Here is a 58,722-nt window from a genome sequence, read left to right as displayed (position 1 = left end):
TGTGCATCTTTTGGATAGACACAACGATTCTGTCGAAAACGTTGCACCTATGGGTTACACTCCCGGGCTATTTCAAAACTACATAGCATGTAGAAAATGAACGGTCATCACTTTAAGCATGTCACTTTCTGTTTAATTTCTGCTTTCTCTGAGGCTTTGGAGAGGCCAGAAACTCCGCACCCACCAACCCGGTGTAACCCCTGAGAAGAAAACAAACGAGGCTCTCATCCTTGTTTAGTCTCTTTTGCCCTTTGCATGGGATTTGGGGGAAAGGGGGCGCAACTATTTCAAGCGCCTCATTGACAAAGGGCCTCCCTGCTTGAGTTTCCACACTGATTCATATGCATTTGCCCCGCACATGGGAGACGGCGCCGACTTCAACCAATAACCGGAAATGCTTCTAGCGAAAGACCGCAGCCTCTTTGCAACGTACATGTCATGAACCCGGAAGCGGAAACAGGGTTCTTTCTGTTTCCGGCGGTGGCTGTTTGGGGGAGGGAAAAAAACCCCAACAATACACCCCGTTAATAATTCCTCCGACGGCTCCTTTTCGGGGCTTTCCTCGTGGAAGGGTCTCAGGAAGTCGCTCTCTCCCCTGCTTCTCCCTCTCTATGCTACTTCCATCGCCGCCAACATGATGCCCGTATTCAAGAGCAGCCGGAGAGACTTCACTTTCGGGCCGTGGAAGCTGACGGCTGCTCGGACCCACATCATCAAGTCGTCGGAGTCCGAGAGGTGCGAGGCGGGGATGCTAGGGAACACTGTCGCCAGAGCCTCCGCTGCTGTGTCGGCCGAGCCCTTCAGGTTGCAGCGGGCCAATTCGGATGGCCGGCGGCTTTCATTGATGGGATTTCAATGAAAACAAGCCCGGAAATCTTCCTGGGCGGCTGAAACGTAAAGTGACCCCCTCCGACCAACAGCATTTTCCATTTTCCTAAAAATCCCCCCTGATCCCAAATGTGCAGAAAGCAAATGCTTTGCAGGGGGGCGGGGGAGCTTTTAAGGTTTCTGAACAGACATGCTGTTTTAAGTGATCAAGTTATAATGTTTCTGCCAGATGACTAAGTCCTCTGATCAATCAGATCATATACACTTCACTCATTATTTATAAGTGATATGTTTGTAGTTTACTTTCTTGCTTTCTGAGGGCCGCTTCACGTGCTGCTACATTTGTGGCAAATCCTTTTGTTAAATGCTAATGTGTGATCCCAGAAGCGTGTTTGTGGTGCCCATGTGCTGTGAAGGTATTGTGGTAAATTGCGAGTTCCAGTGAATTAACCTCTTGTAGTCTATCTGGGGACTTATGAGACAGACCAAAAATGAAAGGAACATACATGTTTGGGGAAGGTTAGTCTTTCCAGTGCTAAATTCATCTTAAATAAGCAAAGCTTATTAAATGTTAATATGTTTGGAATTAGATGTGGCATATTGTAATATTTTTCCAAACAAATTATGCCTCTGTTTTAAATTATGTAGTTAGGGAGAAATAGTCCCAAAGTGACATAACTTTTTTTTGTTTCCATGCAGAATAGCTGAAGAACTACACATCCCTTGTGTTCCAGAAATGATGTTTGGAGACAATGTCTTAAGAATTCAGCATGAATCTCTCTTTGGGATAGAATTCAATGCAACTGATGCTTTAAGATGTGTAAATAACACTCAAGGCATGGTTAAAGTTGCTTGTGCAGAGGAGTGGCAAGAAAGCAGGTAATAAGACATAAGATTAATCAAATCTAATATGACAAATTAATATGTTCAGCTACTTTGGAGAAATAGCTTAGATTTTTACATTTTATGTCACCCACTTGAGATGTAACCCGGATAAATGCTTAATGTTTGTCACTTTCCCCCTTAACATAAATAACATTATTGTACATTTTCTCTTTCCCTCGAGTCACAGTTTTTGAGATCGTGATGTAAGGGAACCACCCACTAACAGAGTCTCATATACTTATTACTTCTTGAGTCCACAACTTTAGTTATGATGAAATAGGTTTCTGACATTTCTGCTTGCTAATACAGATGTGCTATCCAACAACTTTGAGCAAAAAACTTGAGCAATTTTTTTATATGATTTCTGATCTAGAATAAACAAAACTGATATTGTACAGCTGATAATGTTGTGTCAATCTTCAATATCTCTAGGAATTTGCAAATATACAGGCAACATTACCATAGCCTCTATTAAAAACTGGGTCTATCTGTAGATATCCTTTGGTTCTAAAACTGACATGCTACATAGTTGTGTATCTTTTCCCTTGAGGTCTGAGCCTGAGCACACAAAGGAAGTTGTTAAACCATATGACTGGACCTATACAACAGATTACAAAGGAACTCTTCTAGGTGATACATTAAAGTTAAAGGTACGTTCTTAAATCTGCTCTTAACGGCTGCGTACTTTGTAGTACTAAGCAGTTAAACAATGTTTGAAGAGCACTCTTATAAAAAAAACATAACTTTTAAATTATTTTGCCTCTTCCAGGTTTCTCCCACAACAGAACATATAGATACAGAGAAACTAAAAGCCAGGGAACAGATTATGTTCTTTGAGGAAATACTGCTGTTTGAAGATGAACTTCATGATCATGGCGTTTCAAGCCTGAGTGTAAAAATAGTGAGTTCGGTCACTTTGTACATGTTATATCTTACAGTAGGAAATGTCTTTAGAGTTTGACTGAAGGAAAAAACGAAAAGGTGTAGTGCCCAAACTTACATTTATTTCTCTGTGTTAAAGATATTCCTTTAAGATGTCAGCTAGTTCTTTCTCTCCTTCCCAACCCCCAAAGGCCAACAGAAGCTCAGTATTGTATTGGTTTGTGTACAGTACTTGTAAATTGACAGTACTTGTAAATTGCTTGAAAGCCTATTTTGACATTAAGCAATATAATAAAAAATATGAAGAACCAGAAATGATGGACTGGATGCAGTTTCCACCCCAACTTTTGCTCTGCTTAAGACTTTGAGACAGGAAGGATCTAGCTTATGAGGTTCCATTAAAAGGACAAGATGATTATCTTGTAAAGGCTATTCAGATTCAATTGAAGTTCTGTACTGATATTAACTTGATACTAACTTGTAGTTGGCACTTTATTATGTTTGTGCAATCTGAAATGCCGCCTGAAGATTTAAATCTGAGTTTTTGATAATAATTACTTTGTAACAATGTATATTCTGTAACACCAAAGTTAACATTTGTGATTCGTATGCATTTTTTTGGTAAGACTTTGTATTAAAACCGAGTACAGGCCAGACATTTTAGTTAAGCTTTACTCTTGCATAATATTTGCATTTTTAGAGGATAAGTATCCACAAGAAAGTATTTTAGTTGAACAGTGGAGAAAGAGCTACACACTGAAGTTTTTTTTTAGGTGTGTAAGAGCAAAATATTGTAGATGTGTGCAAATTATTTTTCCTGTTTTTCACAGAGGGTAATGCCTTCAAGCTTCTTTGTGCTCTTGAGGTTTTTCCTGCGAGTTGATGGTGTGCTTATCAGAATGAATGATACAAGGATTTATCATGAGGTAAGGAAATCCTGATATGCTTGTTTTGTTCTGAAGACCATAAAATGGTTAATATTTAGAAATAAAATGCTATATGTTGTAATTTGTATGTTTATTATGGTTATTTATATTGTCTAACCCAGAGGTTGGCAAAACTTTTTATTCGCAGGCCGGTTTACTGTCCCTCAGACCTTGTGGCAGGCTTGAGAGGCGGCACCGGGGAGGGGGGGAGGTGGAAGAAGAGGCGAGGGGGGCAAGTAGTCCTCCTCCCCACCCCCTGCCGCTGCGCTTACCTTCCCAGGGGCTGCCACCACCACCACCGCTGCTGCTTTTCATGGGTAGGCAGAGCGAGCTCGTCCACTTCACTCACTTGACCCCAGGAGCACCAGGGTTGTGGCAGTGGCAGAGGGAAGATGAGCAGTGGCGGTGGCAGAGGGGCTGCTTAAAATGGTGCTCAGCCAGCTCAGCCCAGCCCCCTTCCTCTTTTAGGCAGGGCGGGGAGAAGCCAGGAGGAGGGAGGGAGGAGGCGCCACTGCAGTGTGTGTGAGGGAGAGGGGGTGAAATGGAATGGTGTAGGGGGGAAATGGTGCAGCCCGAACGAACAGAATTCCCACGCCGATCCGGGGACAGTCCATGGGCCAGATCCTGAAGGCAATTGGGCCTGATCTGGTCCGCGGACCTTAGTTTGCCGACCCCTGGTCTAGCCAAAACCATTACTACAGATATACAGTGAGGGGGGAAAGTATTTGATCCCCTGCTAAATTTGCCCATTTGTCCTCTGGCAAAGAAATGACCAGTCTACAATTTTAATGGTTGTTGTTGTTGTTCAGTCGTTCAGTCGTGTCCGACTCTTCGTGACCCCATGGACCAGAGCACGCCAGGCACGCCTATCCTTCACTGCCTCCCGCAGTTTGGCCAAACTCATGTTAGTAGCTTCGAGAACACTGTCCAACCATCTCATCCTCTGTCGTCCCCTTCTCCTTGTGCCCTCCATCTTTCCCAACATCAGGGTCTTTTCTAGGGAGTCTTCTCTTCTCATGAGGTGGCCAAAGTACTGGAGCCTCAACTTCAGGATCTGTCCTTCTAGTGAGCACTCAGGGCCGATTTCCTTGAGAATGGATAGGTTTGATCTTGCAGTCCATGGGACTCTCAAGAGTCTCCTCCAGCACCATAATTCAAAAGCATCAATTCTTCGGCGATCAGCCTTCTTTATGGTCCAGCTCTCACTTCCATACATTACTACTGGGAAAACCATAGCTTTAACTATACGGACCTTTGTCGGCAAGGTGATGTCTTTGCTTTTTAAGATGTTGTCTAGGTTTGTCATTGCTTTTCTCCCAAGAAGCAGGCGTCTTCTAATTTCGTGACTGCTGTCACCATCTGCAGTGATCATGGAACCCAAGAAAGTGAAATCTCTCACTGCCTCCATTTCTTCCCCTTCTATTTGCCAGGAGGTGATGGGACCAGTGGCCATGATCTTAGTTTTTTTGATGTTGAGCTTCAGACCATATTTAGCGCTCTCCTCTTTCACCCTCATTAAAAGGTTCTTTAATTCCTCCTCACTTTCTGCCATCAGCGTAGTATCATCAGCATATCTGAGGTTGTTGATATTTTTTCCGGCAATCTTAATTCCGGTTTGGGATTCATCCAGTCCAGCCTTTCGCATGATGAATTCTGCATATAAGTTAAATAAGCAGGGAGACAATATACAGCCTTGTCGTACTCCTTTCCCAATTTTGAACCAATCAGTTGTTCCATATCCAGTTCTAACTGTAGCTTCTTGTCCCACATAGAGATTTCTCAGGAGACAAATGAGGTGATCCGGCACTCCCATTTCTTTAAGAACTTGCCATAGTTTGCTGTGGTCGACACAGTCAAATGCTTTTGCGTAGTCAATGAAGCAGAAGTAGATGTTTTTCTGGAACTCTCTAGCTTTCTCCATAATCCAGCGCATGTTTGCAATTTGGTCTCTGGTTCCTCTGCCCCTTCGAAATCCAGCTTGCACTTCTGGGAGTTCTCGGTCCACATACTGCTTAAGCCTGCCTTGTAGAATTTTAAGCATAACCTTGCTAGCGTGTGAAATGAGTGCAATTGTGCGGTGGTTGGTACTGGTAGGTTTATTGTAACTGAGAGACAGAATAACAACAGAAAAACACCCAGAAACCCAGAAGGCAGATTAAGGTCGAAAATAGTTCACTGCTAGGAAGATAAAGCTTCAGTAATACAGTTTTGGACGCTGATACAGCATGTATTGGACGCTGATACAGCATGTAGGCTTTGCAGATACAGATCTATACAAATACAAAATATTTCTGTTGTTCCAGCAAGACAAGATGTAATACAAATTCTGAGTCAAGTACAGACTTACTGTCTGACAAATGAACTGATACACCTTAAGCATCTATATAGTTCACACTGGGCAGTTGTCATAGCAACTGGTTTGGCTGACACAGCACCAGTTGGCTTATCTCATACATGGGGTGATTTGTGCCCATGACGGGAATTAACCTCTTCCCCATGACCAGTCCCTCCAACATGTCTGTTTGTAGCAGATGTCCCCAAACTAAGGCCCGCGAGCTGGATATGGCCCAAGGGACTCAATTATCCGGTCTGCGCTGTGCTGCCCGCTGCCGCCTCCCGCTCTTACTGGTGCGGCGTGGCGTGGCTGCCCACTTCCGGGTCGGCAGAGTTCCGGAAATAGCTTGTGTGCATGTGCAAGCATAATTTTCGGCGCACCTCTGGGTCTGAGGAGGCCCATGCGCACGCGCACAAGCTATTTCCGGTGCTCCGCTGGCCCGGAAGTCGGACGGAAATAGCGTGTGTGCATGCGTATGGGAGCGCGCTCCCCCGCCCTCCAGCCCGCCGCGCGATCGGCGCTGGAGGAACTGGCCCGAGGCCTGTTAAGTTTGCTGACCCCTGGTCTGTAGAATCTTATATTATTTTATGCAGTTACATTTCAGCTGTTTTCTTTCCTACTAGGCTGATAAACACTACATGTTACGGGAATACACCTCGAGGGAAAGCAAAATATCAAGCTTAAAGGTATTAACATTTTAAGCATGAGCGTCTTTCTCTTGTCAGTGTTGGTAACTTTTTGATGCAAATTGCTTTTTGATAGGGCACTGGCAGATGCTACATTCATGAGCATCTGCCAGTGCCCTATTACCAGGGAAATGAAATTTAAAAATGATTTTGTGTAGTAAGACCTTTTTATTAATAGTTGTTTTTTTACTGAGCTTTAGTCTCCAGGGTAATGCACGTTTTCACTACTTGGATGTGTTTCTCAAGCTGCCCATTTATGGGAGAGAGACTTGCTGTGAAGCAGAAATTTAGTAGTGTTAATATGTGTAAAAGTTATATAAACAATATGAATAACTAATTCTAAATTACGTTTAACAGTGCCCCTTTTAACTCTGTATAGATATGTTTTGTCTTTGGCTGGGCTCTGCATAATTCTTTCCCTTTTGGTTTTAAGCATGTTCCTCCACCCCTTTTCACGGATCCTAATGAGGTTGCTCAGTACTTACCTGTCAAGGAGAACTTTTGTGAGAAGTTGGAGTTCCCTGAGAATTTGCATCCTGAATCTGAAGCAGCACCAGAAAGCACTTAAGTGGGATCTCCGTAATTTTGTGGACTTGAAACAGACCTTGTTCTGGAGACCATGTAATGCCTTGGTTGTTGTCACTGAAGATTTATCTACCTTCTAGATACAGATCTATTCGGATGTCTGACTAAAATTTCTGTAGCTGTGGATGGTCAGGAGCAAACCTTTGCTAATGTTTTCGTTGTGTCTATTTCAAATGTGCCCTGAAACTGGTTCTGGACTGGAGTTACCTGACATAGGAGAATAAGCCTGCAAACATCACCAGTAATTCTTTTGAAGCATACAGCGTTTCAAGAAAGTTTACTGGGTTTAGGAAAAATCAAGACTCATTCATAAGCTCGAACAGCTACTAAGAACTTTGTTTTAACATAGTCTTTGTTATACAAGGGCCTTGTTTCATAAGAGTCATAGGACAAAGCACATTGATCACTGATGCTTGGTAAGTTTTTGGATCTCAGTGGATGGCATTACTCTCTTAATCAGTTGCATGGTGTCTGTCTTTAAATAAGAAATACACGAGAAACACTGTTTGGCCTGGTTCACATGCAACATTAAACCGTAGTTTAAAATAAACTGGTTTTTGCTTAAGTGAGCTCTCCCTGGCTTCTGTCTGTGGCACACAGAGGAGGAAACAAGTGACCCCCTGCTTGTGATTTGATTCTTGCCAAACCATGAGTGGTAAACGAAGAAGAAACCTTGGCTTCCACTTATGGTTGGTGTAGCTTAGTCAGAAGTGGTGGGTGATTTCATGGGTGAAATAACAACATGTAAAGTATGGCTTAATTTGGTATGCGAACTAGGCTGACGCCTTCTAAATGATACTAAGGGCAGCACTGAGTGTTGCATACTGCTCATGGAGCAAGATTTCACTGTCCTACCCAAGCATACCCCCAAAATCTCACCCTCTGGAGCAAACTGAGGATGCTAGTGGGGCTGCAATGAGGAGAATGGGAATGTGAAGTCCTGTTTGTGCGCAAAAGTCTGTTCCACTCTCACAGACATCATTATGTACAACACAATGACCATTTTATAGATCTTGGAAAAGCAATTTAACAAAAGTTTGGATGCAAAGTGGAACTCTGTTTGCAAATTGGGGCTTTCTTCGCTTCTCCACCTACATTCCGCCAAAAGCAACTCCCGAGGACTGAGGGTCCCTCAAAATGCAGTGGAACAAAGGAATTGGAAAAAATGTGCATGCAGAAGTCCCATTTCCATTTGTGCAAGATACCTTTGGATCCAAGCCAAAGAGTTCCATAATAAGTGTGGTCCAGTAGTGTTTCGTAGTGGGTTGCTTTCTAACAGTTTTGATGGAGTTGGTTCTTAAGCAAGCTAGGCATTTTTAATAGGGAGTAATCGTTGAAATGGATTGTACAGTACCATATTCTTGGTAAAAGTTACCTCCCATTAAAAAAATAATCCTGGGAATTACTTTTGATTACATTGCCAGAATAGGTAAATTCATGTGATTCCTGTATATGGTGTCAGTAATTTTCTTCTTAGTAGTCTACTTCAAATATGTTTAACTTGTAATTTTAAGTTAATGATATTTTAACTTAAAACAATTACAAAAACTCATATTCGTGTTCTGAGAGTACTCTGCTACCACGCCCTTTTCCTGCCCTTCTAATGAGCTACCGGTATATATTTTGGATGAAAATCTGTGTTTCATGTGTTTTGTTCTGGTCCTATTGTTTATTTCTAATAAGAAAAGAGATTAATTGTACTGCTTGCAGGAGATGGGGGAAGTGTGTTGTGCGTTTTCCCACCCCACAAAAGTAAGGAAAACGTAAGTTGGGATTCCCACCCCTCCAATGGCAGTGGAAGTTTAGAGATACCCTGCTAATAGCATATGCCATGACAGTATTTCTTCGGTTTCACATGAGGGTGAAGAGTCTGAGCAACTGTTTCAGGCTTACTTGTTTTTCTGTGCCACCAATTCATTTTTCATGGTGAGCAAGAGTTTCTTTTTCTATTCTACATTTCCTCACTTCCAAAACCTATCCGATTTGGAGTTTCAAAGCAGTCAAATGCTATGCATGTTTAATAGTTCCCTTGAACATTGTAGGACTTATTTCTGAGTAAACATGCATAGGATCAGAATGCTGAGTTTTAAAGCATACTAAGGCATATAACAAAGGATCAATGGTAAAAAGGTCACCACTGAACATACCTGCATATGGAAGACCTTGACTTGATGCAAATGATTCAGTGATGCAGTTTGCACTGCAAAGCGATTCTTCTAAGAACTGAGTATGTATATAACCTGTAAATAACATGCATGTGTCGGCACCACAATTTTTCCAGATGGTCAGCTGATTCTGTAATTCTTAGGAATCTCTCAGTTGCTCATACTGTTAATTTTGTTGTAGCTACTTTTCTCTTCTTTCATTATTACCAGTCATATAATAAACAGAACAAAGATGATGACTGCTTGACCTGGGGAAGGAACCTGGGTAAAAATACTGTAGATACAGAAAGTTTCTATAGGATATTCAGTGAAAAGGAAGGACAGGCAAGTCTATTGTGCTAAAGATACCCTCAGTATCTTTAGCACAAGTCCTATTGAAATGGAGGGAAATTGCACTGCATAGCTCCCTTTCATTTCAATGGGATTTGTACAGAAGCAGTTTTAAGATTTTCACTCACAAAGGCCTCTCATACTGTCCTTTAGTCAGCCAAATAAGTGATGGTTTGTACTGTAATCAGCTGTTGCTAAATAAAAATGTTGTTGTTGTTGTTGTTGTTGTTGTTTAGTTGTTCAGTCGTGTCCGACTCTTCGTGACCCCATGGACCAGAGCACGCCAGGCACGCCTATCCTTCACTGCCTCTCGCAGTTTGGCCAAACTCATGTTAGTAGCTTCGAGGACACTGTCCAACCATCTCATCCTCTGTTGTCCCCTTCTCCTTGTGCCCTCCATCTTTCCCAACATCAGGGTCTTTTCCAGGGAGTCTTCTCTTCTCATGAGGTGGCCAAAGTACTGGAGCCTCAACTTCAGGATCTGTCCTTCTAGTGAGCACTCAGGGCCGATTTCCTTGAGAATGGATAGGTTTGATCTTCTTGCAGTCCATGGGACTCTCAAGAGTCTCCTCCAGCACCATAATTCAAAAGCATCAATTCTTCGGCGATCAGCCTTCTTGATGGTCCAGCTCTCACTTCCGTACATTACTACTGGGAAAACCATAGCTTTAACTATACGGACCTTTGTCGGCAAGATGATGTCTTTGCTTTTTAAGATGCTGTCTAGGTTTGTCATTGCTTTTCTCCCAATAAAAATGTACGCCACATTTTAATCTCTCTCAACTTTCAGTTGTCTTTACTGTGAGAAAGATATATTTTCCTTAAGTAGCCTGGTAATAACATTAGATTGATCTAAAGCTCTGTTGTAGGAAGGGGGAACTGGTTCAGCTGTTCAATTGGACTCCAGTTCCCACCAGCCCTAGCCATTGTGGTTCTGGTAACAACATCTTTAGGATCACAGTTTCACTACCACCTCCCTTATAGTGTTCATAAATTCTACAGGTGGGATTGTATTCTGTTAACTACCTCAATGGCTAGTGTGGACGCTATTACAAGATCACATGTGGAAGGGAATGTATTGACCATTTATATGCCCGAGTTAAAACTGGGATACCACTTAAACACCCTGTTATCTCTCCCCATGTGTTATTTTGCACACTTTACGCTAGTGCTGTACATCTAGAAGACAGAAGATGGCACTGTCAAGCTTCAGTGAAAGGAGCAGAGGAGCCGCTGTGGATCTTTAAATTTAGTCACATCTAGTTTGGCGTTAGGAAATGCATATTGGCAACTAACACGAACATTTTAAAAATGAGTAACTGCACAATTAGGTTTGCAGCTAGTGTGGTGTTGGCATTTCAGCCTTCAGTCCCATGCTGTGGTCCAGACAAAAATCATGAGAACCACTATTTACGTGCTGTATGTTAAGGAAGTTTTCAGTGAGGCAACAGTTAAAACACTTTAATGGTGGTAGCGTTTATATGCTACAACCTCATTTACACAGTGGCCTAAACTATTGACATGAATCACTTTTTAGTAATTGGCTTTTAAGTAACAAAAATCTGTCTGGGGAAAATACTTTTAAGATCTAACTCATAGATTTAAATTTCATTAAAAAAAAAAAAGCAATGCTAGGACTGCACCTGATCACCATGAGTTGTGAATCTGGGTTCCATCTCCCCCTTAGCCTGCTTAGTCAGCCCTGATTAAGATGCTATTTCCCAGCCAGTATGCAAAACAGGAATACTAATCAATGTGCCCTGCCAGTTATTTAGGAAGACACAACATGTTCAAACTACTAGAGGTCTGGACAAGAACTGGCCTTTTCTGCTGTGGCTCTCCTTTTATGGGATGCTATCCTCAGGAACTCATTACGTATATTTATGCACCACTCCAAAGCATTTCAACATACCTTTGGCTGATTTAACATTCCATAAGGCCTTTTAAATGTGTTTGTGGGAAGGGAGGACACTGGTTTTTGTTTCATGTATTTCCTGTTCTCATCCTGCATTTTTATGTTGTGAACCGCCCTGAGATCTTCGCGTGAGGGGGCGGTATACAAATTTAGTAAATAATAGACATCAGCGTAGAGAAGAAGGAAAGGGGGGCGGGGAAAAGCTTGCTACTCTCTGGTGGGAAAACCCGCCCTACTACTGGACGTAAACGCGAATGCCACAAAGAGGATCGGAGGCGGAGTCGAAAGAGCTCTGCAACGCGCAGGTGCGAGGAAGCAACCCCCCCGCGACTACATATCCCAGAATGCACTGCTCCACGCGCTGAGGAAAGCTTGGCGTGCCCCTGCCTTCCTCGATTGCCGGGAGTTGTAGTCTCCGAAGGGCTTGGGCGGCGAAGTGGAGGCAGCCGCGTCGGGAAGTGAAGCTCGCGAGGGGCTTACAAGTGTCATGGACAAGCTGAAGCGGGTTCTCAACGGGAAGGACGCCGAGGAGCCGGGGCCACTGGCGGAGGTAAACCCCCCCCGGGGGGGGAGTGTGTGTGTGGGGGGGGGAGAAGGCTCTTTCCTTGGCTTTGTCGCCCGGCCTGTCTCAGCAGCAGCTGCGGGTCTCCTTTCTCCGCCCCTGTTCCTTCTCCGCACCCCTAAGGCGCTTAGCCCCCCTCACCAATTTCAGGGGAGCAGCTGAGGCCGTAGTTGTTGCTTGGTTTTTTTTTTGCCCCTTTCATTCCTCTCCTCCCCGCATCTTTCCTCAACTGTCTGCTATTTCCTTCCCCCGCCCCATGGAGGAAGGTCGCTTATAACCTTCCCCCGTCCCAGGGGGCCTTCTGCGCCTTCAACTGCGGCATGAGACGCTCTTCCTAGAGCCCAGCTCTCTCTCCCATCTCTTGGCCAAAGGTGCGTCTTGATGCTTCTCGTTTAATAGCTGCCTTCCTGCCCGCCCAGGTGTTTGGGATCTGACGTCACAAGCTCCAGGAAGAAAAACCACGATCCAAGCTCCAATCCTGTGTACAGTGTACACGCTTAGTTGGGGTGGCACTGCTCAAAGCTCTCTTTGCCCCACTTCATTTGACCCGAGGGGGAAAAAATGATGCCTCCCCTTTTGGTACTTAACTGTTGCTGAACTGGAGTCGAACCCACACCTTGCCTGTAATTCAGCAGTTGCTGAAAAGGCGCGCAGAGTCCACCCAGGTTAGGGCGGTTTTAGAGAAATTAATTTGGGGGTTATGCATCCAACCAAAGATTCGTAAATTGGTTTTGCCGGTTTGTCTTTCAACAAATCACTTGGCATATTACAAAAACTTTAAATGCATTTCTTTTGACATATTGAAGGAAGAGTGAAAAACACAGGACAGTCTGAATGGCTGCTTATCATGACAGCTATATATTTACTCTAGTATCACACCCAGCATGACTCTGAATACCAGTTGCCGGAGAGCAGCAGCTGAAGAGTGCTAGTGTGTTAATATTGCACATCTGGTTGCCCACTGTGAGAACATGATCCTAGGCTACAGATGGGCACTTCTTGTATTCTTTTGGGGCCGAAGGGAAGCTGTGTCATAATTGTTTACTACTAACAGCACCCTGGGTAGAACTTGCAAAACGTAAGGAGATGGAAAGCAAAACACCACTGTCTCATGGTGTATCTTTGTAATTGTTTGGTATGTTCTAAAATTTAGCCTGCAAGCTTTAGTTGACCAATTAATGCAGATTAAATCAATATTGATTGGTGAAGTCCATAAGTAAAACCTGTTTTGGTTTTGCTGTGTAACTGTGATAGGGGCCTAGAAAGAAAATACTATGGACAGCATTTTCTCCCAACAAAGGTGTCATTTCTTGCATAAATGGAAGTGCATTCTGCTAGTACAAAGTCAGCTCTGAATGCAACCCTTGGCATCAGCTGGTCCCCCAAAGTAATTCAACACAATAAATGTAGGCTTAATTGGGCGGGGAGTGGGGTGCTTTTAGAATGGTGGGATGAGCAGTGAAAAATTCTTGGATCCTCTGCATTTCTTATCCTTGCCGCTACTTGTGCTGTTTACTCTAGCTTGGCAGATGTAGCATGATATTCTGTTCCCAGTTTAACAGGACTAATCTTGCTGTAGGGAGATTGGCATGTTCCTTGTGTGTTCTGTTTGTTTGGTAAACAGCTTGATGAGTACTTAATTACATTTTTGTTTTGGCTGGTGTTAGAGCATATCAAGAGTAAGGGAATCTTTTAAAATTCAAAGTGTCTTTAAAAGTTATGTAAATGGTTAGAAAAGTGGGATAGTTGTACTGCATTTTATTTTATTTTTAAAGGGCATTGCACAAGTGCTTCAGGAGATCTGCAATACAAAGTTCACAAGATGAGGATTATCATGTTTGTTTGTGGAGAGAGTTGTCATTATCACTAGTGATATACCTATGACACTTGCACAACCACAGTGCTGTGCTGTAGTTTCAGCAGCAAGGAATTCACCTCTGAAAGGGGATTCTGAATGCGCTTGTTAATAAACACATTTGGGCTGGGAAAACAACATCCCTGAAGGAAACCAACAACCTTGAAGTTTGTATCTGGAAGTATCTAAGTTAACATTGATTTACGGTAGTCTGGCTGCTAAGAGACTTTGCTCCAAATCAGGTACTCCTGGGTTTTCATCTCTGCTCTGCCATGAACTCACCGAGTGGCCTTAGGCAAGCCAGTCACTCAACCTCAGTCCTCATCTCCGTTTGCAATCTGATGGATAATAACACTCATGTACCGGTAACTTACAGGGTTTTTGTAAGGATTGCAACTAGATAATTGAAGCTCTTTGGACACTTGAAAGTGCTCCAGACATGTTGTGTATGATCATCTTTATTTATGTCCCAGGATGATCTTTGTTTAAATTTAGTTTAATTATATGCTGCTTTTCCCATCCATTTATTATCAAAATACAAGAATTTTGAACAAAACAATTTGTTGCAAAATATACAAATAAATTCAAATACAACAAAATATTTTGGAAACATAGGATCAGTTCCATTCTACTTGATAGCATGCTTTAAATTCTGCTTGCTTATCATTCTGTCCCCTCCCCCAACTTCTTTATTTTTTGCATTTTTCTCCTATGGTAAAAATTAATTATTGTAGCCAGGATACAAAGAACTACTCCACTAGTTAGGCATGCCAATGAGGCTTTTGATGCCCAGATGTGAAATCATTTGTGAAATTAACAGCCCATCCAATGCAGCTTTAAATATGGCCAAACTATTTTTCTTTTCTTCTCATTTTTTTTTTTTTAAAAAGGTAATTCAAAGTGTCTCGTAAGAATGATCACTTTGGATGTGCCTAAAATGCTTTTGATCTCAGGTTTTTGTTTCCACGTTTTGGCTGCTTGGATTTCAGACAACTGCATATTAATTGACTGATGTTATATAGATTTAAAAAACTAAATGGTTTTGCTATTCTTGGATTTTATAACAATGACTAAAATGATCCAAATCTGATTTTATTACAGGAATGCCCCTGCATACAAAATATTTATACTCGAATAGCTGATAGAAACTTTATAGCATTTTCAAAACTATATTATGTCATAAGAAGGAATTAGTAGAGTAGAATCAGACATAATACAACTATCTGAATACATTTGTTATAAAAGTTGGATTTTTTCTAGTATTTTTTTTTTAATGGAATCCTCTTTGGAGAAACTTGGCACAAAACTTTGACTATGCAAAACAGTTGAAATATATTCAATATGCTCTTTGTTTTTAGTATTAGAATAGAAATACTGCTAATGGCCGGGAAAATGTAGCTGCTTTCTGTGAACATGTGAAAGGAATAAGCTCAAAGTTGCCTTGAGTGATGATTAATAGAAGCTGTTGTCGAAGAAAAAGAAAATTGAATATTGCCTTATATTAACATTGAGGAATTGATATCTGTTCATAGAACAGATAGGATGAGGCACTTCTCACAAAGATGTTAGAAGCCCGTTTGTTAATTGTTAACATAGGTATGAGATGCACTTCATTCAGTGATATCATAGTTTTCTTTACTTCTGTTGGAAAACCAATTTATTCTTTTAACAATTTGCAGAAAGACAGCATGATATTGTGTGCCTCAGTTTCCTCGTGTAGTGAAGCTGCTGGAAGGAAATGAAAGCAACTGGCTGTATATTGATGCATGCCTTTTTTAAACCATGGCACTACAATTTTAATAAGACTCTCTTTTAAAAAAAATATATTTCCAGGTGATTGATGCATCTTCCTTAAGCTGGAGTACGAGACTGAAAGGCTTTATAGCTTGTTTTGCTATTGGAGTTCTGTGCTCCATTCTGGTAAGAGCTTTCCTTCCCTACCTCATCAGCTTTTGTTGGATAAAGTTTGGATTTCTTGTATAATACCTCCCACAGTGCAAGGCAACCATTTCTTTTCCATCAGTATTGCACTCAGCTCCATCATTGCTGAAGGAATATAAAAGTTTTGACTCCGTGAAGAATAATCACAGTGACTGATCTATCCCCTTAAATTGTCACATCAGTTGAGATAGTGCAATCTTTTACAGGCTTGCTGTGAAAAACGTCCTAGTGGAGATTAGTAGGTTTACTCCAATGTAAATGTTTACGGGTGACACTAATTTTGTGTGGGCATACTTCCTCTTTCCCCCCCTGCAGCCCCTATGAATTGTCCAAATTTTCTCTGGAGGCTTGAAGGGCCTTTTGAGGAGGATTTTAGGGGTGCAAAAGAGGGAGAAAAGCAAAGGGAAGTCCTATAAGTTGTACAAACAGAAATCCATTCCGCATCATTAGATGCCACCTTGTAAATTTTGCCACCTAAATGTAATTTGATGTGGAATATTGGTTGCAAGTTTTCTACAGTGTCATGAGAAGCCTGTTGTTCAGAGAGAAAATACAACCCAAACCATCATACAGTAAATTCTAAGACTGGAAAACCTAATAACAATAATCTCTCTAATATCCTTTGTGTAAATTGGACTGGGGTTTGATGCTTTAGGGATACTTTCAAGAAACCAACAATAGGGCGGTGATTTGTTCTTTTTCATCATAGTTGGGATATCAAATGCTTCTCGATGGGCAAGTCATAAACTTGTATTCAGTCATCGCCTTGGCTAACACACCTAACCTTCATGATACTGGGTGCATGCAGCCTGCAGTACTTGTTTTCCCAGTGTGGTGAGCCTGGCTTCCTTATGTGTTCAGAATGCCAGGGACAGACTGACTGAATGCTGATTCAGTTGATTGTCTTGCTCCCCACTCTTGCAGGATACTAAAAACCTACACAAAACAGTTACATACATACATACATACATACATACATACGTGCGTGTGTGTGTGTGTGCATATGTCAAACTAAATGTGTATGCGCACTTGCGCAGTTTAAAACAACATCTTATCAATACAAAGCCACTACAGAAACCAACTTGGGATCACATTGCATGACTCCCAGCTTGATGAAATCTAAATTTGAAATATTACTGCTTTTAGATGAAATATTAAGAGGATTTTTCGTGAAAGTAAAATAATAGTAACATATGCTATTTTTAAAATAGGCTTTGACAAAAAAAAAAAAAAAAACTTAAGGCAACGCATTTTATGTGATAATGGATGAGAGCAACCAAAATACTTACTTTCTCTACAGATAATTGTTTTTACAGACTTTTTTTTCCTTGCAGTGACGGTGTATGTTCCTTCTCTTGTCTGCCTTTCCAGGGTACTTGTTTGCTATGGGTTCCCAGGAAAGGGCTAATCTTGTTTGCAGTATTTTACACACTGGGGAATATTGCATCTCTTGGAAGGTAATCTTCTTTTCCTTGAATTAGTAGGTTAGCTCAGAATATCAAATTTCAAATCTTGAAATATTTAATCTTTCTCCTTTTTCCATTTTACCATCAAAATATTTTACAAACGAAATATTTTGATTGTATCCCTCTCAACTCTTATTCCCAGTCTCATGTTTATGTTTGGGGTTCAGAGAAACAATTTAACTCTGTTGGCATGGCTTCCGTATCGTTTTTAATACTAAATTATTTTACTGCTTGTTTTCCAATAGAGTGTTCCCTAATTTTCTTTTATGAGTTATACTATGTGATTATAGTATCTTTGAGGCTAAAGTATGGTCTGTTTATGATTCCTACAATACAGTAATGGTAGCAATTTAAGCTTGTATAATGTGCATTTGTGTGTTTTGCTCTTAGCAGATGGGTTAAATAATTTCTTCTTCTTTCTTATAGCACTGTCTTTCTTATGGGACCAATGAAACAGTTGAAAAGAATGTTTGAACCTACTCGTTTGATAGCTACAGCTGTTATGCTTGTAAGTAACAAAACTTTTCAGTTTTAACTTGCATTTGAATTGAGAGGGCTATCAGTGTTAATGCTCTTTTTAAGGGAATTTGCTTAATTTTAAAATACAAGCAAACGTAGCATATAAAAGTACCTTGTGGTAAAATATCAGTAGTCGGTATTTCCTAAATAGTCAGAAAACAAGTGATGCCAAACAAAGGGGCAGAATTTCCTGCATGTGTTTATTGTAAAATAATAATAAAAATTGTAAGTTCAAGTCTCATGAACTGAAGGAGCAGTTAAGGGAGGTGTGGGGAACCTCAAGCCTTCTCTACCTGGCCCTCACAAGCCTCCCTAGGCCACCCTTCCCCCCAATTGCATTCCAAATGTTTCCATCTTGAACTCTGGTAATGCCTCATGGTCACCTCACTGGATGATAGTGTGTGACTGTGTGTAGAAGCTAGCCTATTGTAGAAAGCTAACATTTACATTCAATGTTCCATTCATTTTGCCTCTGGCCTCACACACCACAGCCACGTGGCCCTCAAAATGTTTCCCAAAGTGGAATGTGGCCATTGGATTGAAGAATGTTCCCTATGGTTTGTTAATTGTGCTAGGATTGTTCTGTTGGTATTTCTTAATATAGCTTATGTTGTAATGGGCATGTAGCCTTTTCGTAGCCCTTAATTATGTGCATTTATTTATAGGAAGGGTAATATACAAATAATCTGTATTCCCGTATGTCCCCAGCATCTTCTACCTGGAGGGCTATTGTGTCTGTGCATATATAGTGGTACCTCTGGTTGAGAACTTAATTCATTCCCGAGGTCCGTTCTTAACCTGAAACTGTTCTTAACCTGAGGTACCACTTTAGCTAATGGGGCCTCCCACTGCCACAACGATGGCGGCACACGACTTCTGTTCTCATCCTGAAGTAAAGTTCTTAACCCGAGGTACTACTTCTGGGTTAGCGGAGTCTGTAACCTGAAGCGTCTGTAACCCGAAGCCTTTGTGAACTGAGGTACCACTGTAATGATCCCATTTAGCTGTCATGGCAAATGTGTATCTTTAGACTGCTCCTTTGGAATTTGACTGATGTTTCTTAGTTACAACAGCTACTATGTTTGAAATGGGGGCTTTGTCTTTTTTAAATTTGTGCTGAGATAAAATACTGGAAATAGTTTGACAAAACATGCAGTCTGATAATTTCTAGCACACAGATGAATTAAGCCAGACGATTAAAAAGAAGAAAAATATTGTCACATACGTATGCTTAAGATTGCAGCCTGGCACTGTAGTCCAGTGCTAAAAAAAACACAAAATCCTGTTCATCTTCAGTTACAGTTTTAATGTTTTGCTTATTTTAAGATTGTGTCTCTTCTCTTTTAGTTATGCCTCATATTAACTCTTTGCGCAGCCTTTTGGGTAAGTACTTGAATCTCCAATGCAACTATGCATATAAATTCAATGACATTTTCTTTGCTTGATTTATGATTATTTCTTCCTCTTTCAGTGGCACAATAAGGGACTTGCCCTCATCTTCTGCATTTTGCAGTTCTTCGCCTTAGGATGGTAAGTAACACCCTGCCCCCCTTTTATGTCTTAGATTGTGAGCCTGCAGGCAGGGACTGTCTTCATTTTTAAAAATATATATATAATATTTTAAAATTATAGTGGTCTATCATCCCAACATTGTGAAGGCAGCCTGAGCTGTTGGGGAGCACACTGACTGAATGGTTATTTCAAAGCTGGCCCTTGCAGGAATCCACCTCAGAGCCTGAATGGGTCACCTGAGTGGGAGGAGGAGAACAGCAGAGGAAGGCTCCACCATTACCTGCGGGGGGGGGGGATTCTTCTCCCTCCTTGTCTTTCTCCCCAGCACTGTGGGAGTCTATTTTGGCAGGTCTATTGAAACTGAGGCATGGTGAGGTTGTCCTGAGCAGAAATTGAGGCAGGCAGGAGGAAATATTGTGGTCCTGGGGTGGGGAAAACTGAAATAGGGATGGGGGGATGCTGAGCAAACTGAGTAAAACTGACTATCCCCTAGTTTTAATATATGTACAGTGCTTTGAAAATTGTAGGTGCTTTAGAGATCGATATTATTATTATTATTATTATTATTATTATATTTATTAATAGCAAAAGGTTTGTGTATATGTATAACAAGAGAGGTTTATTTCCTTACCCTCTCTGTCACATATCTTTATAAAAAGACTGCCATAATGGAGCCCAATGTCCATAAATACATTGCCTCCTAAGATTTTCTCAACCAATTGTTGTTGGGGATTCCATTTGGACAGGAAGTTTCTTATGAAAGTCTAGTCAGTTACCTTAAAGTAAGAGTACTGTTGTCAACTTCTGTTGATCTTCCACATTTGGCCACTTTCCTCTTTCACAAGTGGTCTCCATGTGAGCAGATGTTGCTAACAATGAGAAAATGAGTTCATGTTCCACCTTTCTCCTGGAAGGAGACTCTACTTCATGTGGAAAGGGTGGGAGAGGTGATGGAAACTGATCCTGGCATGGATAGTTGGAAAACTAAACTGGAAAGCAAATGCTAGTTTTAATTTGTCAGTCACTTATCAAGCCACAATATGTGGTAGGCTTATCCTTGGCTTGGGCCAGGTGTTATGCAGGCATTGACACTTTGTGGGAGAGACTGTGTGTGTGTGTGTGTGTGTGTGTGTGTGTATGTGCCTGTTCTTCCTAATACATGTGTTTGTCTTCTCTCTCTTCTAGGTACAGCATTTCCTTCATACCATATGCAAGGTAATCTTGACTTCAAATTGCTTCATGAACTACCCAGGTCATAAAACATAAAAGGGGAATTTCTTCTGTGATATGGATGGCTAGAAAAATCGATCTCCCGTTAATGCATTCTTCTCTGTACTCTCGAGATTACTTGCTATGTGGATTGATTGAATAGAAGAACTGAAATATTTCACTCGCAGGGTTGAAATAGCGCTGTATGATTGAAAATACAGAAAGTTCAGCACCCTTGTGAAATGTGTTTTATGATTAATAAATCACAAACAAATGTTTACTATTTAGATTGTTTATATAGTGTCATTACTGTACCCGAGGGCTTAAAATGTATAATTTGATATAAAGAGACAACAGAGGAAGTGGAGGCAGGAGCAAATAAGGAAAGAATGTGAGGTTATTTCAGATACATATTTCACTTTGGTTACAGTAAAGCTTAGGGGCTAAGGAGTGGAACCAAGTTTTCATGGAAAATGTTGGTTTTGTGGGAACAGAGAGTGGCAGCATTATATATTTTTGTTTGTGGCAAAACTACCCATAGATCTGTGTTGAAAGTCTTTGTAACAATTTGCAGACAGGTAGCTATGTTAGTTTATTGCAAGAAAAAACGAAGTCTTTTTTAATATGGCATATGCTTCATCAGATGAAATGTGATCCTCAGTTGTACATAGGCTTGGATGCCACAAAATTGTTGCCGAGTCCCTGCAGGCCACCCCAAACCTGTATACAGTGGTACCTCAGTTCCGGGAGTCCATTTGATTCCCAAAACTGTTCGAAAACCAAGGTGCAGCTTCCGATTGGCTGCAGGAGTTTCCTGCACTCAATTGGAAGCTGCGTCGGACGCAGAGCCGTCTCATCCATTGGGGCTGGTGGCGCGGCGCACCAGGGTGCAATGGCCTGGAGGGCGCCTCCACCCTCCAGCCCCGCTGGCAGCGCCTGCCGGCAGTGGCCTCTGGCCGGCCACGCCACGCCCTCTGGCTGCCCAGCAGAGCACAGGAGCTCTGCGCGCCCTTCCAGCGCTTCCGGGACGGGAGGCGAGGGCAGCCGGCTCGCGCTCCCGCGGCGCAGCCGGGCAGCTCGCGCTCTGCGCGCAGCCGCCCGCCCGCCCGATGCACCGTGAGCTGCCCAGCCGCGCCGCGCCGTCCAGCTGCGCGCGGAGCGCGAGCCGGCCGCCCTCGCCTCCCATCCCGGAAGCGCTGGAAGGGCGCGCAGAGCCCCGCGCCGCTCCAGCGCCTCGCCCCTCATCCCCCGCTCGCCCACCCCCCTCCCAAGGGGCGGCAAGCGCGGGAGGGAGGTGGCGGAGAGGCGGCATGGCGGGGGCGCCGGAGGGATAGCCGCGCCAGGGCAGCAGATCCCCTTAAGACGGCTCTGGTCGGACGTTCAGCTTCTGAAAAATGTTTGCAAACTGGAACACTTGCTTCCAGGTTTGCAGCATTCAGGAGCCGATTTGTTTGACAACTAAGCCATTTGGGAACCAAGTTACCACTGTATTGGCAGATGGCACCATATGCAGTCAGTGGGTTAACCACCACTGGTGAAAAGGGAAAGATTAATGTAGAAGGTAGGGTTAAATGGCAGTAGAATGTAAAAGGTAAAAATGCATTATGAGAGTTGAATTAGAGCTTGTGTATGCAAATTGACCCTTCACAGCAGCAGTGATTGGTGATAACAAAAAACACCTTAGCATTGTTGAGTGAAGTGGCCATATAATTAGAGCAGAACATTTGCAAAATGAGCATTGCGACTCTTCATACCTATAGTAGGACAGGAAACCATTGTCTCTATTCGGACTCAGATTAATAGAATTGAACTGCTTGAGAAGTTGGAATTCGGTAGAGAGGATGCCTTCTGTCCCACTACAGGTGTTAATTTACCCAGCAGTGCTAAGATGGTTCTGTTTGTCAAAAATCACGGCTGCTGTGAAGGGTCATTGCCTATACGTTTTAAATATTTGTGCGACTTATTCAAATACTTAAGAGGACGGTGTCTTTGTTTTTATTTTTGTAGGGATGCTGTGAAGAAGTGTGTCACTGTGTGTATCACATAACAGAGACTCAAACAACTTGGTAAGTATTGGGGGGGGGGGATATTTTGGTAAAATAGTTAAATCCCCAGCTCCTTCTTTTTAAGGCAGTAATCTCTGACTATACTCTTAAGTAGCATAACTTAACATTGCTATTATTTTATTTTATTTGAAAATGTGTATTTAAATCTAGATTTCCAAGATAGCTTACAAAAGAGAACCATAAAATGAATATAAAACTGTCCTCTACACTGAGGACTCAACTACATTTGTAAAGCATTTTATATGCGTTATAAAACTGTGACACCAGATGGTGCTGTGGAGGCCCATTTTTCGCCAACGGGATTTCCCCGTATGAAGTTAACAACACGTTTAACTGAATCTCTTCTTTGATGTGTTTAGATCCAGCCTGTTAGTACGTAACCTTGAGCGCCAGTCTTAAACTGTCGTAAGTTCCTATGAACCCATTGGAGCTTGTTTCTGGATAAAGTGAGGCAGCTTAATGATGATATTTGCTGAGATGTCCCAGTTTTTTGCTCTTTGCTGATGTCACACTGTAGAAATAGAAATTAATTGCGAGATGGTCTTTTAGGTGCCCATATTGGGTTGTATCCTATGCTGCTGTTCCACTTGTACAACTTGAGCAATGGAACTTCCCCCTTCTCTCTTCTGCAGCCTACTGTACACCTTCCAAATATGCTACAGAAGTTGGTGGAGTGTTTGTGTATGTGTCTTATTCCCCATTGTTATGAGTAGGCATATATTTTGTCAATTTTAAAAGGTTTTTCCTACATATTTGCTCCAGTCTGGAGATGTGCATAAACAGAACCCACAGTTTTGCTGGGACTGCAGATAAAGACCATGATGTAGAGGAGGCAAAAGCACTTTTCTCTATGTACAGAAGCTTCTAAAGCAGGGGTCAGCAAACTTTTTCAGCAGGGGGCTGGTCCACTGTCCCTCAGACCTTGTGGGGGGCTGGACTATATTTTGGAAAAAAATATGAATGAATTCCTATGCCCCACAAATAACCCAGAGATGCGTTTTAAATAAAAGGACACATTCTACTCATGTAAAAACACGCTGATTCCTGGACCATCTGCGGGCTGGATTTAGAAGGCGATTGGGCTGGATCCGGCCCCCGGGCCTTAGTTTGCCTACCCATGCTATAAAGTGTCTTACTATAATTTAACTTGTGCTTTGGGAAAGGAAAACAATATACAACCTGACTGATGTAAAGTTGTAAATGTTGTAAAGGCTTTTGACTGAGAGCTGTCATCTTTATTTCAAAATATAATTCATTGCTTTTGTGCAGGCCAGCAAGATAAGCACCATCTCCTTACACTGAAATGTGACCTTGAGGACTAGAAGGTTTGCACAGTCATATGGCATTTGCATCTGCACACACCTTCCTAGGGGCAAGGCTATTAATCTTGCTAAGTGAACCTGTGAATCACTGGACAAAGCTACAAAGTATTCTCCCAAGGGTAATGAGTTTTGTGATAAGAAGCCCAAAGAGCAACAAAACATTCATTTCACTCGCTTAGCTAAGCCGTTGTATGTGTTTGGTGCAATATTGTCAACTTCAGATTTTGTTGTTTTGCTGGTGAAAATGATATTATGGTAATTGCAAAGTAGGTGGGATTTAAATTTACTAGTCACACATTCTTAATTTACAGGGTCCAAAGAACAGCTTACACATTGGCTACTGTGGCCTTATAGAAAAGAGATTGATTTTCAGAGTTCATTTCTTGGGTCCTTTTTGTCTCCTACAATCGTGTAAGGGAACTTAGAGGAGCTGCCTTCTAATTGAACAGCAAGCATGATTCCTTATTGTAATATAACCGAGACATTGATTCATTGTCCAACCAGCAACAGAAGCAGCATGAGCAAATATACTAGTGGGAATCATGAAAGCAAGCAAGTGCCCTTCCATTTCTGCAAGCAGTTTACTGCCTACGTTTTATGGTCTCTTTAAGACTGGGATCTGAAGTAACATCAAGACCTCTGCCTTAGCGCTAACATTGCCTTATGAATTATTTGCCACTCTTGCTGCTTCGGTTTTACTAGATTCCCACCCACATCCATCTAAAATAAGACTTTGTACAGCTCTCCCAACTGTGGAGAGGAGGAACATCTCAATTTTTCAAACTCCCTTTCCCCCATTTAATATTGCTGTTTTGATTTCTGTTTACATTGTTTACATTGATTGCTTTCAGTTGGAGGGACTTGTATTCATGACATTCTGGCTTCCTAATAGGATATTATCATGTAATGATTGGAGCAAACACCTCTAGGCATCGGAAATCTTTGCTGCATTCCTCTTCTTGAACTGGGGCCATTAGCTTTTTTGTCTCCATGTAAGAAGGAATGAAGGGTATTCTCCCCTCCAAAGAAATACTGTACAGTTATTCAAGCATAATTTGTTGTTTTTTAATGCTATCCTAAAGCTTGTGTCTTAGAATTGTCAATAGAGCATTTTGGGAAACCTTGAAGCTGCAGGTGTTTGTTTGCAAAAGAAAAGAGCCTTTGAACAAATTCTTTGCTGTAGTGGCTTTTGGGACTGACCGTCTTAATCTAGTATACCTCCTATTCTGTTTTCTCCCATCATTGGGCAGAGACTAGCACTTGTGTATCTCAGTACAGAAATTTCATTGAACAACTCTGGAGTACCAGAATTCACCCTGATCTTGTCTAAAACTCTCTCTATAGCTTTTTCATAGGATATCATTGGCTATTTATAACCTGGATTTTTAGGAAGCTTAGTTGTACTATGCAGCTTTGCCAAGCAAGCACATTTAGAGATTTGCAAAATTAGGTATTTATGAGGATTTTATTACTATTTTTAGATTCTAGAACTGCAGCTCTGATGTCAGTAAGCTATAAAAACGGAAGTCTGTGAAATTTCTTGGTTTGAGTAGTCCACCAATTTACAATGTGCAAGTGGAAAATTGCAGCCTTGATTTATAAGTCATGTAGGCAAAGGGTGTTAACGAATAGGCACGGGGTTGCCAGTCAGACCCTAAGACAGCTATTGTTGCACAGAAGGCAGAATTTCATCTGGTGTGGCTTTTCTCACTGCAATGAGCAAAGGAGCCAGGTAGAATTTTCTTAAGAGACAGGGATCCTTCAGCATCTGGGCTTGGTAGCTCAATACTGGAGAAGTACTTGCACAGGGAAGTCATTGCTGAGAAGTGGCAGGGGACTACTCTGCCCTTCATCTACTTTTCTCAGAGTTTGGAGGGTCTGGTTTTTCTGTACAGGGGAGTCATAAATCCTATTGGGTCTTTTAAAAATACCAGCTCTGATCTTCTTACCAGCTTGCTTTTTTAGGCTGGAGACAGACAGTAGGTCTGTTCCCCCTACCCCCAAAAGTGTAGAAGGCAATGTGCACATCACAAGCTGGAACCTTTGTTTCACATTTTCCCCACATTCACCTCTGGTAAAATGGTGCTTTTGCATTCTTTAAAATTCTCAAAACTTCCTTGATTTAGAGGGTCTACACCCCCAATTGCAGATGCTGCAGAGCATACAATTGTAAAGTAGGTTTCCCCCCAGATGTTAAGTGCCATGCTAGTGTAGTGCTGGCACTCGCAAATCTTGAGCAGTTTTGTCAAGTTTCCTTGCTGTAGTAATAGGTTTACTTTGTGGGGAGAAAATTCCTTTTTCAGAAATCCATTTATTAAATTTGGATTATTAGTGCACTTGGTTTCAGTTTGGAAAGGGGTAGGATCATTAGTTCTATATTTAGCACATTGAAACACATAAGCCCTCAGTGCTGCATCTCTTCTAAAGCAGCTACTCTTAAAATATTGTAATATTTAATTATGGAATGCATTTCAGATATTCGTACCGATACTTTCTAGCTGTAATTTTTCTACTTAAAATCTGTCTTTGAGTACCTTTCTGATATTGACACTGCTGCTGCATTTATATTAAAGATTTGGGCTTTTATTCAAATGTTAAAATCAATGTTATGATTTGAATATTTGTCATGATTTGAATACATATTTTTAACTAATTCAGTCTGATTTTAAGTCACTTGATAACATTGGACTTAGTTAAAAATATTCAAATCATGACATTGATTTTTAGTTACTGGGACCTTTGCTAAATGTGGATTATGGTGGTAAGACATAGCTGTCACTATCTTTGTACATTTTTATTTCCCGGGACCTTAAAATCACCTGTAAACTGAATTTTAAATTTCTGCTGTAGTTACCCTTTGGGTTCTGGTATAAAGCATTTTTTCACATTATGGAAATGATTTAGTTCCTTCTTATTCTTGTCCTAGATGTATATGGTCACTTTCTCAAATTAATCAGTAGCTTGTTCACACTTGTTACAACACTATTTTAGATGAACCCAGTCTTGGCCTTAACTACAAATATGTCAGTGTCATAGCTTAAGGCCTTTCAGCTACTAAATATAAGGTGGCTTCTTTAAGATATACTTTTTTGGAAAACAAAAAAGTGCCTACCTGCACCATGCAATATGACTGCATTAATGGAGACTTTTGTAATAAGGTTTGATTGTTTAAAAAGCTTGAATAGATGTTCCATTTTTGTACACTTTTCTTGTTGGCTTTTGTATTGTACCTTTTGTATATGCTGGTCTTTTTTCTGCCTTAAGAAATGAAATACTACTTTGGACATACTCTTACTGCACTATCTCTTCTGTAATAAAGCTGGTTTCTCAACACATGTGTACATCATTTTTCAATAAAGTTAGCACTGAAAAACATTTCAAGAAAGCTGAAATTTGATACTGAAGCTATGAAGTAGTCTTTGAACAATGGATTAGATTTTAATAGTGTTGGCCATATACCATAATGGGAACAGGAATTTGTTTACAGTTTTTTACCTTGTAGTCAGTTCACTTTAGGTGCTTGTTAGTTCAAATTTTGCGGGGGGAGAGGACACCCATTTATGCCTTAAATTTTGTTTAAATATTTATAAACTGCATTTCCCCAGAAAATAGAACAAATATAAAAACACTACAGTAACAGTAAAAGCATCAAGAACATATCAATATAAGCTAGTTAGGTTTTTTTTTTTTTTTTTTTTTACTTTCCAAAAACAGAAAGAAAGCAGGGATGGTTCCTGCTGAACTTCTGTTAGCAAGGACTTCCAAAACAGGATCTGTCACATTAAGTGTGCAGCCGTGGATAAGGAATGAATGAATATTGGGGGCATGGGTGACCAGCAAAAGTGCCCCATCAGAAGATACCGGAGATTGAGCTGGTGCCTAATAATAATCATAATAATAATTTTTATTATTTATATCCCGCCCATCTGGGTTGGGTTTCCCCAGCCACTCTGGGTGGCTTACAGCATATCTAAAAACATAATAAAAACATCAAGTGTTAAAAAACCTCCCAATAGAGGGCAACCTTCAGATGTCTTCTAAAAGTTGTGTCATTCTTTATCTCCTTGACATCTGAAAGGAGGGTGCCACTACCGAGAGGGCCCTCTGCCAGATTAGGAGGTCCTTCAGGTATTTGCGTCCAAGTTCTCCAGCTCTGAATTAACATAACACATGGGCAACCACCACAGCTCTCTCAGCAAAAAAGTAACATGTTGCTGGTAACCTTTGAGCAGTCTGGCCACTGTTCTGCACCAATTGTGGCCTCCACACCAGATACAAGGACAGCCTTGCATATGAAAGGTTCTTAATGAACATGGAATGGAAGATTAAATGTTTTCTTTCTTTTTTCTTATTATTTCATGAAGCTCTTACTGTTTGATGTTTTTTTGGGTGGGTGGGTGGGTTAATAGCTTCCCAGCGTGGCTGAGGCAGCCCAGGCAGATGAGTGGGGTATAAGAAATGAATTATTACTAGTGCAAATGGCAAAAAGGTAAGAGAGTCCTGCCTGAAACCTTAGAGCAGGCACCCCCAAACTCGGCCCTCCAGATGTTTTAGGACTAGAACTCCCATCCCTGACCACTGGTCCTGTTGGCTAGGGATGATGGGAGTTGTAGTCCCAAAACATCTGGAAGGCCGAGTTTGGGGGTGCCTGCCTTAGAGAGACACTTCCAGTCAGTGAAGTAGAGGCATACTGACACTGATGGACCAGTGGTCTGACTTGGTATAAAACAGCTTATTTTGGGTTATCACATGGTAAATGAATGAATTTGTGTAATGTCATAATAGTGCACCTTTGGCATAAACACGCAGGAGTGGGACATCCTAGTCAGATAGCATTATAATTTGCTTCCGTCTCTTTGCAACGCCTTTGCCAAACTGTTTGCCATTAATACTGTAAATCCAAAGCATGATGACATTTGATTTTAAAGAATATTACAAACAGATACAGGCAACGGTCATCACTAATGAATGCTTTATACATTAACATTGCTTGTGCAGGTTTACCAGTGTGCACATTTGCCTAGAAGTTGCTTGAGATTATTTCTTGACTGATTGATTTGCTGTTTAAGCTCAGCCTAAAACTCCCCTTTAGCTAATACCTGCTCACATCATGCAAGGTTTTTTTTGGGGGGGGGGGAGATGGAAAAGTCTTTCCCCCTCCTTGTCTGATATTTGATAGCTGTTTTTTCCTACAGACTTTTATACTGCATGTAAAAAAAGAGGAGACATTCTTGCTCAAATGAAATCTGCAAGAGACAGGCTCATTCTTTCCATCTCCCAGGCGTCCTGTTTGAATGCCGTCCCTTCCCTGTACGTTCAGTTCCAGAAGCCTGGGGAAACCAAATATCCACCCAGCCATGACATACAATGCCAAGTCATAATTACGAAGGACAAAAAGACAGCTGCTTTGCTGGTGTTTTTAATCAGGGTTTGACACCATCGGAGATTATTGGACTTTTACGTGATTTAGGAAAGATTAGTCTTTTCATTACTTTTTGCAGGGATCAGTTCAGATAAAGGGCCAATTAACCGTGTTTCTAGTGGCTGAGAGAGGCAGACTGCAGGACTGGTGCACATCAGTGTCTAATAGCTAAGGTGATAGTTGCTAATGGCAGAAGAAGAGGTCTCAATTTTCAGAGAGTTCAGGGAAGCCAAGAGAAGTATGGTTGAGCAGTCAAACCACACGCTACTTTTCCAAAGCATGGAAGGTTTCAGTGTTTGGCCAAATGATTGCTTTTCACCCACCCAGTACAGTCAAACTTTGGTTGTCAAACGCAATCTGTTCTGGAAGCCCATTCGGCATCCAAAATGTTTGACCACCTAGTCACGGCTTCCCATTGGTTGAAAGAGCTTCCTGCACTCAATAGGAAGCCACGTCAGACATTCAGCTTCTGATAAACATTCAAAAACCGGAGCATTTACTTCTGGGTTTTCAGTGTTCGGGACCCAAAACATTCCAAATGGAGTCGTTTGGGAACCAAGGTTTGACTGTATCAAGAAATGCCTGATTTATTGTACAATGGAAATCAGGTGTGATTTCTAGGCTAAATTATCTCCCTCAAGTACCATATTCAGATATATAATTGCAATAATTTATAGCTTATCATTAAATTGCCAGTAATAATCTATGCTAATTTAAATGAATCCGGCAATATTGATGTTAAATTTATCTTCCCTTATGAAGGTGAACTAAGCATCTTGAAAACTATGTTTTCTCCCATTTCTCAGCGGAGTATACTGAGTATACAGGAGAATATTTTGCAATTTCCACCCTGTTCCATTATGTTTTATTTAGCCAATAGTTTACTGAAGCATTAACTGCTTCACTAATCACTGGCACCATGTGTTTTAACCAATGTTAATATGAGAGAGTGCAGCTCTCAGCAGGAGCAATAATGTCATGATATGCATTGCAGGCTGTTTGGACTAACCAGCAGATTGTAATCTACTGGCATATCTCTGTGCAATCCTCCCTCAAAAAAGAGCTCAACAACTCTGGGCACTTCCCTCCTAAAAAAAAGTTCAACAACTCTGGGCAATCCACCCACCCCACGCACACTCCTCCTCCCTCCAATGACAATGGGTAGATCATTGCCAGTTTTTTTTATACTGGGAGTAGATCGCAGTCTCTTGGGAGTTGGACTTGCCTGGACTAGATGATCCTTGGGTTCCCCTCCACCTCTATACTTTTATGATTCTATGACCTGCCAGAGTGCTTTTTGTTGTAAGCCTAGGAGATAGGTCTAGTCTGCACATCATCCTTTTTGTTATGTAGGCTAGCTTGACTCATAGGGTGACTGGTCCAAGATTACTCAGTGAATTTAGTAACTGATCAGAGATAAAGCCCAAGTCTCTCCAGCTCAATATATATTTAAAAAAACTGAATTCAGTTAGAAATCAGCATTTGACACCCTGTCCAAAATCAAGGAATACAACATGATGGTGTGCAATGTCTACCTATAAAGCAAACACGCTCTTCCCCAAACACACTTTCTCACATAAACATATAATGAACACTTACAATAATATTTTTACACTGGCCTGATCTAGACCCTTCAAGGTCTAGGATGGTATTCAACTGGAATTCAAACAACTGAAATCAATTAACATGACTAAGGTTCATTAATTTTAATAAGGACTGTTCTGAGTAAAACTACCCTTCGTTAACGGACTATTCCACTTGTAAACTCATCTACGTCAGTATTATGAGAGGAGAAAATGTTTTCCCTATCCCTTTTCTCCATACTGCTGACCACATGCAGTTTTATATCCTCCCATCATGTCCCTTCTTATTAACCTTTTTTCTCAACTAAAATGCCCTAGATATTTAAGCTGTTATTCAGGGGATTCAGACGATTTATCACCAAACTTGAGTTTTGTAAGCATGATGAATTTATAAGACCATCCCTTTGCAGTCTCCCAAGTGCAATCTGGGCAAGAAAAGCACTCTGAAATGGAACAAGTGGTTGCAGGGGTACCAACTTGAATAAAATATTGTGGGGGCCCGGGTAAGGCCGCCCCCGCACATAATTGATCACATGACGCAGTGCACACACACCATTTGAATGGGAATGTCCATCAACATAGCAGGGGCCCAGCCCCCTCAAATATTTCATTGTGGGGGCTGAGGCCCCCAGGGCCCATAGGAATGGACTTCTATGAATGGTTGTGTAAACTGGTTCTCGGTTTTGAGTGCTGGGCGTGAATAGAAAGTATTAGCATACTTTTGAGAAAACTTAATCACACCACCTCTCCTCACTCACCTTCACTTCATTCCCCAGAATTAGCTCCTTAATCTCAAATACAGAAACCTGCACAAGTTATTTTCCAGTTTCAAGGAAGTATGGTCTGATGTTGAGCGGAAGATTTACTGTTGAGAAATATATAACAGGTAAATGGGCAGATTTGCATATCCATCAAGTAAGACCAACATATCCCCACAGATGGCTGTTGAATGCTGTTATTTCTCCCATTTCTAGCAGGAATTTGTATCTGCACAGACCCACTTTTCATTCATTGTTTCAGTTGAGGCATTAAACCATTTTCATTAATGGAAATATAGTTCTTGAGCAGAATAATTAGACCCTCCTCAGAAAAGATAAAAGCTTGGTGATTTGAATGGAAGATTCTTCTTCAGAGGCAGCCAATTGCCTAATCAGGCTGTCTCCCACCTGACAGTCAGTAATTAGAAAATGGTTGTGTGTGCATGTTAAAACCTTAACACACAGGTGTCATCCTCCTTTTGGGACATAGTGGGGGGAAGAGCAAGTCTGTGGCAAAAGGCTGAGGTGAGCACATTTGTTCCACTGTGGCTAATTAATTGGTTTAGGTTCAGATCTGTGGGGTTGTTGTTGCTGCTTTTTTTTTTTTAAGTCATCTGAGAAGTTTCTGACATTAAAGTCACCATGACTGATTTGGGCTGCAAGAAACATAGTGACTGCACTGTCTCCAGGCTGCTCAATGTGGTGGAGAATGAGCTCCAAGCTGGCAGAGACAAAGGAGACCCCACCGAAAAACAGCTCCAGGTTGTCTTAGAGGATGCTGCACTATGGCAGAGATTCAGAGAAGTTACTAATGAGATGATTGTCACGAAGAATGGCAGGTGAGTCTTACCTTCTGCTTAGAGGAAGTGAGGGATGAAGAGAACTGTTTATGGGACAGCATCTTAATTGTGCACTTAGTTTGCTCAACAACTCACTGGGGGCATTCTCCTGCACAAGACCCATTGAATGGGACTGAACGAGAGCAGGGAGTAGTAGCACTAATTCACAGCTCCCAGTTGTTTTAATGGTGCTTGGGCAGGATATTTTGCCAGTGGATTGCACCCAAATACTTCTTTGAACAAATGCTGGTCTTTCTTGATATATGAACAAACTTGCCCATTTACCGTTTCCCAAAATTCAGAGGTTGTCGGGAGCTGCTATTTCTGTAGATTTGGAGATGGAATGTCTGAGTGATGTGTACGTAGCTGATGGATGTTAATGAATAAGCAGAAAGTCGAAAGAACTAAAACATTTATCATCTTCCGGAATAGTATTTTCGTTAGGAGTACTGTACACAGTCTTATTGATTGAGTGATTGCATTTATATCTCATCTTTTCTCCAGGGAGCTCAAGGTGGTGTTCGTGATTGTCCTTCTCCTCATTTAATCCCCACAAGAATCCTGTGAGGTAGATAAGGCTGAGAAGCATGACTGGTCCAAGATTACCTAGTGGGCTTCATAGCTGGGAGAGGATCTGAACCCTGGGCTACTTAGTCTGACACTCTAACCCCCACCACACTGGCTCTCAGAGATATAGAACTTTCTTGCAGAAAGATTGTAACTTATAAGGGCTCCATTGGATGATTTTCCTGCACAGATATCTATCTAATATAACCTATGTGTTTTAGAACAAGTATGGCAAATTACTTTATTTATTTTTAGTTGTACCCTGCTTTTCAGTTCACAATGAAACCCCCCCAAACAGACTTAACATCAAAATACAAAGCCAGCCAAAAACACATTAATGAAATAAACATTAAAACAAAAAGTGGTGGTGACTCATTCCACATATGTGCACATTATGCAGTTAGCGTTGGGTTTTCATGACATCTAAATGGTCATGTGTGTTTTTCTCATATATGATGGGGCACACACAGGTCTGACGTCATGGCAGAAAGAGCGCATGAAAACCCAATCTGATTTTTGCAAAAAATCCACCCATAACTTTGTTAAAATATTGATTTACATTGTTTGTTGACAAAATGAACATGGTTAGAATCAGGGAGTTACACGGAATCTGTTCTCACCCCCCCCCCCAATTAGGTCAAACTGACAGTGCATTCCTAAGCATACTTGTTCAGAACTTTGGGCTCAAAAGAGCATCACTCCGTAGAATATTATAGGTTTGCTGCCTTAAATATATGTTTTCTAGTGAACCAGAACTGAAACTGAAACTTGAAATTTCTCAGAGTCAACACAAAATATTGAAAAGCCCTAGATATTTTGCTGCTGAGGCAAAGGACAGTATGGGACACACATATTGACTGCCTCTGCTTCGCATGCTAGCTACCTGAGGAGGCTACCTCATTTTACCTAATGAGTATTCCTTGAGGGTATAGTGTCTCTGAACACTTTGTTTTCATTTAACTATGATGGTTAATGTTCATGGATGATAGGTTTTTCAAAGGTTTTGTCTAACTGGCTTAGTGGCCAGTATGGGCCTAAAGGGTGAATGGAAAGCAATGATAATGGCAAGGAGGGGCAGTTGGGCCTCTGAAATATCGTGCTCAAGTGCCTCTCGGAATCTGGAACCAGCATTAAATAAATGCATCTAATCATCAGATGAAATTATTTTGGTACTGAAATGTGCTTAAATGCAGTTGTTGTTGTTGTTTGTAAGAGAGAGGGAAGGGGAGCTTGGCAAGCAAATCACCTCTCAGTTGTATTGATGATGTAGTGACATTTCTCTGATGAAAATAGGGATGTCCTATTCCATCCCCTCCAACACTTCTCTGGTGAAAATAGGAACATCCCAAGGAAAAGTGGGATCTTCTGGGATCAAATCAGAAAATGGGGCAGCTTCTGTAAATCCAGGTCTGTCCCTGGAAAATCGGGACACTTGGAGCGTCTGGATGACTACTTGGGCTGCACACACACCATACATTTAAAGCATATGACACCCCCCAAATAATCTTGAGGACCACATAGCTACAATTCCCAGCATCCTTAGCAGGGGGAGGTCATGTGTTTTAAATGTGCTTTAAATAAAATTGTGTCTGTGCAGTCTTCAGTGGCTTTAGAAGGGGATTGGACAAATTCATGGAGAATAAAATTATCAGTGTCTACCAGTCATGATGGTGGAGTATGGCCTTCAGCATCAGACAAGGCATGTTTCTGAGTACCAGTTTCCGGTTGGCCTGCTATGAGAATAGGATGCTGGACAAAGGAGATCCAGAAGTGGGGTTCTTAACTCTTTATTAGAAACAGAAAACGTTGCCCTGGTCGCAATGCATGCTAGCTTATGCAACCATGGCTGGCTGTTTTGGTGAAAGCATACTGTGATGTCAAGCAGATCCACACATAATTTATAAGGAAGTTACTGAACAAGTAATCGAGAAACATTATTTATGAGTTTTAATTCCCCCCCCCCATTCCTCATGTTTCTCTTACAGACGGATGTTCCCTGTTTTAAAGATCAGTGTCTCGGGCTTGGATCCCAATGCCATGTATTCTTTTCTACTTGATTTTGCTCCGACTGACAGCCACCGCTGGAAGTATGTGAATGGAGAATGGGTCCCAGCCGGAAAGCCAGAGCCGTCGAATCACAGCTGTGTCTATATCCACCCAGACTCTCCCAACTTTGGGGCGCACTGGATGAAGGCTGCGGTATCTTTCAGTAAAGTGAAACTTACCAACAAGTTGAATGGCAATGGGCAGGTATGGCACCCTGTTTCCTCCATGCCTTTTGGCTTTGGTTTCAGGCTTCTACCAATCAAGAAATATCAAGGGTGCATTTACGCAATTAGAAGGGCCCTTAGAGGCCTCTTCACCCACAGATGCCAATTATTCCATGGAGTCCAAATGTAAACAGGAATAAACAGGTCTTAATTGGGGCTTTCAGATTTTAATGGACTCCTTGATGTTAAGAGAGACAGAGTGCGCTGTGGTTTAACCATCAGGGATGTTCCCCCCTATAGTTTTTTCTTGTGTGTTAAGGTTTTTACACAGGACTTCAGAGAAGGGGGAAATGATTGTGGGTATTAAGGTTTTGTTTTCTCCCCCATGCCGTTTGGTGCATAAGTGGAATGTTGGCAATAGTCAGGCACTCGAATAAAAGGCTTCTCCTAAATGAAATAATTACTATGCTTGCTTTTGCTTCATGATAATTATCAATATTCTATTGAATCATCTTTGGCCTTGGGAATAATAATAGAAGGCATGTACCTGTACCAGAAAATAAGTGGCATTCTCACCGAGACCCTTAAAAATGCAAAGAGGAAAGTTGGCTCTGTTGGGCTGTTTGTAGCCTTAGATGCATATTAAAAACAATGTTACACATTGCCTTTGACTTGTTTTGTGCAGAACTCTTGTATTGGAACAAAACTGTCAGAAAACCCATTAGCAAGCAATGGATGAACTTTCAATCTTGTATGCTCTAGTTTGTTGGTGGTCACAGGAAGGCAGGATATTAATCAGGCATAGGCAAACTCGGCCCTCCAGATGTTTTGGGACTACAGCTCCCATCATCCCTGACCACTGCTCCTGTTAGCCACGGATGATGGGAGTTGTGGTCCCAAAGCAGCTGGAAGTCTGAGTTTGCCTATGCCTGATGAATCTAGCCTTCTGAGAAAGATATGAAGTGGGAAATGGCACTCAGTATAACATCAGATAAGAAAACAGGGGCACAGAGGACCCCTGGCTTGCCAGTTCAGTCACACAGCAGAATAGTGGCAAACCTGAAAATGGAATCCTGGCTTCCCAAATGCTGAGCCTACATCCTATGTGCAAGATTGTTCAGTCATGGAAAGGAGTAAAGAGAACTGGGCATGGAATGCCATTAATCCTCAGTAGCTCCTATTCTAAATAGTTTGTGATAGGTAGTAGCTGCATATAAATTGCAATACAGGTGTCTTAGCTGTTGTGGTGGTGCCTAAACACTCATGCAGTGCTGTAGTCCAATGTTTTTGTTGCGATGGTGGTGCAGCTAGATAATTTTATTTCTTGAACTTAGTGGTCTTAATGTGCGGGGGAGGGGGCTTTTATTTTTTCCCCAAAACTTGTTTTTATTATTTTTGTTAAATATTACAAACAACAAACATAACCACACAAAATTATTTCAGTTACAAGTTTGTACATAGCAAAGCACAGTACAGATGCAAGGAAAGTATCCACCAGTGTGATTTTGTGAGCACTCTGCTCTCATGCATTTAGAGATTCATGTTATCACAAGGATACTGTGCCTCATGCGTGATGCCCCCACTTTCAATGAGCCCCCACGTGGCCTCTCCACATACGAGCCTGAGAGACTAGTGGATGCCCACATATCAGGACTGAATCATTCGCAGCTAATTTACATTCTTTTTCTCCCATAGTATGACAATGCATTGGGACGACCCTCTTGGTTTGCCTAGTTTTTCAGGCAGTTGTGGTGATCGGAGCCACAGATATTCACACACACACACACACACACACACACACACACACACACACCTGAGTGATTCCAAGAGAGATACGTTGTGCTGCACGATTCCTTCAGCTAGCTTTCCAACCTCTCTCTCTCTCGCCTCAAAAGTGCTTCCTTTTCACACATGTGTGCATTCACACATAACTTTCCCTCTCCCCTAAACTGGAGTAGGTAAGATAGAGCCATGTAGGCCAGGGGGAGGTCAACATGGTGCCCTCAAGGTGTTTCGGACTACAACTCCCAGCATCCCTGGATACTGGCCATGCTAACTGGGAAATGATGGTAGATGTTGTCTACAGCATCTGGAGGGCACCATGTTGGCTACCTTTGATGCAGACTAATGATCTGGAATTGAATAAGACATTAGACCTGATCCAGGGCTAATTCAGACTATGCCTAAGCCCCACTGAAGCCAAAGGAACTAACCAGTCTCAGCTCATTTCAGTTTCATTGCTTTCAATGAGACTTGATCACAATTAGTTTTTTTGTTGAATCAGGACCATTATTTCTGGTAAATCTGTGCCTCACTTTTTCTTGCCACAGATTATGTTGAATTCTCTGCACAAATACGAGCCGCAAGTTCATATTGTTCGAGTTGGAGGCCCACACAGGATGGTAATGAATTGTTCCTTTCCTGAAACTCAGTTCATAGCTGTGACTGCTTACCAAAATGAAGAGGTAGGTGGGTATAAAACATCAAAACAGCTGGGAATTGTTTAAGAAAACCCTATAACTGTGTACGCTAAAACCAGTGATATGCTTCCCTGCTTAAATGCTATAATTTGGATGAAAGGGGTGGGGGTTTTTTGGGTTAAAACTGTATTTTAATCTTGATTGTAAGCCACCCTGAATATCCTATAGAAAGGCAGGATGTAAACGATGACAAACAATTTAATATAGAACAATAGTCAGCCGTCATCAAAATGCAACACTTCCACTTATTTATTGTTCTGTCTACTTTCATAGTTCGAGGGTCAATTTTATGTTAATATCTCATCTCATCTTTTTAATGTAGAATTTGTGACACCTGTGCCTAGTTCTCTCTCTCTCTCTCTCTCTCTCTCTCTCTCTCTCTCTCTCTCTCTCCCTCTCCCTCTCCCTCTCCCTCTCCCTCTCCCTCTCCCTCTCCCTCTCCCTCTCCCTCTCCCTCTCCCTCTCCCTCCCTCTCTCTTTACTGCAGGTAGCCTATGGGGAAAAGTATTGAGCCCTATTTTAGCCTTTGAAGTAAACCTATACGGGGATCAATGTTCCTGTGTATATTCCCTACATGTCTTCCTAAGTCCAATATGAAGGTCTGAAAGTAGATTCTGCGTGTGATTGGGTGAAATGTGTTTAGAATCCTCCTTGCAAACAGAAACCTTGTGTTATCCAGGTGCCCAATCATGGGTACGTTTCTAAGAATGTTCACCCAACTACAAGACCTGTATGCTGAAAATGGAAGGTCAGAAGTGGCATTAATGTACATAGGGAGAATGGAAGGAGGTTGTCTGTGTGTGGATGCCTGCCCACCCTGCCCACTGTTAGTCACATGTGTTTCCCCTAAGCACCAGAATAGGGCTTTAGTTCTTGCTTATTTTAATGATACTCTGTAATGGAGAAAGAAACAAATTCTATCCATGTTGTTGTGGCCTTTTAACCATCTTTTTGGCTTCTCTAGGGACAGTATGGATTTTGGCACTGGGATGCTGCCCAATAGCATATGGAAGAGAAATTCTGGGCCTATAATTCATTTTCTTCCAGCAGCAAACTATATGCCACTGCTTCATAAGAGGGCAGTCCTTCAGTATAGTGAACCCAGTGACTTATAACTACATGATTAAATATAATGCAAGTTTCCGCGACAGTGATGGCCTCTGGCAAAACTTACTCTGGAAAATGGCAGGCTTCAGATGATCAATTGTCAAATGTCAAATTTTCTTGCTAACGCAACTCTTTTTCTTTTTCTAAACTCAAGATAACAGCTCTCAAGATCAAGTACAACCCCTTTGCCAAAGCTTTTCTGGATGCAAAAGAAAGGTGAATTTATTTCCTAATAAGCCTCATTATACCTGCTGCCCTTTTGTGCTGGAGTGACCTCAGATAATCGTCCCCAGGCTTGCTACTTGCTCCGTTGACAGAATAAACATGTAAGGTGCACTGTGATGATGGGGCATTAAAACAATAACAACATTTGTACCCCATACTCCCCACAAGAAACCTTCTGGACTTTCCCTCTTGTTTTCCCCTCACAAAAAGTAGGTTAGGTTGAAAAATAATGATCAGACCAAGGTTACTCAATTAACTCCATAGTTAAATGGGGAGGCATCTGTGTGGATGTAGTTTTGCTAGAATTGAAATAACCTTAATAATACTATCTTTCAGAAACCACCCCAAGGATGCTTCAGATATTGTCTCTGAAAGTCAGCACATCACATATTCTCACTGTAAGTTTTGCCTTTTGATTTCTTTGTCATATTTGGGAATGCCAATGACCAATCGGCTCCAGCATCTTGATCTGTCAGTGGTTATTGCCAGAAAGGCTTCTAGCGGGATAACTAACCTTCTAACATCAGCAACATTACTTCTATTTTCAGCAGCTAGCATTTGACTTGCACTTCCCCTCCCCCTCCCAGCTCTACCTCCTTTGATTTGCATTGTATGCTGGATATCATCTGGTTGTTGATGGGATGACATATAACCAGAAGGTTTCTTCTACCCACGGCAGTTTGTTTGCTGCTTATTTATTTATTTTCTCCCAAACATTTCTGTTGTGTGCTGCTTGCATGCTAAGCCATTTGCACTTCTGTCATTACCAGCATGCTAAGATGGTTGCACTTCCTTCATTACCAGATTCTTACAGTTTTCTTAGAGTCATAGAACAGACCCCGAGCATCATCTAGTCCAGTTCCCTGCAATTCAGGAATCTCAACTAAAGCATCCATGACAGATGGCCATCTAATCTCTGCTTAAAGACCTCCAGTGAAGGCGAATCCATCACCTTCCAAGGAAGTCCATTGCACTGTAAAACAGCTCTTACCATCAGAAAGTTCTTCCTGGTGTTGAGTCATAATCTCTTGTAACTTGGTTTGGGTCCCACCTTCCAGAGAAGGAGACAAAAAGCTTGCTCCATCCTCCCTGTGACAACCCTTTGGCTTTTTGAAAATGGCTGTCATATTTCCTATCAGTCATCTCTTATCCAGGCTAAAAACATACCCAAATCCCTCAAGAGATCCTCATAAGAACAGATACAAAAACATATGGAATATGCAGAAATAGTGAAACTTACCGGAAGAATAAGAAATCAAGACAACAAATCTTTTACAAAAGAATGGAAATGGTGTATTGAATATTTACAGATAAATTATAAACGGATAAAAAACATTGGCAGGATTATTGTAATGACCTGCAGTTTTATAAGAGTATATATTTAAAGAAGATGAATAAATGAGTAAATTACGTTAATTTGGATATGGAGAAGATATTAAAAATAAATTTAAGGAACCACAGAAAGTGGGGGAAGGAAGTCAAGTTTTGAAATGTCAAAATGATTGGAGAATTAGTGAAATGTATAAACTTGAAAAGTTTAAATAAATAAAAGAGAAACTAAAGAGAGAGAGAGAGAGAGAGAGAGAGAGAGAGAGAGAGAGAGTTCCTCATAAGGCTTGGCTTTATGTTGACAGTGAAACTAAGGCTGTTTGGGTATCTTAAACTAAATGAATTTCCCCCTCTCCTCGAGCCTGAAACATTTTTGGTAGATTGTGTGTTTGCACGCACATATACACACACAGAGGCAAATAAAGGGGTTTTCAGATTGTCATTGCTGTGTGGTGTAGTGTGTGTAGTGGTTAAGAGCGGTAGACTCGTAATCTGGGGAACCGGGTTTGCGTCTCCACTCCTCCACATGCAGCTGCTGGATGACCTTGGGCTAGTCACACTTCTCTGAAGTCTCTCAGCCCCACTCACCTCACAGAGTGTTTGTTGTGGGGGAGGAAGGGAAAGGAGAATGTTAGCCGCTTTGAGACTCCTTCGGGTAGTGAAAAGCGGGATATCAAATCCAAACTCTTCTTCTTCTCTTCTTCTTATTTTCCTTGCTCAATGCTCTTTTCTTAATGTCTCTCTAGTAGGTGGCTGGTTGATTTCTAACCCAGATGCCATGTGCACAGCAGGAAGTTCAGGCTATCAGTATGGTGGGACTTTCCCTCTGCCTGCTGCTGCCCATTCTCACCACGGCTGTGAGCACTATTCGGCCCTTCGAGGACACAGGGCTGTTCCATACCCTGCTTCATACATGCAAAGAAATCACTCTCCAACTGGTAAGTTCTTGGCCCGACATTTTAAAAAACTATTTATGGGGAAAGAGCAACGACCTAAAAAACAACAACAATAAGGAAGCACACAGTTTACATTGCAAATGTTAACAAGTACAAATCAAAAGGCAAAGAAACTGAGAGAATTTTCCTAGGAGAACTTTACCCTACTGATTCCACCCATGGATAAATGGTTCCTATTTCTTCTTTAAATTAAGAGCAGATATATTTATGATCCCAAAGAATTCCCCTTTCCTGGGGATGGCAGTTAGGTTAGGTGCCTTTTAAAAAGGATTAAAGGTAAAGGGACCCCTCGCAGATGACTCTGGGGTTGCGGTGCTCATCTCGCTTTATTGGCCGAGGGAGCAGGAGCTGCGACTGAGCAATGGGAGCTCACCCCGTCACAGGGATTCAAACCGCGGCCTTTCCGATCAGCAAGCCCTAGGCTCAGTGGTTTAACCCACAGCGCCACCCGCATCCCTTTTAAAAAGGATTAGACAAATTACAAATATATCGAGCTATTAGCCGTAATTGATTAATAGAGCCTTCATGTTCAGAGGCAATATATCTCAGAGTATCTGAGTATTGGTGGCAAAAGAAAAGTGTTTGTGGGTGAACACCTTTCTGCCCTTGCTCTTGAGCATTTGACTGGCCACTGTTTTCAGTGTGGCAAAGTGATTTGTCCCTGGCAACTCAACACATTATTTGGGTGACTTCTTTCTGTATCAAAAGAACAAAACACAACCCCAGACTGTTGGTGGTGCAGGGCAAACTCTGTGCCATGTGTTGAATCACTAGAAACTTCCATGACCTCCAATGTGAAGCAATTTTAAAACCCTTGTCATGTGAAATCTGTGGGAAACAGTGAGAGGAACAGAGAGGCAGAGAGATGGAGAGAAACAAAGACAGAGATTAGATTATTAACAAGGTTTAAACTTTGTATCATTAGTTCTTAAAATATACAGTGGTACATCAGGTTACAGATGCTTCAGGTTACAGACTCCGCTAACCCAGAAATAGTACCTTGGGTTAAGAACTTTGCTTCAGGATGAGAACAGAAATCGGGCAGTGGCAGCGCGGCGGCAGCGGGAGGCCCCATTAGCTAAAGTGGTGCTTCAGGTTAAGAACGATTTCAGGTTAAGAACGGACCTCCGGAATGAATTAAGTACATAACCAGAGGTACCACTGTACTTACGTTTTTAAATAGCCAATTTCTGCTTTTTTAAAAACAACAAATAAAAAAATGCATTCTAATTTGTCATCTTAAAATAATTTTGTTAGAAACATGTCACTATTGCTAACAACTTCTGCTTCCCTTTCTAAAGTGAATTTGATAGAAAGCACCAACAATGATCTTCAAGTGCCATCGGTCCATGAAGGCTGGGCTGCAGTACCCTCCAGTCACCATGGCAACTTGCTCCCGGTGCCACACAACAGTGGTACGGCCACCCCGGGTCCGAGGTAAGCACCCCATCGATTTGCAATTGCCCATAGTATCAGCAGCAGCAGCCACTGAGCAACCTTAGCTGCTTTCAGCGTAACTGCTCCCTTGGAGAACCGTCACGTAGGACAGTGGCCTCCCTGGAGATGAACAAGTCTCTTCTTGCTCAACCTTCTCCACAAAATTGTGGAGGAAATGGGTAAAGGTGTGTTCTACACATGCAGCAGAATGAGATGCTAGAATACTGAGATTGTAGAGTGGATGGTAGCAATTGCAATGGCAAGGAAGGGGTTCAGTTTTTCCATGGGGGGAAATGGCCTGGAAGTGCAGAGCCAGTACAGTAGGGAGAAAGGCTCTAGCCCAGCATTACCTTCCGTCCTAATTTCCACTTGGATATAGCTATAGACAGCGGAGTATTTCATTTAGGTCGAAGGATGGAATGCGAGGTGGCGGAATGAGAACAGATTCAAAAATTGCACAAACCCAGGTCCCAGTAGAGACTATGGATTCCAATCTCGTTGTAGTAAAACAATGAAATAACAGTGTATAACTTTAAGACAAAAATTCTGCCAATAGTGGGTGGCCTTTACACATGGTCGAAAAAAGAGGACATGCAACTGCACAATCTTTTCCTATCCTAATTTATATGCATGGAGCATACTTAGAAATAAATTAAATAGAAATGCAATACAACCCACTGGGTGAAAACTGACTTGGAGTTCTGTGTGTGTGCTCAGTGCGCTGTCTGGGTGCAAGTTGTTGACAGGCAGCTTCAAGATCTTTGCTTTTGCTTCTTTAAACTGACCAGACAGCCCTTCAAATGAAAGACTGACCTCTGTACAGAAGGACACAAGGCACTCTATTTAATAAATGGAACAATTGCACCTTTTGAAAGATTTCCATTGCTTCTGTTTGGCTGTGGGGTTTTTTTCAAAAGGACTTAGGGCTAATGGCTGGCTAGTTTACTGCAAGAAGTGCTTTACACCCAGCATCTCTAGAGACCACTGCAACTTTCAACTGTTGAGTGTTGTTGTTGTTTTTACTTTGCTTTGCTTCAGCCACTATCCATGCCTATGGACAGTCAGCAACAATGCCCTCAATGTGGCCAACCTTGCGAGTGATGCAAGCAGCAGCCCTCCCGGACCATTCCTGAGAAGCAACATTGCATTGCCTGCCACATCGTCCTCTGCTTCAATTCCTTTGCAGGGTACAGTTGCTGGCAGCATGGAAGCACAACCGGAGCCCACTTTCTCCAGGTTAACAGAGTCCACCTGGGCATCTGTAGCCTCCCATTCATTTTAAAGGACCACAGGGCAGCACGAGAATGCCTGGTAGCACCCTGGACAGAACAGGATTTAAGGCTGCCATTCTTGCAGCAAAGAAAAGAACATATGTCGGCTTCTCCACATCTCGAAATCTTGGGTGGTGAATTGGGCAAGTACCGTAGGACAAAGAGAAGAACAGGAGGTGTACAGGAGACCCCCTCTGCTGTTGCAGTTCCCAGCCTTACAGGCACAGAGTAAAACAAATCCCGATGAGAAATTCTTGCTACCAGTCATGTCAAATAAGAGAGGAGGAAGGACTCCCATTAAGAAGACATAGAACTTATAATTATTTCAATCTATTTTCATATAGGTCAGATGGTTTCTCAGGAACATATTCATTACTGAAAGACATTACACCACAGTGCTCTCATTGAACACTGTCTCTTGAAAGGACATGGCCATGACTTCTTCAGAGTTTAAGCTATAAGAGAGACCAAATGAGTAAGGATATATCTCATTGAACTGCTGATCAGAAGGTCGGTGGTTCGAATCCCCATGATGGGGTGAGCTCCCGTTGTTTGGACCCAGCTCCTGCCCACCTAGCAGTTCGAAAGCACATCAAAGTGCAAGTACCGGTAGATAAATAGGTACCGCTCCAGCGGGAAGGCAAACAGCATTTCCGTGTGCTGCTCTGGTTCGCCAGAAGCAGCTTAGTCATGTTGGCCACATGACTCGGAAGCTGTCTGTGGACAAATGCTGGCTCCCTTGGCCTATAGAGCGAGATGAGTGCTGCAACCCCAGAGTCGTCTGCGACTGGACCTAATGATGAGGGGTACCTTTACCTTTACTGGTGAAAATACGAACCTATTCTGCCCATCCTCTTCAACCATCCCTGTTTTGAATGTCTATTGTAGGTTGTAAGTGCTTTAAGATCGGAACTGTGTCTCTTTGTGTCGTGAGCAACACATAGCATGCCCACCTGGGAGAGAGGAGATTTTCATTGTATTCCCACCAGCAAGTTCATCCAGCAGATGTTAAATCTAATTTTTTGTAATGCTTGGAGTCCTTTTGGGTGTTTATAAAAAATACTTTTATAAGTGCTTTGTAAAGGCCTTATATGCTGTTCTCCTATATGGAAGGTTATTCTGATTCTCTGCGTGATTTATTCTGCTCACACAGTGGACATTGATCTGATCTAATAGGGTTTCTTATGTTCTTATGACGGTTGTGCTCATGCAAGTTGTGGACTTGCATTCGTACATATTTTCATTAACAAGCCATGTGCACAAACAGATGATCAGACACAGCTATTGGCAATCACTTCATTTATTTTTCTTCACTTGGCTCAGTCACAAAAAAATCAGTTGCTAATCCATGACCACACATTGGAGTTGGTCAATATGAGCAGGTGCCCAGGGAAGGGCAAAATTGCACAAATTAGTCCTATGATCATGCACCTCCAATTTTATAATATGGTCAATATTACTTCCTTTGCAATTGCTATGTAGTGTCCATGCATGAAGAATGACATCATGTTCCAACACTGCTAAATGTTGAGTACGCTTCATGGCAGATGAGTTCACCATCCATGAGATTTGTGGTGTGTTTTCATTATCTTCTTGAGAATTAACATGTCTTGGCTGGATGTAATAAAAATAGAAAATATTATTTTTGATTTTCTACCTGGTTCTAGCAGAAATAAAGGAACTTACTGCAATCCAATAATGACTGTAAGATTTATTGTGGTCAAATAGGACTTACATCCAGGTCAGTTGGGTATAGGACTGACACCTTAAATGTGCGAAGATGATAGGGGAAACCTTGTACACATCCTTGTACCTCAGCTTATTGGAGGAAGGGTAGGATAAATAAAAAAAGAAAAGAAAATAAGCATATAGTTTTAGGCTGAAATCCGAAGGTCCCTGTGAAGGCGTCCTGAGGTTCACGGGATTTTTCAGATCCTAAGAATGTAAGCAGAGGCTGCTGGGTGTGGCTTGTTTAGTCGAGCATCCGGTTTTGACTGTGGCCAACCATATGCTTATGGAAAGCTGAAGGAAGGGCCCGAGTGCAACAGCACATGACCTCTTTTCCTCTGAGGCAAGAGAGAGACCTTTGTCCTTGTAGGCGTCTTCCGTGAAGCTGCAGAAAGCTCTGGACCACAGCTGTTGCTCCTGGAAAGACTACACCTGTAAAGCCACCCTTCTCTGCAATGGGGGGGGAATAAAATGGGGGGGGGGAATAAAGCACACCTGCAGATGGTAGATTTTATTATCCTCCAATTGGAATCAATGGGAGTGAAACTTCTATTAAAAATAGTGGTACCTTGGTTCTCTAACGGCCTAGTTGTCGAACAAATCGACTCCTGAACGCCACAAACCCGGAAGTACCGGTAAGTGTTCCAGTTTGCGGACGTTTTTCGAAAGCTGAACATCCGAAGCAGCTTCCTCTTGAGTGCAGGAAGCCCCTGCAGCCAACCGGAAACCGTGCCTTGGTTTTTGAACAGTTTCAGGAGTCGAATGGACTCCTGGAATGGATTACGTTCAAGAACCAAGGTACCACTGTATAGGAGGCAACAAACAAACAAACAAACAAACAAACAAACTGCTCTCACCACCACTTGCCTCCTGTCCTGCTCGCACAAGCCTGACAGCACATAGGACAAGACAGTTCCTTTCCCTTCATTTCCCTCCCCTCCCCTTTGGACTGCTGTATATCCGTTTTCCATTGTTCTCTAATAAAATAGCTCAAGTCTTCTCAAGTTGGCTTTCTGGGACATTCTCATTCCCAAAGTGAGGCTACGGAGCTGGATTACCAAACAGGCAGACTAGGCACCGCCTTATAGGCCCCACACTTTTTAGCAGGCCCGTGACAACAGATCAAAATAATCTTGATTTGATCTTGAAAGAAAATTATACCCAAGCTTTCTTAGTTTTAGGAGATAATTTGCGAACCACCCCCCCCTTTCAATTAGCAGTTAGAGGCTGCTAACTTTTCCTGCTCCTTAGAGAAATGATGGGCAGTCATCAGTCAGATGAAGTACACAGAAGCATGCATTACGGGCAGCCTGCAAGCATCAGGGGCAGTAATTCTCCACGATAAACAGTTTTGCTGGGCAGTGGGGGTTTGCCTCCCTGCCTGAGATGAAACTTGCAGTTTAGTAATTAAGGTAAGAAACCTCTGCCCAGGAGGCAAAGAGTGTCGTTCTCATTAACGTGGTGGACAATGTGTGGGCAGGAGGTGTGTGCATCTCCTTAGGTGCGTAACATCAGCATGATGCCACAATGGCCAGCCTCTTTCTCCAGGCAGGCAACTCTACATGAGATCGCAATAGCCAGTCTCTCTCTGGCGTTGCAACATAAGCATGGGGATACATTGCTCAGTCGTTCACTGAGAAAAGGCAGCAGCAGAAGCACGAGGGTGTATTGCCCCAGAAATAGACTGGCTAGTGTGATCTCATGCAGAGGTTGCCTGCCTGGAGAGAGAAACTGGCCATTGTGGCATCATGCTAATGTTACCCACCTAAGATGTTACCCACCCATGTGACCTCCCACAGTGTGATGTCACACATGCATGCCGGGCCCCTACAATGTTGGGTGGAACCCGGTGGGCCTGGTCACTGTAGCAGTTTTGCCTTTATGTAATTATCACTGACCTTTTGGCATTTTACTTCCCTCAGACCATAAAGGGACCCCTGACCATTAGGTCCAGTCGCGGACAACTCTGGGGTTGCGGCACTCATCTTGCTTTACTGGCCAAGGGAACCAGCGTACAGCTTCCTTAGTCATGCGGCCAGCATGACTAAGCCGTTTCTGGCGAACCAGAGCAGTGCACGGAAATGCCGTTTACCTTCCTGCCGGAGTGGTACCTATTTATCTACTTGCACTTTGATGTGCTTTCAAGCTGCTAGGTGGGCAGGAGCAGGGACCGAGCAGCGGGAGCTCACCCCATCGTGGGGATTCGAACCACTGACCTTATGCTCGACAAGCCCTAGGCTCTGTGGTTTAGACCACAGCGCCACCCGTGTCCTGTATTCCTTTTCTGTTCTTCTGAAAGCCATGTTTACAGATTTAGGCATTTAGGATTGACGTTCCTGCATCTGATGAATGGACCCCCTGTCCATGAAATCATACCCTCAATAAATTTGTTTCTCTTTAAGGTGCCACAAGGCTTGCTGTTGTTGTATGTACTGGTCTTAGGCTGACACAGATCTATACAACATCTCAGCCAGTAGGTGGCAGACTTACTCTAGAAATCTTTCCCTGGAAATATTCACAGGTATATAGATGGACCAGTGGTCTGACCTGGTATAAGGAGGCATGGAAACGAAAGGTGGTCCGTGTGCAGGGGGGGGGCAGAGAAAAGGGGGGGAGGAGCGAGGAAAAAGTGGGTGAAGGTGAAAATGCAGGTGGGGGTGCAAAAAGGAGAGAAGTGGCGGCATGGGAATGGGGGTGAAGATGAAAGTGGGGGGTGGGTGGGTGCAAAATGGGTGGCAGAATAGGAGGGGGTGGTGGCTACATAAATGGGTGGAAGGTGAAAGGAGTGCTTAGATTTTGCAATGTATGTACAGTTTGGGGTTACCATATGAGTGGGTTGTGTGCAAATGGGGGGACAGGCATGGGTGAAAAGTGGGGCTGCAGACTAGAAGAGAGGAGTGGTTTCAGACACAGGGTTAAGGAAGGTGTAAAAAGAAGCTTAGCCTTTCCTTGGGGTGGGAAGGAGAAGCTCTAGGGGAGTTAAAGTGGCAGCCCCATGTCATATATTAAAAGGTAATGTTTGCATACAAAATATAAAACAATCATTTCCCACCCCTGACTAAAGTGGCAAGCAGATGTCTTGTAAGGGACAAGTGACTACAACAAGATGTGTTTAAAGTCTTCCCAGCTTCGCGGTCTTAACTTGAGGTTAACGGTCTGCCGCTTGCCCTTCAAGGCAGATGCCCCTAGTTTCTTGGTTTTACTTTGAATGACACAATGGAAAAGTGACAGATTATGTAGCAGGATGTGAGCGACCACCATCAGGGAAGGGGAGAAACACGCATGGTAAGAGGAGACTTCAAAGGATGAGAGGAGATGCAAGGGAGAAACAGTAGTGGAAAACCTGGGTGAGTGAGGTTTGTGGGGATTATATTAAACACCGACAAACTAGCAAAAAAATCGCTCTAACCTTTCTTTTTAAATTTTTATTTTATTTTAAACCAAGTAATAATAATACAAGTAAAAATAAAAATGTACCTCCAACCCCCAAGAGCAGTGTTCATCCCCTTCTCAAAGGTGACTGAAAAAGTGATTGAAACGGGCTTGTTAAAAATGGAAAGTCTCACTGTGCCATTTCATGCAATGCTATTTTTAATCCTGAACTACTGTTTTATGTTTTGTTTTTTTGTTTTTTAAATAAGAATGTACTGCAACCCCCACTGCTTTATCTGAATATTCAAAAGGCATCTCATGCTGGTTTTTTGTGAGGGGGGGGAGGAGGAAGAGATTGACAGTTCAGTCTTATGCATACCTACTTAGAAATTTGCTATGTGAGATTTGTGGTACTTTCTCCCCAGTAAATGTGCTGAATACTTCGTGAAATGATTTAGAGAAACAAAATCAGGGTGCGGCAATTTCACAGAACCATTTCTCCTCAAGTTGCTGAGGTAATTTCATGACTTTTCTGTCAAATCACTTTCTACTCAGCTCTACACTTTAGTAAGTTTATTAAGGACTGCAACCTTAATGTTACAGTACACAGGTATGCCTTGTTGGTGGGTATGTCTATTGATCCTTCTCCCCCTGTGGCCCTTGTATGAAAGGCTTCCCAATAAAGTCAGACACTAATGGAACAGGAAATCAATGTCTACAGTATATGGTTCTATATCTCACATCAGCACATGATTCAACATAATGACGGGCAGATTCCATTTGGTTTAGTTCATATTCAGCATCTTTGAAAAATTCTCAGGAAAGGTTGTCTGGTTCTTGAGAGCTTCTTTCCCACCCAAAACACTGACATGCACACTGGGACGATCCTGGAATCATGCAGTTCCATCTGGCAACTGAAGTTTAGCTTCACTTAGCCTACATTCAACACATGACAGAGAGCTGCCTGGAAATTCAACCTCTTCTCCAAATAACCCCAGTCTAGAACTAAGGAGGGTTTTAGATCTTGGGGGTGGGGGGGAGAGCAACAACAACATAAAATGTTTGAAAAGAAGCCAACAGGAAAAAGGATTGACCCAAATAAGAGAAGATACTCACCAAAAGAAAGGAAGCTGCTTGGGCAAGTAGCTAGGTCACTGGGGATGAGTAAGTCTGCCCATTTTAGTTTCCCTCATTTTTCCAATTTTAAGTTGAGCTTCCCACATTTTGACATCAGTTTGCGATTAAGAAAAAAAGGATTCATGAAAATTCACCAGCATCATTCATTCATATATATATATATATATATATATATATATATATATATATATATATATATATTTGGGGGAAGAACGAACTCCTATGCCCCACAAATAACCCAGAGATGCATTTTAAATAAAAGGGCACATTCTACTCATGTAAAAACATGCTGATTCCCGGACCGGCCGCGGGCCGGATTTAGAAGGTGATTGGGCCGCACCCGGCCCCCGGGCCTTAGTTTGGGAACCCCTGGCCTAGAGAGAGAGTCCTGAGGCCCTGATAAAGAGGCAGCACTTAGCCCCCATCTCTGACCCATGGCATGAAGAATTTGAAAGAAGACGATGGAGAAAGATGAGAGGTGAAGGACTGGAAAGGAGCAGCCATGTCTATCCACATCGGAATGAGTGCTGAATATAGAGGGCACATGCAAAATCTCTAACTTGTGCAACCTAATGCTTATAGGTTGTTTTCCTGTCTGTTGCTTTACCCACACGTCTCCCTTTTGTGTGTGGAAAGATGGGGTGGGTGGTGGGTGGGGAGGAGTTTGCTTATTCTTTTAGCTGCCTCCGGGAAGGCAAAGATGGGGGATATTGTCGTGGTTCTTCATCCCTCCTGGGCTCCCCCTCTAAAGCAGGGTTCTCTCGCAAATTTGCTGAGAGAGTAATGGCTGCTGCTTGGCTGGTGCAGTCTCTGCACTGCTAATGTATGACTCATCTCTGCCCAAAGACGCTCCTGCAGCAAACAAAGGGAGCTGCCTAGAATGGCAACCTGGTTCTCCAGAAGACTCATTTTGAGCAGCTTTCCCCCTCCCCCGTTTCTTTTTCATATTACTAGAAAAACAAGAGAAGAAAAGTGGTAAAACTGCTGAGACATAAAGGAGCAGGCTGGGGTGTTTGCCCATGAGTAGATCTGCTGGCAGGGAAGGGCTCTAGGACAACAACAATAACAGAAGGGACACTGCCAATTCTCAGAAAACCAAACTGGTCCCGGTACCAAGGAATTGCCATGATGAGAAAGATAAACACACACACACACACATCCGTGCAGCCTGAAAAACACACACATGCAGAGAAGCAGTCATTTTATAACAAGGAAGACAACATAAAATGGTGGAACAATGATGTGCCTCTTATTGCCTACGTTGCACATCGTATATTTCTGGTCATGAAAAAAAGGCATACCAAAATGATGTCACCCACTACTGCTGTTCTGTTCAATTGGGAATGGTTTTACTGGTTTCATATTTGCATATTACATTGCTTTAATCCACCCTGGGTCCTTACAGTGAAGGGCAGGTCAGAAATCTGACAATTACCGGTAAGTAATTACCCAAGCAAGGGTCAATGGAAGACTGAGTTCCCCCTTTAAAAAATGTACAGGTCAAGTCCTAATCAGGGAAACCACCTAGGATTAGGAGTGCTGTGTTCCTCGGGAATAGCTCTCCCACTGATCTTTTGAAACAGGGACTTTGTAGCACAACCAGGCAAAGTGTGGTGCTGGCGTTGTATAGCCTCCCTCTTGACACCAGTGTTGCTGCCTGCTGCTTATTTGAACGGTGTGTTTCAGGGCTGACTGGGGCAGTTGCAGGAGCACCAGTTTGGCTCTGCAGCCCCTGCCCCATCCTTGTAAGCAGCAGCACCAGGAGGGTGCGCTACCCTCACTGCGTTGGCTGCTCCTAGCACAGGCGGAACCCACAGCTGAAAGGAGTGTGTCTCCCCAGCCTCACAAAACCAAACCTGTGGTCTCTGCTTCCTAAAGCCTCACTCACTGCTTTGCAAGCTCTTCCCTCTCCCCCTACATGCTGGCAGATGGTGTCAGGTGGCAGTTTAATGACTCACCCTCTGTTTGATGAGGAAAAAAGGGATCATGTTGGTAACAGAGCTGAAAGGCATTCATATTTAAGCCCTGCCAGTTTGGTAAGAATGTGCATGAAATTCAGAAGCTGATACAACCAGGATGCCAGAATATCTATGAGTGGGTTGTTGTTGTTGTTTTTATTGGTTACCTGCCACACTACAGGTGTCAATCAATGCAATCATCTCAGCAATCATCGCCAATCAAGCTGCTTGAGTAAAGGATCAAAGGTGTGCCTATTTAACATATATTTAAACTTTACTTGCTTAAATATCGCTTGTAATTTCCCCACCTCATTGCCATTCAGCCCCCATCTCACAATTTCCTGCTTCGTATATATCATGCCAACTCAGATTTCATTTGACAAAGTGGGCTTGTGTCCATGAAAGCTTATGCCGTAACAAATGGGCTAGCCTTCAATGGCTTTTCAGCATTCTTGCTTATCTAACATATATATGTGGATGTCAGCCTGTGTGCACATAGTGACAACACCGTTTTATATCACAAAATTTGCTGGGAGATTCTCCCAGATTTGCTGGGAGAAGGGTTTTATGAATTCTCAAAGCACCAACCAGAGACAAACATAGTGATAAGGGCTGTGTGCCTATGTGAGTGGTGGTGATTTATGTGGACTGTGAAGCTAGTTTCATGACATGCAAAAATGATGTTAGCTATCATTGACCTGGCAGCACAAGCTTAAATGAGAGGCATCTTCAACCAATGATATTTGCTCAGCAGAAGACAAAGGGCTCTTAGCTGACTGCATATATGATACCTGAGTGATAATGAGTTTAGCTAACATAAATAGAGTGTTGTTGACTTCCCATTCATTGGCTTTTATGTGCTTTCTTGTACAGTGGTACCTCGGGTTACAGACGCTTCAGGTTACAGACGCTTCAGGTTATAGACTCCGCTAACCCAGGAATAGTACCACAGGTTAAGAACTTTGCTTCAGGATGAGAACAGAAATTGTGTGGCAGCAGGGCGGGCGGTGGCAGTGGGGGGCCCCATTAGCTAAAGTGGTACCTCAGGTTAAGAACGGACCTCCAGAACGAATTAAGTTCTTAACCTGAGGTACCACTGTACTTCCTAACAGCGGCTAATATGAGATAAGAGAGAAAGAGAGGCAGGCTGAATGACACCGCAAGTCAGGCTTCTCCACAGTTTTACAGCATGCTGACTCAGCAGTGGTGTGATTGTATAGTGGTTCGTACTCTGGGCTGTGGCAGCACCAAACCTCAGTTAGAATCCGAGTCACTGAAAGTTGGTTGTGATGGTTGCGTATGGGACCACCCTGATCAAAGGCAGCACCAAAGCCCCTGGGTGCCAGTTGCTGGGGAGCACAAGTGTGAGGGAGATGTGGTGCTTTCATGCGCTGCTTGATACTTCTTGGTGTCAGGGGCTGGACTGAGGAAGAATGGTGGGAGCCTCCCCCCCTTCCCGAGAAGAGGAGGATCGTATAGATTTAGAACAGTGGTTTGCAGAAAGGCATAGTTCAGAGGCTGCCGAGGAGAAAAGCTGGGAAATATTGGGGGAGCAGCAGCAAGAAGCCTCAGCACCGGAGGAAAGACAGATAACAGACCTCAGTGTCTCTTGAAAGCATCCCTGACCCCCCGCTCCCAAAACCAGGTGGGGTGTGAGAGTAGCAGAACAGAAAGAAAGCGCTGACCAGCTGGTGCAGGGATGATGTAGATTAGAAGGGACTGAAGGGGTGGAACTTTACTTGTAGTAGAGACAGTGTTCCTTTGTCTCTCTGTGAATACCAAATATGTAACTTACGTGGTAATAACTCTTTTTGGTTATCTGCTTTTTGACTGCCACTGGGGGAGGGATCGTAATTCCCTGAAGCCTTGACAGTTTGGTGTAGTGGTTAAGAGCGGCAGACTCGTAATCTGGGGAACCGGGTTCGTGTCTGCACTCCTCCACATGCAGCTGCTGGGTGACCTTGGGCTAGTCACACTTCTCTGAAGTCTCTCAGCCCCACTCACCTCACAGAGTGTTTGTTGTGGGGGAGGAAGGGAAAGGAGAATGTTAGCCGCTTTGAGACTCCTTAGGGTAGTGAAAAGCGGGATATCAAATCCAAACTCTTCTTCTTCTTCAGGGAATTACAGATAAATCTCTGGCCTGATCTAATATGGTTTGCTTGCTTTTAATGTTCTCGTGTTTGCTCAGAAAGAGCATCACCTAATGCAGATAGAATACATAATACTTGTTCATGTCAGCACGACTGATTAGCAGATTTGTGAAAACATGCTTTTGCACACACAGACACACACACCGACAAGCACCAGAGTTTTCAGGTTAAGGGACAAAAAGGCAGTACAGTGGTACCTCGCAAGACGAATGCCTCGCTAGACGAAAAACTCGGTAGACGAAAGGCATTCACTAATGAAAGGGTGACTCGCAAGACGAATTTCCCTATGGGCGTGACTCGCAAGACGAAATTTTTGCTAGATGACAGCACTCGCAGAACGAATTAATTTCGTCTTGCGAGGCACCACTGTAGTCAGTTTAACAGATGAACCTTAAGTACCAATTGTGTCAGTGGGTGTGGTGCCCATATACCATTTCCCCCATATCCTGCACTCACGCTGCTGAGGATGCAGTGGTGGCTGTTGACCATTGTGACCGGTAGGGTGAAAGGTCAGGAGACCAATAGTAGTTGGAGTCAGAGCCAACAACAGGCAGAATTGACTAATTCACTTTTTTTTTGCCACAACCTCTTCCCTGTTTTGACGGAGCTACAGTGAGGCTATGGAAGAGGAAAATGACTGGGTCTGCCACCCCCCAGACTGGTAGCATGTAAGGAGGCATGCTACTTGCTGAGGGCAGAGTGAGGTTGGTGGGCCAATGCCTCATTCAAGCTAATGGACCAACTTCCATTAACATGACAGACAGGGGATAAATACACCACTCCAAAACGCACGGAATGCAGCGAAAATGACAGCCACTGAGTCCATGGCAACATTGTGGGTGCCATAGGCCCATACAACCCTGATGTGGAGATAACGCAGTGATGCCCCAGAGGGCATTGTGGAGATGCTGCGGGGAAGATGTGACGATGTCCCTATGCCGGTCAGACATAGGAGGAGACAATCCATTTATGGTGGCATATAAATAAGTAATTCGGAGCCAACCAGGAGGAGCACTACATGGGCCAACAGTGTTTTGATCATCTCAGTTCAGTTGTTGTAGTCATTATAGGTACCTAATGAGACAATATACCTGAAATGCATCCAAACTTTAAAAAAATAAAAAGCAGTCCTGGAAGGCTGCCACATTGGATGGAGGAATAGTAGAAGTTGGACTGCTTAATTCTTTCTCATCTTGTTACTTCCTGGCTCAAAATCAATTCTCAATTTATTTATTTTTACCCATGGGGTGGGTGGGAATTGGAACCTATATTTTACCTATGTCTCTTCCCCTGCAGGTGAAAAAGCACTTTATGAGAGGTGAGTGGAGAAATGGTCCGGGGAAAGAGTTATGTAGCCTCTCCCTCACAGTTCCTCCACTCAGATTGACAGCCTATTTTTCATTCAGCAAAACTGGCCAGCGTCCATCACACCCGTCTCCAGTGCAACATCTAGTTTGTCCCTAAGAAACCTTCTTTTCTAGGCTCCGTATTTCCTACTTCTGCTGCACATAGAGTCAAGAACACAGTGAAAAACAGCAAGTGACATTTTCTTATGACAAACTTCCAACATTTTCATCATTAAATTCCATGCCCATATTGAGAATGGTAATTTGCAGGGAAATATCACAAAAGCCATTTCCATTTCCATTTCGAAAATGCAGGCAAGTTGAAAGGTAGCACTCATTTTTAAATGCAAATTTGCGCACGTGGACATGTTAAAAAATGAGCCACAATATCACTCCACAAGAAGGCAAAGCCTAACATAATACTGCATGATCCCATGTGCACTGTTTGTGAAAGAATTTTCTGCTTCTTAAAAAAAAATTTTTTTTTGAAGGACCCTATGATATGAGCCAGATGACACATTGTAACTTATTAGTTGTCAGAGAAAGGGCAGAGTGATGGGGAGATCAGGATAGGAAATGTGAAGGGGAAGTCTGTTTTAGTAACTTGTTTGTGCTGAGCTATCTTCTTTGAGCAGGGGATTGTTTGTGGAGGGGGCGGGGAGCATGTGGGAAACACTCATAAGCCTAGCTAATTTTGAGCCCAATATTCTGCACTGTACAGACATGGTATTTTCATCATCATGGTTATTGCTATGGCTATTATTAAAGATTCATAGACCTCTGTACATAAAAATATCATGATGGTTTATTATAGGCCTTAGGACAGATGGAAGCTGCATGGGTTACAGAAGAAGACATTCAAGTCCCAGAGAGTTTGGCCTGCTGCCTGCTTTATATTATTTTTCTGTGCCAGTCAAAGGTCTTCTTTTATGTGGTGAAGGTTTCAGGAAGGTAAAGATACAGCTGCAGAAAGCACAAATGGGACACATAAAGAGCGCTCCTCATTGCCCCTTGGTAAGCAGGCTTGTATTTGACACCTTTTTAATTGACTGCCAAATTTACTGTCTTGCTGGCGTTGGTTCCGTTCCTGGCTCTCCCAGGCACAGCTCTTGAGTGGAGCCTATCCTTGCCAATAGCGAGGTTTGGGAACTCCTGTTGCAGGTGATCCCTGCCGAAAAGCGGGGTTTGCAGCTGGGACTGATGCATCAGCTGATCCTCAGTGGCTGCAAGCTCTGATTTTGTCAGGGAGCTAAATTCATAGCCCAGCTTGAGTTTGAGTGGTAAATTTTACTACCTGAGAGAGTTTGTTCCTAAAGCAACACTCTCTTGGCCAGACATCAAAAGCCAGTTTGCCATTTGGGAAAGCTCTCTTGGGCGGCTACTTGTGGACACAGTGGTGATGGAGAGGTAAACTTTCTCTGCTACTGCCACTGCCATTTGGCAGACATGGTAATATGACTTCGCATGTTTTCATTTGGGTTCAGATTCAGATTTTCAGCACCTGTGCTCTAGCCATTGACCCTCCTGTTTCATTGCATGCAGGTCACTAGGGTTCAAAGGGGACCTACATGGTTCACCGTGAGAGCAAAGGCATTCAGGAATTATCTTGTTGATGGCTCTACACATCTCATTCCACAGTGTGGTGAGAACCTCAATGGAAATGCCAGCCATGTCAGCTTTGGAGGCCAAAGTAGAATCTATACTTAGATTTGCTGCCACCTCACACCCCAGTTCCTTGGGATGCCTGAAAAAAGCAAGGATTAGGTTTTGCTGCATCTTTACAGCAAATGATTAATGGAAGGGAAAAGTTAATAACCGAGCACATCTGATATGACACTCCAGGGCAAGATTTGTGCAATGCTAAGAAATGAGCTTCATGGGAGCAACAGCACTTTAGTGATAAGATAATAGATGCTGTTTTATAGACATGTTTGTGAGCGACTGCTAAGAATAGCATTTGTGTATATTCAAATATTCACAGTGCTGGCACAAAGGAGAAGGAAGGAAAAGTGCTACTGAAAGTTAATGTACTCAGTCTCCTGCCATTTAGCAGGGCTTTTCCCTCTCGCCTCTATGGCTGCCCCCCATGAAGGGTCTATGTATAGATGTGCTGGGATTGCAACACTTACATTTCCTCCTGATTTCTACTTGATTTCTGAGGTCATTAGAAAGGCACTATTACCTAGCTGTATTATTTTCTTAGTGAACATTAATGCATAGTTTGCATATGTTCACTTTGCTATTTCTAAATTTCCTTTTCCCAAAAGGGTGTGGAAATGAAAGAAGCGCTGGAAGAAGAATGGGTTAGACTCTGGAGTGTAGCTGATCCAAGCAGCCTTGAAGTTGCTGGTAGAAAGTGACTTCAAGCCCGCCTTCCGGCAGAAGTTCCAGTGGGGGTTGTACATTTGCAGTCAAATTTCAAAAGTGCCAAATGCAAGCCCCACTTGCCAAGGAAGAATCAGGAGCATGCTTGAATACTCCCAAGGATCCCTTTGCAGCTGCATCTTCCCCTGTCTCATACCTGGTGTCAGTGAAGTTATTCAAAGAAACCAAACAGTGCAGGCTTAGTGATCACAGCAACTCTTCCCAGTAAGTCTTATCCCAATGAAGCAGTTGCAAGGAGTGAAGTCCCCCACCTTCCTACAGCTGCCTAAGACTCCCCTCCTCCAGGTCCTTCCAAAGCAATCTTGGGCTCCTTCATCTAGTCTCTCGTTGCTCTGCAACCAAAATGGTCAAAGGCCTGGAAACGATGCCTTATGAGGAATGGCTTAGGGAGCTGGGTATGTTTAGCCTGGAGAAGAGAAGGTTGAGGGGTGATATAATAGCCATGTTCAAATATATAAAAGGATGTCATATAG

At 42.5% G+C, this 58,722-nt stretch overlaps 3 protein-coding genes across 3 annotated transcripts; all 3 read left to right on the top strand.

The window, feature by feature from the left end:
* Positions 1–536: 536 nt before the first annotated feature.
* TIPRL (TOR signaling pathway regulator) lies at positions 537–7,687 on the top strand. Its single transcript, XM_033146596.1, has 7 exons — positions 537–735; positions 1,528–1,707; positions 2,264–2,363; positions 2,483–2,614; positions 3,426–3,521; positions 6,480–6,542; positions 6,976–7,687. The coding sequence occupies exons 1-7, from the start codon at positions 635–637 to the stop codon at positions 7,108–7,110; spliced, it is 807 nt and encodes a 268-aa protein (XP_033002487.1). The 5' UTR covers positions 537–634; the 3' UTR covers positions 7,111–7,687.
* A 4,232-nt stretch (positions 7,688–11,919) lies between these two features.
* SFT2D2 (SFT2 domain containing 2) lies at positions 11,920–27,322 on the top strand. The gene is made up of 9 exons (XM_033146595.1): positions 11,920–12,087; positions 15,788–15,874; positions 17,267–17,352; positions 17,788–17,869; positions 19,228–19,263; positions 19,352–19,410; positions 20,578–20,607; positions 22,609–22,667; positions 23,937–27,322. Exons 1-8 carry the CDS (start codon positions 12,025–12,027, stop codon positions 22,646–22,648), a joined length of 483 nt encoding a protein of 160 aa, XP_033002486.1. The 5' UTR covers positions 11,920–12,024; the 3' UTR covers positions 22,649–22,667; positions 23,937–27,322.
* A 5,072-nt stretch (positions 27,323–32,394) lies between these two features.
* On the top strand, positions 32,395–44,665 carry TBX19 (T-box transcription factor 19). Its single transcript, XM_033145794.1, has 8 exons — positions 32,395–32,591; positions 35,144–35,408; positions 37,699–37,833; positions 39,110–39,171; positions 39,517–39,578; positions 41,256–41,447; positions 42,767–42,902; positions 43,941–44,665. The coding sequence occupies exons 1-8, from the start codon at positions 32,395–32,397 to the stop codon at positions 44,182–44,184; spliced, it is 1,293 nt and encodes a 430-aa protein (XP_033001685.1). The 3' UTR covers positions 44,185–44,665.
* The last annotated feature ends 14,057 nt before the right edge of the window (positions 44,666–58,722 follow it).

This window comes from Lacerta agilis, chromosome 4, assembly GCF_009819535.1.
Source record: "Lacerta agilis isolate rLacAgi1 chromosome 4, rLacAgi1.pri, whole genome shotgun sequence".
Lineage (NCBI taxonomy): Eukaryota > Metazoa > Chordata > Lepidosauria > Squamata > Lacertidae > Lacerta > Lacerta agilis.
The sequence above is the reverse complement of the archived record's forward strand: the minus strand, read 5'-3'. Positions and strand labels throughout refer to the sequence as shown.

Coding starts and splice junctions, on each gene's coding strand:
- TIPRL (XM_033146596.1), top strand. CDS start 635: ATGATGCCCGTATTCAAGAGCAGCCGGAGAGACTTCACTTTCGGGCCG. Junction 2,364..2,482: donor GTGATACATTAAAGTTAAAG/GTACGTTCTTAA, acceptor TGCCTCTTCCAG/GTTTCTCCCACAACAGAACA. Junction 6,543..6,975: donor GCAAAATATCAAGCTTAAAG/GTATTAACATTT, acceptor TTTGGTTTTAAG/CATGTTCCTCCACCCCTTTT.
- SFT2D2 (XM_033146595.1), top strand. CDS start 12,025: ATGGACAAGCTGAAGCGGGTTCTCAACGGGAAGGACGCCGAGGAGCCG. Junction 17,870..19,227: donor TAGCTACAGCTGTTATGCTT/GTAAGTAACAAA, acceptor CTTCTCTTTTAG/TTATGCCTCATATTAACTCT. Junction 19,264..19,351: donor CTCTTTGCGCAGCCTTTTGG/GTAAGTACTTGA, acceptor TTCCTCTTTCAG/TGGCACAATAAGGGACTTGC.
- TBX19 (XM_033145794.1), top strand. CDS start 32,395: ATGACTGATTTGGGCTGCAAGAAACATAGTGACTGCACTGTCTCCAGG. Junction 39,579..41,255: donor GCACATCACATATTCTCACT/GTAAGTTTTGCC, acceptor ATGTCTCTCTAG/TAGGTGGCTGGTTGATTTCT. Junction 41,448..42,766: donor AAGAAATCACTCTCCAACTG/GTAAGTTCTTGG, acceptor CCCTTTCTAAAG/TGAATTTGATAGAAAGCACC.